Genomic DNA, 72,089 nt, shown 5'->3' with positions numbered 1-72,089 from the left:
GGGAGGGGTGAAGTATGCCATCGTGGTCGTGGACTACTACACCAAGTGGGTTGAGGCGGAGCCCATGAACACAATCACTTCCAAGAAGGCATTGGATTTCGTCATCAACAACATAGTGTGTCAGTACGGCCTCCCCTACAAAATTGTATCTGACAACGGGAAGCAGTTCGACAGTGCCCACTTCATGGATTTTTGCGAGAGACACAGCGTCTAGAGCTTCTCCGCGGTGGCCTAGCCCCAGGCAAACGGGCAGGCAGAAGCTATGAACAAAATCCTAAAAGGGACACTGAAGAAAAAGCTTCAGGCCTGCAAGAGCAAATGGCCCGAGGAGCTGCCCCGCTTACTGTGGGCTTACCGGACGACCGAGAGGACATCAACCGGCCACACTCCTTACTCCATGGTCTATGGATGCGAAGCCGTCATCCCCATTGAGATGACCATTCCGTCTCATCGAAGAGACACGTATGACCCCGCCCAGAACCACGCCTTACTCCAAGAATCGCTAGATCTCATCGAGGAGATCTGGGAGGAATCGCAGGTGCAGCTAAAGATGTACCAAGGCAAGATCGCACGGCACTTCAACTCCAAAGTCAAAAGCTGAAAGTTTGGAACCGACGACTTGGTCTTGCGAAGAGTCTTCCCTGCTACTCAAGATCTGGGAGTGGGGGTTCTGGGCCCAAATTGGGAGGGGCCATACGAGATCCAACACGAAGTGTGCCCCGGGACATACTGCTTAAAGCGGCTCGATGGCTTAGAAGTCCCGCGAGCCTGGAATGCGGAACATCTCCGTAAATACTATTAGTAGTCGGGAGAGCGTGTTCCAATTTAGTATTTTCATTGTAAACAGTGTACGCCTCAGGGTGACCCCCTTTGAATAATAAAAATGGCGTATACAAAACGTCATAAAGAAATGTTGTAAAACAATGATAATCTTTCTCAAGTAACCCTAGACCAGTCTCCGCTCACTTGCGAGGGGTATCCCGGGTATAAGCAAATACCCGGCGGGGCGCAAGCTCAGGCTAGTCCCGGCTCGGACCAACGAGGTCCGGGTGATACAAACCCCGTGGTCCCACCCCGGACGAGTGATGGCCGGGGGTATAAAATTGAAGAGGACCGAGCCAAAGGCTGGTCCCACCCCGGACGAGCGTTTTCCGGAGGTATAAATTAAAGAGGACCGAGCCTAAGGCCGGTCCCACCCCGGACGAACGTTTTCCGGGGCGTATAAATTAAAGGGACCAAGCCCAAGGCTGGTCCCACCCCGGACGAGTGTTGTTCGGGGGTATAAATTAAAGAGGACCGAGCCTAAGGCCGGTACCGTCTTGGACGAACGTTGTCCGATGGGTATAAATTAAAGGGACCAAGCCCAAGGCTAGTACCACCCCGGACGAGCGATGTCCGGAGGTATAAATTAAAGAGGACCGAGCCTAAGGCCAGTCCCGCCCCGGACGAACGTTGTCTGGGGGATATAAATTAAAGGGACCAAGCCCAAGGCTGGTCCCACCCCAGACGAGCAAGGTCCAGGGGTATAAATCAAAGGGACCAAGCCCAAGGCTGATCCCACCTCGGACGAGCGATGTCCGAGGGCATAAGTTAAAAGGACCGAGCTCAAGGATGAGCGAGGTCTGGGAGAGAAGCATCCGGTATGCCCCAGGGCAAAGCCGTGGCCTACAACTTGTAAAGAGAAAGCAAGGTTCCAAAATAAACTCAGCCACGTTGGCCCTGGTCATTGGAGCCAGGATAAGAAACTTGGCGGTTAGGTTTGAAAACTAGACAAGCTAGTCAGTTGGTCTAGTCCAGGCCGTTGGAACTGGGACCAAACCCTCCGAATCAATCAGGCACGACAATAAAGTGAAATTTCTACTCAGGGAATTACAAAAAATATATATATAAAAATCAGAGAAAGCAACATAGTGTTTTGGACGCGTACGCGTCCGAAAAAGGTAACAAAATTACAAAGAGAAAAGAGGTAGAGGAGACAAAGTGAGGATCCGGGCCTAGGCTTCATCCCCCAGGAGTTCCGTGTCCTCCTTCTCCTTGGCCTCGAATTCGGCCCGCTTCGATTCCGGATCTGGGAAGACCAGGAGGTTCATACTCTTGTCCTTGCACCAAGCCATGTAAATGGCCTCCTCGAAGGTGACCTCCAGCATGCCCTCCACCTCCTCCTTCTCGCGGCGGGATGCTTCATTCGCCACCTTCTACTCGAGGAGAGAATCGCCCAGTTCGCAGACCCGGGCCTTCAAGGTTTGGATCTCCTCCTTGTCTCGGATAGACTGAGCCGTGACAGCCTCCAGGAGTGTTGCCCTCTCGTCGTCCTCTTTTCCCTTCCGGGACAATGCCCCTTCCAGTCCGGCCTTGACGCAGTCGAACTCCTCATGATCCACCCGGGCCTGGGCCATCTCCCCGCCAAGGGCCCCTTTGGCGGCCTCCCTCTGATTCACGGCCGCCTCCAGCTCCAGCTTGGCTGTCTCCATCTTCATGGCCAGCTCGGCCACCAGATCGGCACTCTGATGGGACAACAGATCAACCTGGAGCAAAGAAAAGTTAGGAGAAATCCTAATTAACAAGTAAGAAGGGGAAAGAAAAAAGACGAGTAAAACTCACCGCGGTGGCCTGGTGGCGGAGCGCCTGGGAGATGAACAGTACGTCCGAGTTGACTATCGTGGCGTACCACTTAAGGTGGAGGTTGGACATTGTGTTCCCCACCTGGTCCAACAGGTCCGCCGCCAGGGGGCCGTGTCCTGCCTGAGCTTGGGGCGGAAGCCCGTCTCGGCGGCTGGCCGATCCACGATCGGCTGAGGGGCGCTGAACGCCGTCGGACGCTCCACAAATTCTACCTGATGGTGGATCGTCTGGGCCCTGTACGTTTCGTCCCTCCAGCCTCGACCATTTTCCCAGGTCCAGTTGATCAGCCGGGACTACTCATCCCGCACAACGAACTCCCCCTCCTCGAGAAGAGTTGGACGTATGGGGAGAACGGGCGGGGCGGGGACCTCCTTCGCAGCAAGCCGACTCTCGCTGTGCAACTCATCGGCCGAGCCAGCCCGCCTCATCCGGGGCCTCTTCCCGATGTTGGCCTCCTCAGCGCCAGCATCAAGGCCCCTTTTTCCAGAGCCTTGGCTGGCTGCTGCACCCGCCTCCAAGTCTATCACCGGGTGTTGGGCGGGGCCGGAGACTGCAGCCGGCTCCACGGCTTGAATGGGGACCACGGCAAGGGCTCCCCCATCGGGACAAATTTTTGTCCCGGACACTTCCTTGTTGAGGCTGGGCTCCGGGCCCGTCGCCTCGTTTGCCTTCCTAGCAGCTTTCCTGGCCGCCCTGTCCTTGAGGAGCTGCCTCATTTCGCTGGCGGGAGTAGACATACCGGAGTCTCCTGTAAAAGCACAGAAAAGGGAATTAGTATGGCAAACCAAACAAAAAAGGAAAAAATAAATATCAACATCAGAACTAATAATGACCAGGGACGAACCCTTGTCTATGCCCCGGGCGCGACTCAACTCCTCTAAAGCGAAGGAATGGACTCGGTCCCCCATGTCATCCGGGTTCAGGAAATTCCCGTACTGAAGGAACCCAGATAAAAATATAAGGACCTCTGAGCCTACCGGGACGGGAGTCGAAGGTCTCGTCTCCCCGTCAGCCCCAAACGTGAGGCCTCAGAATACTAGCCTATCCCTAGCTAAGTCCCCGACTTGGGGAGCATAAGTCAAGATCAAAGGGGAGTTACCTCGCCCAGATACGCTAGCCCTGGGAGTCCCCGTGTTCGGTAGGGCGTCCTCGAAGAGCTCCTCCCACTCCTCCGAAGAGGCCGCCTCCGTCTGGGCCTGGTCTTTCTTTCGCTTGGCTGCATCAGCTCGCGCCGCTTTCTCCACTTCGGCAATGTGGTCCAGGGCCAGTTGTTCCCGGATGGCGACGATATTCTCACACTAGATGCCCCGAAGGTTCGGGATGAAAATGGTTTGGGTGGCCGCGAGCATCCCAACCAGTCGGAGGTTGTCCGTGGTGACATAGCCTCCCACGTCCAGGTCGTCCGCGCTCAGCCCGGCATAGAACTTCCTCCGTTCCATAATGAACGGGGTAAGGGGAGTTTGAGCGAAAGGTCCTGGCACCTGGAAGAAGATAATAAGAAATGAAGAAAAAGAGAAAAATAAAACGAAAAGGGGACAAGGTCCGGGGAAGCACTTACCCACTCGCTGGAAATCCAGCAGCAGCGTGGGGTTCTTCTCCACGAGGAACCCGGACGTCATAAACCAGTAATGACGAACGTCCAGGGGATGCTTCCAGGAACTGGTGGGAGCAGGGTAGCTACCTCGCAGCTTCATTCTATAGAAGCCATCCAAGGTCTTGTCCTTGACGTTGACCTGCGGCTCCATCTTGTAGAAATATAAGACTTCCGCAAGGGTCGGCTCTGCGATTTCCTGCGCAATGCAGAACACTCGCCATCCCGCGAGTAGCCGGTACGCTTGTGGCAGGAGCTGGAACGGTGTAACGCCCTACTACCTTAGAGCCGTTACTAAGTGAGTTTAGAACATAAATTGTGCGTTTAATTGACTCAAAGTGGTTTCTAAAACCAAAAGTGTGATTAAACCAGAGTTTAAGGCTGTACTCTTTTAAAAATGATTAACTTCGTTAAAAGCGTTAAGTATAAAACATCTGGGATCCCAAATCAAGGTTTACAAATTGTTTACAACTCAAAAATAGATTTACACCAGGTTATCTTTCAAAAGAATGGATTAATACAGCCATTTACAAAATGCCCCCAACCCAAGCAGTCGGGCAGGCCGAACATGTACCCGCCGCTCCCACACTCTCCATACTCATGGCCGGTTGACTGACTCCTTGCTTTTACCTGCCACATGGAGCACCCATGAGCCGAAGCCCAGCAAGAAAACCCAAATAGCACATAACATATGCAAATAATATCGATGGCATAATTCACTGATAAATAAGAAAATCATCAATTTAAACACGCACGGCCATGCCGCCCCAGAGGCCTTACCAAAGCTTGGGGTCTCGGTCATTACCGTAGGATAACTCATGTATCCCTTGGGTCCCACCCTCGCTTTAGCATCCCATGTGCTGAGCGTTGCTTCCGGCCCCACTGTCGTACCCGGCCCTTGCCGCTCTCGGCCTTGCCGTTCATTCAATTACAATCACACATATCATACATTATGAAATAACCATTCAAACATACAATAGTTTATTTAAGATTACACATTTGCACACAATACAAGCTAGGGCCGTGCCCAACAATCACACAGTGGGCTCATGCCCTAACCTCGGGTGTTACGGTTTTCTTACCTTTAGATTCAGTAGCCTTGATCAACCGGACTCCTTGAGCACGATCCTACCCGAGCCCTAGCGCTTACCTAAGCAAAATCCACAAGTCAAAGTTATCACCAATCCTCAAGTCCAAAACCTAGCCTCGGGACTAATCCTGAGCCCCCGGGAAGTCCTAGATCCCCAAAACAAAGTGGCGGAATCGAGCCCCGAACCCTAGGTCAAAATCCCTTCACAAAAGCCCAAAAATCCCCTCTGTGAACAGTGCAGCGCTACAGCGCTCAAAAGGTAGTGTTGTAGCGCTACAAGCAGAACCACCCTCACCAGACAGGGGCTAGCGCTACAGCGCCCCCTGCCTAGCGCTGTAGCGCTAGCTGCAGCAGACCAAAACCGAAAATCGCATCTTGCGATTTTCTTCCCCCATTTCGACCCCAAACTTGCCCAACTCTTTCTCAAGCCCAAAAACAAACTTATACACACCACACACTCATCCCAAGCACCCCATGAACTCAATCCCAAGCTCAAGCAACCCACAATTCAAAATCTAACCCAATGAACCCAAAAACCAGAAAATCACTCAAACAACAAGGATAGGGTCTTAGAAATCATACCGTGGGTGGAATTTCGACCTTGAACTGAACCCTAGACCTCCTTGGCTTGCACCTTCACAACCTTGACCTGTTTTCCCCAAAAACCCCATCCATTTAGCTCAAAAACACAGCTCAAAACCAGCAAAACCCTAAAACCGAAAACCTCAAGAACTTACCTCAAATCTCTGATTTGATCTTGCTAATCCCTTGCCAATCCCCAAGCCTAGCTTAGGATCCTTGATGCTCAGCTAGCCCTAGCTTCCCACTAAGCTTAACCTCAAGAAAAATCAAGGGAAATGGTTGGGGAAGCCACAAACCGAATCTTCAAAGCTAAACCCTTCAGCTTTCCCTCTCTTTTCCTTTCTCTTCTTTCTTTCTTTCTTTCAGCCTATGCTTTTCTCTACAAAACCCACTAAGTATAAAGACCTTCTTTATTTTATCTCTAACAAGCCTAATGACCAAAATGCCCTCCCTTACTAATTCTAAACCTTTATGTCCATAAAGGGGCATTTTAGTCATATTACCCAAATTCCCACTAATTCCTCAAGTGTTCCTATTAATTCCCGCTCGCTACCCAATACCGGATTAATCATCAAATATATTCCCAGATTCTCAATTAAACTCCCCAGGCTTAACCCAAGCCTGGCACAGGTTCCCGCTTTGACTTTCCGCTAACCCGCTCATTCTAAGATCGTCTCGAGTCATAGATCACAGGTAACAACATAGTCATGCCCAACATGGCCAAATTACAAATATGCTCAATCAGGTCTACATGCATACTAATTCACGTAGTCATGCATCACAATTAATCACATAATCATATAACGTGCATTAAATCATGATCATGCATAAAACTCATTAAAGACACACACAGAATTCCTTTATGCTCTCTCCAGGCACACTATCCCAGGCCCTAAGCCTTAATACCGAATTTGGGGTCGTTATAAATGGCGCGATCCCCACATACGTCAGGAATCGCACAAAGTAGTCATGGAGCGGGAGCGTGGCTCCCATGCTGATGTGGCCGACGCTCCAGGCCCCGAACCCCTCTACGGACGTGTACGCCCGCTCCTCGATCCTGGCCATGCGGTTGTGGAAGAGTCCGGGAGTGGATTCGATGCCCAGACGCTTCTCTAGGAGGTACATCATCCGGTAATTCTAGAACAGGTTGGGCACCACGTCCATTTCCCACCTGTTACCCTTGGGTGTCCGGGACCCAGCGATGACGATAGGGGCCCTGTTGACTTCTTCCTTTGAGTGGAGTGTGACGCCCGTTGTCATATTTGATGATCTGGGAACAAAGAAAGAAAGCCAAGCAGTCAGTACCTAAACCCAAGAAATTCGGTTAAGGTACGGGGGGTCTCCTAAGGACTACTTGGAGCCCCTTCGGATCGGGTCTGGGATCACCAAGGAACCACGAGACCCTGATCGGGAATGGAAAAATAGCTACTAAGGCTCTGCCATCTGTCCAGGAAGCATCCGAATACGGAGCAACCAGAACCAGGCGGCCTTCCTAATAACTCCTAAATGTAATCAGATTCTAGCAGCCTAAACATGTGAATTAAAAGAACAGCCTAAGTTCATATATTCATCAAGAAGGTCAGAAGGACTTACTGCGAGTTGTTGGCCGTAGAAGATGGTGGTTGTCCGACGGTAAGAACAGTAGAACTTCGTTCTTGAAATGGTGAAGCTGGTTCAGCAATTCGTCGATAGGGCAGACCCAGGACGTGTTCTCAGGCGGATGGGCAGACGCTGGGGCCGTGGGGAATAGACGACGGCGTAGAGTTAGCAGACGATGGTGGATGTCGCCGGCGATATCGGACATGCAAAGCTTGGGCAAAGCTGATCAATTCTTAAGATGGCTCGAGAGTGTAAAAATGTCAAATGAGCATCTATGGGGTATTTATAAAGGCCCAAATCCTGGCCTCTGGTCCAACGGACAGGTGTCTCCCCATCGGACGGTCCAAAATCATGCAGGGGCATTTATAAGCCCTCTTAGGCTGGATCCTTGCCATCTCAGATTTAACAGCCCAAGAGGGGCGGATGCCAAAGGTCACCCCATCCTACAGTCCACCTCAACACAGAAGTATTAATGATGGACCCCCGTGCGGATGGGACGCTTCGAGATCTGTGCTGACACACTAGCCTAGGCCTAGTGACCCTTGAGATGGCTAGGTGACCTTTCAAGGTCGAGACCCATCCATGCAGCAGTCACCTGGTGCCACGTGTACCCCTGCCACGAAGCGGGACTTAGGTAAACGTACCCGGACACTGGTAAATGGTCTGGGCCCAGCATACGACCACCGTCACTGCCCTCTGTCACGGACCCACGATTCCAAGCAGGAACTGGGAAGGCAACTGTGGATCGTCCGGGAGCAAGGCAAGTCTCCACCTGGCGGCCCTAGGCGAAGGCTTGGGGGATAAATGTTATCCCCATTTCCTGACGTGGGCCCGGGACGGTGGTCTAGGCCCATGGTCTGGGCGTTCAAATGTGGGCCCGGGCCAAGCCCGCTTGGCACAGGAATATCCAAGGGGCACGGCCCTAGTGCGATTCTGGGTCCGGACGGTGTCCGGGATGGTGATCCAGGACAGTTGTCCGGGAGACGTACAGACAGCCCAGAATCGCGTTGAAGTATACGTAAAATGGTCCCGGAGTCTGGTAAACGGTCCGGGCCTGTGGTAAACGAAGAGGGACAAAGGTAAACGAACCCGGATCAGGTCGTCCCCGGTTGGTAAGGAAAAGCATCCGTGACCCTGAAGCCGCCCCACGACGCATGGGGGTTGTCCCCACTTTTCACCGGCGGAAAAGGCCACCTCGGGATTGAACGCCGCTGTTCTAGACCTGCACTGACATGTACTCTGACTGGTTTGGTCCCCTGAATCAGCCTCGTAACTCAAAGTGTCCAGACCAAAAGCACCGTTTTTTCGGGCAAAACCCAGTTCTTGGGCCGCCCTATTGGGCCTTAATTAGTCTTGAATCTATGTATGTTTTATCTTTTATATTGAGCTTCCACCAGAGAAGCCAAGAGTATCCATATCTCTGATGGGCCCGGGTCATACCCGGCCCAGACCCAGTGTTCCTATGAGCTTATAAATACAGGCGATAGAACACTGGAAAAAGGATCTTTTTTCGACTTATATACAATTACTCTGTCAAAACATAGAGAGAAACTCCATTGTAAAAGACTTTCCAAGCTCTAATACAACTGACTCGTGGACTAAGGCTCATTAACGCCCAAACCACGTAAAAATCCCGTGTTAATCTTCTACTTTCCATATCATTATTCTTATCTAATATCCATTAGTGTGGTTTCCGAAAATCTCGGTAAAAAAGTGCCAAACCAAAAAGTGAAGTTAAAAGTCCGTTAAATTCTTTAACTTCACTTTTTATCTATTTCCCAACAATTTTATGTATAAAAATCGAAGTTAAAGCCTATTTTTGTAGTAGTGCATTGTGGGAAAATGTGCATACTTACCCACTCGAGTGTAGGAACGAGTCTACTTGTTATAGGCGTCTGTTTGGGTTTCGAGTACTGTGACAGTTGTCTTGTCAAATTTTTGCCGCTGTTTGGTTTATTTAATCTTAGCCCTCAGATCTCGAATTGCTTTAATTGTGCGGCTCAGATCTTTCCCCAAAATTTATGTATATGTAAGAGAGCATGACCTAATTTTCACCACCTTTGCATTGAAATTTCCTTTTCTTCTCTCTTCCTAGAAACCCTCGAGTATTCAAAGCTTTCTTTGGCAATCATTTCCAATAGGCTTTCTGCAATTTTCAACGTTCTTTGTCTCTTCTTCCACACCTCGATCAAGAAACAAATCGTATGCATGTGCTTTTTTTCTCAGTTTTAAACTTTGTATACACGTTTATATACATGTTTATGAAGTTTTCCAGTTCTTTGGTTTGTATTTTGGTTTTGTATGTGATTCAGTTTGGGTTTTGGTATGCCGAGGTAGATAAGCCATCTTATAGGACAAAAAACGATAGAATGTAAGGCACAAAATAGGAAACTTTCTCAGTTTTTTCTAGGTTTTGAGGTTGAACGGATAGCTAATTAGGTCAAAAGTTTAAGGGTTTCAGGTCTAAAACTTGATAGCTTAAGCAACACAGTTCTGGGATGTTTTTGCATTAAAATTGCCTTTCAAAATCATTACTCTAATGCATAATTTCCAAGGAGACAACACTTCCTTAGATTAGGGCGCGTGAATTAGGGGCATGCTTTGATACACGTATTAGGGTTTTATGTACGTTTTTAGTTCGTAGAAGCTTTAGTTCGATTAGCGAAGCTTTTAATCCTTAGGCCACCCTTTCCCATGTTCGTAAAACTAGGTTACATCCCTAGTTCGCCTCTAACCAATTGATTTGTAACAATGCGAGCTAAAAACATTAAAAATTAGCAACAAGAATGACGAAGAAATCAAGGTTCCTCCTCCCAAGATAAACAGGTTGCCGAAACCCCCAGCCCCCACTTTGGACCAGTGGTGGAAAAGAAGGTCAAGGTAAATGCTAACAACTTTTTCAAGGCTGAGAGGATAGTCTCTCGTATAATTTTGATGCCCCAGGTGAACAAAATAATGAGGAGCCACGGGATCAAGACAGATTCCAAGTTTTATGCGGGACCTGTGCTAGAGGGTGATTGGAGCTGTAATGCCCTCCTAATCCAGGACTGTTACACTGTTTAATTAAAATAGTGCTTAACGTGTAATTGAAACTAACACAAGGTTTAGGTACTAAAATTTTTTGTCAAACAATAATTGTTATCCAGATTTCCGGATAGCGTTTAGATGGATATCCTCGGGGAAGCAGAATTATCAATGTCTTTCACGGTAGGTGACCAGAGCTCGCGGATGGACAGAAAGGCTTCGCCTCTCCCGTTTAGTGTCCGGATTACTCTTTCAAGCAAATGCGACACGGAAGCTCGTCAACTCTCCCGTACTCCCGAAGGGATATCCTTCGGGGAAGCTCCTTCCAGGAGAAGCTCTTCAGGTTGTCTTCGCGGAAACAGTTCCGTGCCTCGCACGGAACAAGACCAAGCGGTCGAGTCATGGAGGAGGCATAGTTGAAATGATATCCGCCTGACACAGAATCCCGCCTGACACGCCCGACAGGTCAAGGCCGCACACATCCCAGCACGCCTAAAAGTACTATTTCGCCTACTGTTCCGCTGACAACATGGAAAAGACGGCTGCCTTTGTGCATTCCCCATACTTTCATGTAAATATACCCACATAGAGCCTGGTATCCAGGCGACTACGGTAATTGTATCCCCTATTTATGGCTGGTGTAATTAAGACTCATGTGAGTAGGGAAAAACCCTAATCCAAAACCCTAGCTATAAAGACCCCCTCATTTTACGATAGGGAGGACGGCCAACAAATCACATAGCAAGAACTCTACTAAAATCTCTCTAGCTTCATCTTCTCCAAGAGAACCCGAGAGAAACACTGTGAGGTTGTGAGTTTCTTGTACACCAGCTGTTTGACTGTTATTCTCTACAAGTATAATAACATCGACTCGTGGACTAGGGCTCGTTAACGCCTAAACCACGTAAAAACACTGTTTGTTTATTTATATTTCTGCATTTCTATAGTTCTTATCTTTTTATTATTCCGTTCGTATTCGTTTCCGAAAAACTCGGTAAACAATAATCAATTCATTAAAAGAGTTTAAGTTTGATACACGGAATCCCAAAAGAGTTTATAAACCAAACTGGTTACAAAACAAATATAAGGGCCGACCTAGGTAGCAAAATTAGGGTTCAACCCTAGTTCCAGCAAGTGGTCTCAGCCATGATGGTTGAGCAGGCCGCATATGTACACCCCGTGCGTGAAGTTCTCCAACTCATGGCTGGTCTAACTTTTCCTTTCCTTTACCTGCACAATGTAGCACCCGTGAGCCAAGGCTTAGTAAGAAAACTTAACCATGCTTATAAGAAGTTAATCAACAGATTTTAGAATCATAAATAGCATACTTAGCAGTTATAACCATACTCACGCATGCATTTCATCTAAATAAGCTGCTATCGAGCCACACTGTGGCCCACTGCCCTATTCCATTTTAACCAGCCTTAGAGCTAGCCAAGTGTACTTCACGCTTTATATTCCAGGTGGTTGTAGGGTCGCACAACCGTATATCATGCTTCTGGGTTGGCCTAACCAGATTAGCTTGCATTCAGCAAGCTATTGTTTCCCTCCACTTATAAGCCGAGCTTTTCAATCAGATATAACATATAGACATACATCACTTAACAAAGATATGCATAACATAGTCAAACATGTTTAATAAAACATTCTAGGTAGGATTATATCCATGTTCGATAATTGTGGCTCAAGCCCTAACCATAGTCCAAGTGCAGTTTTCTTACCTCAAGTCCTTAGCCCTTAAGTTTGATAATCGAGTATGACAACCCTGAGTACGATCCTTCCTTCCTGAGCCTAGCAGTACACCCTAGTCACAAACATAACACAAAATAACCATCAAGAAATGAACCAAGAAAGGCTTCTAGACCAAGTCCTAGCCTTAGGGACCTTGAATTCTACTAAATTGAGCAGTACAACCATTCCCGTGCCCTTAGGTTTGGGTTCCCATAACCCAAATCCTCATTGTTTACTTTTTCCTAATTTGAGCCACAACGCCTAACTAGGCAAAGAGCCCACACCCAAAATATCTTGCACTTGCGTCGTGACGATAAGGCAGTTCGAGGCACCCTTGCCTTAGCTGAGTTCATGCGGGTCGCAACCCCCAAGAAATGCGTCACGGTCCGACCCAACGAACTCACAATTCTAGCGATTTCAAAAATCACAAATCCTCCCAAAATCGTCTCAAGACACGGTTTTATACCATTTCGACCACAGGAATGGTCTCAGCAGCTCATAAAAACAATAGACAACCTTTAAAACTCAACCAAAACCCAAAATTCAAACTCTCTCCCAAAAACACTTAAAAAGAAAGTAAAAGCTCTAAGAACTTTAAAGTTTCTTCTTGAAACAAAACACAAGTGAAAGGGAGAGAGACTTACAGGAAAGAAGAGAGAGAGAGAGAGAGAGAGAGAGAGCGAGAGTATGCTTTTCTTAGTTAATCACTTCAGCTTGGGCCTATTAACCAAATGGTGCAAAAGACCTAAAGGCCCCTACTCATAACTTTCTTCCCAAAGCCCCTCAAGGGAAAATGGGTCAATAGAAATTATAATCCCACAAAACTCAAAATTCTCAATTAACTCCGCCAAATACCCAATACCACTATTTTTCCCAGAATACGACTCATACTCCAATGAGTCCTAGTAACTCACTGAATTACCAAAATACCTTTGGCTCACCCTGAGCCAGGTATTAGTCCTCGTTGTGACTAGACCGCTACTATGCTCAAAAGGACTAACTCCTATCGAATATCTCAAATATATCCACATAATAATGTGGTCTCAGTCATATAACATAATATAATCACAATTATGCCCTCAGCAGGTGAAATTACAAATATGCCCTTCTAAATAAAAGTGGACCTTTGACGCACATTTAATACACTTAAACATGCATAATCAATCATATTATAATATAACTTATGCAATTCACATAATCACATAGATATTCAATTAAATCATATAATATTCTAATAATGCCATCCTGGCACCCTAATCAAGGCACTAAGCCATATTAGGAACTTTGGGACCTTACAACTATCCCCCCTCATAGAAATTTCGTCCTCGAAATTTACCTAAACAACTCGGGATACTGATTCTGCATGTCAAACTCTAATTCGCAAGTCGCCTCACCGACCTTGTTGTTCCTCCATAATATCCCTTAACCAAAGGTATAGTTTTGTTCCTCAAGACCTTGTCCTTTCTATCCATGATCTGAACTGGTCGCTCCTCATAAGACAAGCATGTCTGTAATTCCAAATCCTCATAACTCAACACATGAGTTGCATCTGACACATATTTCTGAAGCATGGAAATATGGAATACGTTATGAACCCCTAACAGTGACGGGGTTAAGCCAACCTATATGCTACATGTTCAATCATCTCCAGGATCTTAAAAGGTTCCATAAACCTAGGGCTCAACTTACCCTTCTTTCCAAACCGTTTCACTTTTCTCAAGGGTGAAACACGGAGGAAGACATAGTCCCAAACCTGGAATTCTATGTCCCTAATCTTGGGATTAGAGTAGCTCTTCTATCTAATCTATGAAGCGAGCATCTGAGCTCTAATCTTCTCAATAGCCTCATTGGTCCTCTGAACTGCTTCAGGACCTAGATATTCCCTCTCACCCATTTCATATGAATGGATGGGTGATCTACATTTCCTACCGTAAAACATCTCACATGAAGCCACTCCAATAGTCTACTGATAGTTTTTGTTGTACGAAAATTCAATCAACAACAAATACTTACTCCAGGACCCTTCAAAGTCCAGAATGCATGCTCATAGCATGTATTCTAATATCTGAATCATCCTCTCAAATTGTCCATCCGTCTAAGGATGATAGGTTGTGCTAAACTTCAGTTGTGTACCCTTAGCCTTCTGCAGACTTCCCCAAAATATGGAAGTAAAGATGGGGTCCCGATCTGACACAATAGACTTCAGAGCCCTATGGAGACGTACAATCTCCTTGATATACATCTCAGCATATTGATCCACTATAAAATTTGTCATCACAACCAAGAAATGGGATGATTTGGTATACCGATCCACAATCACTGAAATTGAATCATGCTGCCCCACAGTCCTAGGTAATCCTACTACGAAGTCCATAGTAATGCCCTCCCATTTCCATCCAGGAATACCTAAAGGCTGCAGTAGCCCGACTGGTCTCTGGTGCTCAGCTTTCACTGGCTGGAATGTTAGGCACTTAGCCACATACTCGATCACATCTTCCTTCATCCTAGGCCACCGGTAAAAAGATTTCAGATCCTGATACATCTTCATGGTGCCTAGAAGCAATGGATACGGTGTAGTGTGAGATTTATCCAGAATCTGTTGTTTGATAGAAGAATCCATCAAAATGCTAATCCCTTACATGTACCTCAGTAAACCCATCTCTGAAACAGTATAGTCCTTAGCCACTCTAGCTAGAACGTCCTCTCTATGCCTCATCAATTGAGGCTCATTCAACTGACCTTCCTTAATTCTCTCCAGAAGAGTAGACTACAAGGTGATGTTAACTAATTGGCCCACCACCAACTCTATCCCTGCTCTACTCATCTTCTCCGACTCAAGGCATCTGCCACTACATTGGCTTTCCTTGGGCGGTAAAGAATCTCACAGTCATAATCTTTCACCAACTCTAGCCAACGCCTCTATCTCATGTTCAGATTTTTCTTGGTAAAGAAATACTTGAGGCTCTTGTGGTCAGTGTATATCTCACACTTCTTCCCATAAAGGTAGTGCTGCCATACCTTCAACGCAAAGACTATCGCTGTTCATATTCCTTTAGTTGTCATGATGCATAGGCAATCACATTTCCAGCCCGCATAAGAACACAACCTAACCCATGCTTTGATGCATTTCAATAGACCACAAACTTCTCATGTTCTGAAGGAAGACTTAGAACCAGAGCAGTGATTAATTGTCGCTTCAACTCTTGGAAGTTGTTCTCACATCTATCTGACCATACAAACTTTCAAGTTCTTGCATGTCAACTCCGTTAGTGGTGTTGCAATCCTTGAGAACCCTTCCACAAAGCGCTGATAATACCCCACCAATCCAAGGAAACTCCTGATCTCATAACCACTCCTTAGCCCTGGCATCCTTGACTGCCATAATCTTTAACGGATCCACCTTAATTCTGTCTTTACTAACAATGTGACATGAGGTAACTAGAACTCACATTTCTTGAACTTCGCATATAATTTGTGCTCCCCCAGCCTCTGAAATACCAATCAGAGATGCTAGTTATGCTCTATCTCCAACTGAGAATAAACCAGGATGTTGTTGATGAAGACGATCACGAATCTGTCTAAGTAATCCTTGAAAACTCTATTCATCAGTTCCATGCAAGTTGTTGGGGCATTAGTCGATCCAAATGAAATGACTAAAAATTCATAATGCCCATACCTGGTACAAAAAGCCATCTTTGAAATATCCTCATCTTGGATTCTCAACTAGTGATAACAAGATCAAAGATCAATCTTGGAGAACACTGTCTTTTCATGTAGCTGATCAAACAAGTCATCGATTCTCAGCAATGGATACTTATTCTTGATAGTCAGCTTATTCAGTTCGCTACAATCAATGCACATCCTCAGCGACCCATCCTTCCTCTTTACAAACAAAACTGACGCACCCCATGGCGAGAAACTGGCCCTGATAAACCCTAAGTCTAGTAGCTTTTGTAACTGATCCTTATGTTCTTTCAATTATGCTAGAGCCATTCTGTACAGTGCTCTAGACACTAGTTCTGTCCCCGGTGCCAATTCAATAACTAGTGTGATTAAAGTAGTGCTCATCTTGTTAAGCAAGATGTTTTGACTCAAAAGTGTCATTTGGAAATAAAACGGTAATTAAATAATGAAAAGTTTATAAAAAGAATCAAAACACATTTATCAAAGTTATAAAAGTTACACGGGATCCCGTTCAGATTAAAACAAAATAAAGTTACAATAGTTGTTTTTAAAAGAAGTCGGCCTAAACAATAAAATTAGACTTTTTGACTCAATTTCATCAGATAACTCAACCCTGTAAGTCAAGCAGGTCGAACATGTACACACTCTCCCAAAGCTCTCCAACCATGGTTGATTTAGCCTTTCCTTGCCCTTCCCTGCAACATAGAGCACCATGAGCCACGGCCCAACAAGAAAAGTCCTACATAGCATAAACAATAATTACAACACATATCATAAAGATAATCAATTCAACCAACATAATGCAAGAAGAATGCATAAATATAAATCAATGTCATTCAAGCAGTAATAACTATCTACAATGACCAAACACACAGTAACAAGTGTGAAACAAGAGAACATATCCCAAGTTCTATTTCAATGCTACAGTAATAACTATTTCTCAAGCAATGGGGCTAATGCCCGCTCTATGTGCAGATGCCAACTTTTCTTACATGGATTCCAGAAATGAAATAAGTACCAACTTGAGTGCGACCTCCTTCAAGTGTCCTTAAATAGCCCTAAGTCACAATCAATTTAATGTAGGTTCAGCTCTTTCGAATAAAACAAAACTCATAATTACTAACCATGAACTTCTTAGGCTATAAATACACTTTAAAATTGTTCAATCATGTCCTAGGAACCTTAGCTTTAGATCCCCCAAGGTTACCCATTGGAAACCCTAAAAAACAAACCTGAAACTATACTGTACACCATGATTTTCCCACAGGCTGATTAACGAGCTGAGATACGGCCTAATCATGACTACCACGTGGACATCCCCAAGACCGGAGCTGCCATCATAAGATCCTACCTCCTTAGCTCGAGGTAACCCAAGGGTTCACCAAGATTGCTTAAGGACTGAGTCTGGACTCTGAAGACCACAGGTCGAGGGAATCATCTAGCTCGTGGTACGAGCTAGAGTTAGAGGTTGTGACCCTTTATAAAGTCAACCACGCAAGGTAAACATGGATATATCAGACATCACGTGTCTGATATACCCCTGACTTCTCGGACACGCAGCAGGAACGTGCATATTCAGACACCCACGACTGGGTTGGGCCGTGCGGCCCATTATCCCCTTACCTATTGATTTGACCACACTTATGTGTCAGGTTTAGGAATTAATCATGAATGTCCCAGAGTTGGCATGATAGGTAAGAAGGTCACGGGATGACCTTCTTACCAACTCTCAGGTGCCTTCTCCTATAAATATGGAGACCCTGGGAGTTGTAAGGGGTTGGATTCTATATTGTAAGAAATACCCTGTAAAAGAATACCCAGTATATAGCAATAATACTGACTGGTGGAGTAGAAGGATTTTAACCTTTGAACCACCTAAAAACGTATTTTGTGCACCATTTCATTTCCAAGATCATTCATCTATTTCGGTTCAACATAAGCACTAATCCCTTTCTCTTTCTTTTCTTAATTACCTGTTGGCGAAGAACCGCGTCAACAAATTGGTGCTTTCATTGAGAGCAAGTTAGATTGGTGCTGTCGCAAACATCCAACCATGGTGACTACTCGATCCAGACACAGTAACGAGACGGAACAACATGATGGGCAGGAGGCTCGTCATGTTGCCATCCCCGACGAACAAATTCTTGAAGTCCAACAGCAGCCAGGAAAACAGCCGGCGGGCCAAGATGACACTGGAAGTTCGGCGCCCCGGCCACCTAATCCAAACCCATGTTATTACACTGCGGTGGAGATGGAGAATGCTCAGCTGAGGAGCCAGCTAGCAATAGATAATCAGCATATCAAAGACGTGCTAGCCCGACTAGCCCCTCTCACAACCGACGCTAACATCCGAGAGAGGCAAGGCGAGGCTCCTAAGTCTCGCCGGGGTAATAGGTCCAGGCATAGCCGCTCGGACAGACTTCCGACAGCCAACTCCACTCCTTCATCGCACCGTCGAGAGGCAAACTTCGGAGAAATGCCTAGAGCCGGACAACAGTAGTACAGCCGTTCGGTCAGAACTTCAACTCCTAGCTCCCAACCGGCCTCGAGCGCGCCCAGAAGAGCCCGAGGAAATTCCAGAAGGAGAACCGGGGAGGGCTCGCAGCATCAGCCCATCCCCAACAGCCGTCCTGTGCCTAGTCTTGATCGCCAGGCGCGGGACCAGTAGGTTGGCAGGGCCGAGAGGCCCCCACCTAACCTCATCCCACCTGAGGAAACCAGGATCGCCTCTCCGGTCAGGCATCCTCCCCTCCAATAAGATATCCATCTCCTCCTCGGCCCGTTCGAGATATTCTGGCCTATGGAAGTAGCAGGAGAGACCCGCCTTTCGCAGGGCCCTCCTGACGAAGCAGGGCGCCGAGGGAAAGCCCAGATCCTCACCACCAAAGGCGGACTCTGAGCCTATCTAACAGGAGCTACTGGACCGGAAGTCGCTGGAGCGACCTCTCTGGCGGAGACTTGCATCAGTGTCTAAGTTCGGCACAAAGCCCTCGAGCCACCCAAGGGGGCGACCTGCGAGATCGCCTTAACTCTCATAGAGGGGAGCCAGCAGGAGGCGACAGCCATGCTCGCTCAGGGGGGGCCCTGTCCGAAGTACGTAACGGCGGGAATGCCCCAAATAATCTATCTCAAGATAGGAGGGGCAATAACCCACCAAATATGTACAATGGATCCGGAGCTGTTGAACAGCCCCGGAATAACCAAGGAAATCAGGACCAAACCCTTGAGCGCCTGGCCCAGATGGAGGAGCTGATGAGGAAGCTCCTGTCGGAGAAAGAGAAAGATGAGTACGATTCGGGGGACGAGATGGAGCTCTTCGCCCCCAGCATAGTAGCAACGGCGTACCCACCTGGTTTCCGTATGTCGCACCTGTCTAAGTTCAATGGAGACGGAGATCTGTCGGATCATCTGGGGATGTTCAACACCCTGATGATGGCCCACAACATTGGCCCCGAGCAGAGGTGTTTAATCTTTCCTTCCACCCTGACTGGACCAGCCAGGCAGTGGTTCAAGCAAGGCAAAAGACAGTCAATCAGCTCCTGGAAAACTTTCTCGGCTGACTTCAAAAGGGCATTTCAAGCCTCCCAGGCTGCCCGCGTTCAGGCCAACTCTCTGACTAACGTAAGGCAGCAGCCCGACGAAACTCTGAAGGCTTACCTGAGCAGGTTCGCAAACGTCGCTGCTCGAGCCAGAGACGCGGATGACAGCTCCAAGATCATGGCCATGAGGACTGGAATCCTCGTCGGAGGGGAACTCTGGAAAGATATACAAAGAAAGGGAGTTAGCTCGGTGAACGAATTCCTTAACAGGGCCCAGGAATGGATCAACTTGGAGGAGGCCGAAGCCTCAGCTGCAGGAACCAGCTAGGTCCCTGAGCAACCCGCTGGAGTGGGGACGGAGGTCATGGCAGCGACCCAAAATGTCACACAGAACAACCAGCTCAGTGGAGGCAAAAGAAAGGGGAATGGCGAGGGCAGCCAGCACGGCCCAAAGAAGAATAAGTCCGTAGACAAGTTTAAGCCCGTCTACGCGACTTATACAGAGCTCACCCAGTCTAGGGAGAATATCTTCCTAGCCAACTCTACTCGCCTCCCCTGGAAGAGGCCCGAGCCGTTGAAGCACCAAAAGGGGAAGAGAGACACCTCCAAGTTTTGTTGTTTTCACAACGATGTTGGCCACAATACTGATGATTGTAGGCATTTGAAAGATGAGATCGAGACTCTCATCCGAGCCGGCCCCTTGGCCCAGTACGCGCGAAACAGGGTTCCAGCAAGTCAACTTGCTCCAGAAGTCCCGGCCAGTTAGCCCGGGTCTCGGGTAGATCAGGACGTCCCTCCTCCCATGATAGGAAGGGAGATATCCACCATCTCTGGAGGTCCGCATATGGCTGGCACGAGCAAGGGTGCCCAGAAGAGGTACGCGAACGAACTCAAGGCGCATAATGGAGTAGAGTTCGTCCCGGAGCAGCGCCTGCCAAAGCAACAGCGATTGGAGAAGCAACCGATCATTTTTACAGAAGAAGATGCGGACCATGTCCAGTTCCCTCATAACAACCCTCTGGTCGTAGCAGTTCAGCTCGCTAACCGGAGGGTTAGGAGGGTGCTGATCGATAATGGGAGCTCGGTCGACCTTCTATTTCGGTCCACGCTGGAGAAGATGGGTTTGACTATCGTCGAGCTGAAGGCGACCTCCATGATGCTGTATGGTTTTTCGGGAGAAGGATCGGCGGCTATAGGGACTATCGAGCTAGTGATCACCCTAGGAGAAGGACCTCGGATAGTCTCCAAACTCCTCGAGTTTGTGGTCATCGACTGCTCCGCCGCATACAACGCAATTTTGGGACGACCTACACTCATAGCCTTTGAGGCCGTCACTTCCATTCGCCGCCTCACGATGAAATTCCCTACTTCCATGGGAATATGCACTGTCCGTGGCGATCAGCTCGCTGCCAGGGAATGCTACGGGATTTCCATGAAGGGAAAGTCGAAACCCGGGCAGCTGGCAATGGCCATCCAAAGTGGCGAAGAGGAATCTCAGGAACCCTTAGCTGATCCTGAGATTGAAAAACCTCAAAGCGCCGAAGGGGAAAATATCGTCTTAAGTGAGGATATTGACCCCTGAATAGGCGAGGACAGGTCCGAGCTCCAGGCTATTGAGGAGCTCAAAGAAGTGAGCGTCGACCCGCAGAACCCTTCACGGATGGTCAAGCTCGAGAAAAACCTCTACAGCAAGAGGAAGGCGGAGCTGACTAGATTTCTGTAGCTGGATGTGTTTGCGTGGTCGCACGAGGACATGGTGGGAATCAGCCTGAGTGTCATCATGCACACCCTTCATCTGGATAAAAGTGCTCCTTCAAAGGCCCAGAAGCAGAGACACCTAGGAACAACCCGGGCTGAAGCCTTAGAGGAAGAAGTAGCCCGGCTCAAGAAATGCGGCTTTATCCGTGAAGCCAAGTTTCCGATTTGGGTCGCCAACCCCGTGCTGGTCCCGAAACCTAACGGGAGGTGGCGGACCTACATCAACTTCTCCGACCTGAATAAAGCCTGCCCTAAGGATTGTTTTCCATTGCCAAGGATTGACCAATTGGTGGATGCCACGGAGGGGCACAAGCTCATGTCCTTTATGGATGCTTACTCAGGCTACAATCAAATCGCCATGAATCCAACGGACCAGGAGCACACCAGCTTCATGACCCCGACTAACGTTTATTGTTACAAGGTCATGCCCTTCGGGCTGAAGAACGCCGGTGCTACGTATCAAAGGTTAGTAAACAGAATGTTCGCAAACCAGATCGGGAAGAACATGGAAGTGTACGTTGATGACATGCTAGTCAAGTCAAAGACTGCCGATAACCATGTTTCTGACCTGGAAGAATGCTTCAAGATACTACGGGAGTATGGCATGAGGCTTAATCCACAGAAGTGCACTTTTGGAGTCGCATCGGGAAAATTCCTGGGTTTCATCATCAATACCCGAGGAATCGAGGCAAACCCCGACAAGATCAGATCATTGCTCGAGCTTCCCTCACCCAGGTCGCGCAAAGATGTTCAAGGCCTAACAGGAAGGGTGGCAGCCCTCAATCGGTTTATTTCAAAATCCACCGATAAGTGCTTGCCATTCTACAACCTGCTCCGAGGAAATAAGAAGTTCGAATGGACAGAAGAGTGCGAAAGCGCTTTCCTCGACCTGAAGACACATTTGGCCGAGCCACCCGTATTATCCAAACCAAAAGCAGGAGAGCCTCTTTTTCTCTACCTGGCTGTCACGGAGGATACAGCCAATGCGGTATTAGTCCGGGAAGAGGACCGGATTCAGAAGCCAGTCTACTACATCAGCAAGAGACTTCTCGGAGCTGAATCCCGGTACCCGTTGATGGAGAAATTGGCGTTCTGCCTTATCACGGCCTCGCGAAAGCTCAGGCCGTACTTCCAGTCCCACTCAATACACGTCATGACCGATCAACCTTTAAGGCAAGTTTTGCAAAAACCTGAAGCATCGGGACGTCTGTTAAAGTGGGCTGTCGAACTCAGTCAGTTCGAGATTTTGTACACCCCGCGAACTGTTATAAATGACCCTTTGGTTGTGGCAGTTCAGCTCGCCAATCGGAGAGTGAGGAGGGTGCTGATCGACAACGGGAGCTCGGTGAACCTCCTGTTCCGATCCACGTTAGAAAAGATGGGTTTAACCGTCGCTGAGTTGAAGGCGACCTCCATGATGTTGTATGGTTTTTCGGGAGAGGGATCAGCAGCAATAGGGACGATCGAGCTGGTGATCACCCTAGGAGAAGGATCTCAGATAGCTCTAAGCTCCTCGAGTTCGTGGTCATCGACTGCTCCGCTGCATACAACGCGATCTTGGGGCGACCTACGCTCATGGCGCTTGAGGCCGTCACTTCCATTCGCCACCTCGCAATGAAATTCCCTACTTCCACGGGAATATGCACTATTCATGGTGATCAGCTCGCTGCCAGGGAATGTTACAGCATTTCTGTGAAGGGAAAATCTAAACCTGGGCAGTTGGCAATGGCCATTCAAGGTGGTGGAGAGGAATCTCAGGAACCCTTAGCTAATCCTGAGATTGAAAAACCTCAAAGCGCCGAAGGGGAAAATGCCGTCTTAAGTGAGGATATTGACCCCCGAATAGGCGAGGACATATCTGAGCTCCAGGCAATTGAGGAGCTCGAGGAAGTGAACATTGATCCGTGCAACCCATCACGGATGGTCAAGCTCGGGAAAAACCTCTGTAGCAAGAGGAAGGCGGAGCTGACTAAATTTTTCGGGATAACCTGGACGTGTTTGCCTGGTCCCATGAGGACATGGTGGGAATCAGCCCGAGTGTCATCATGCATACACTTCATCTGGATAAAAGCGTTCCCGCCAAGTCCCAGAAGCAAAGACGCCTAGGAACAGCTCGGGCTGAAGCCTTGGAGGAAGAGGTGGCCCGGCTCAAGAAATGCGGCTTTATCCGTGAGGCCAAATTTCCAATATGGGTCGCCAACCCCGTGCTGGTCCCAAAGCCCAATGGAAAATGGCGGACCTGCATAGACTTCTCCGACCTGAATAAAGCCTACCCCAAGGATTGTTTTCCACTGCCAAGGATTGACCAGCTGGTAGATGCCACAGCGGGGCACGAGCTCATGTCCTTTATGGACGCGTACTCAGGCTACAATCAGATCGCCATGAATCCGGCAGACCAAAAACACACCAGCTTCATGACCCCGACTAACGTCTATTGTTACAAGATCATGCTGTTCGGGCTGAAGAACGCCGGAGCTACCTACCAAAGGTTAGTAAACAGAATGTTCGCAAGCCAGATCGGGAAAAACATGGAAGTTTACGTTGATGACATGCTAGTCAAGTCAAAGACTGTCGATAACCATGTTTCTGACCTGGAAGAATGTTTTAGGATACTACGGGAGTATGGCATGAGACTTAATCCGTAGAAGTGCACTTTTGGAGTCGCGTCCAAGAAGTTCCTGGGCTTCATAGTCAATACCCGAGGAATCGAGGCAAACCCTGACAAGATCAGATCACTGCTCAAGCTTCCCTCGCCCAGGTCGCGAAAAGATGTCCAAGGCCTGACAGGAGGAGTGGCAGCCCTCAATTGGTTTATTTCCAAGTCCATCGATAAGTGTTTTCCATTCTACAACCTACTCCGAGGAAACAAGAAGTTCGAATGGACAGAAGAGTGCAAAAGAGCATTCCTCGACCTGAAGGCACATCTGGCCGAGCCACCCGTATTATCCAAACCCAAAGCAGGAGAGCCTTTTTTTCTCTACCTGGCTGTCACCGGGGATGCAGCTAGTGCCATGTTGGTACGAGAAGAAGACCGAGTTTAGAGACCAGTCTACTACATCAGCAAGAGACTTCTCGGGGCTGAATCCCGGTACCCGTTGATGGAGAAATTGGCGTTCTGCCTTATCATGGCCTCGCGAAAGCTCAGGCCGTACTTCCAATCCCACTCGATACACGTCATGACCGATCAACCTTTAAGGCAGGTTTTGCAAAAACCTGAAGCATCGGGACGTTTGTTAAAATGGGCAATCGAACTCAGTCAGTTCGAGATTTTGTACACTCCGCGAACTGCTATAAAAAGTCAGGCCCTGGCCGATTTTATGGCAGAATGCACGGGATTCCAGGAGGATCCCGCAGAAGACTCACACCAAGTCACCTCGCCCCAGGCGTCGTGGAGGATCTTTGTAGATGGTTCGTCCAACGAGAACGGCTCCGGAGCTGGAATCATTTTGATATCCCCCGAGGGACATAGATTCCACTCGGCGCTGAGATTCGGATTTAAAGCCTCCAACAACGAGGCCGAATATGAAGCTTTGCTGGCCGGGCTGAGGATAGCCCAGGAGTTGAAGGCGAGCTCCGTCTAGTGCTTTAGTGACTCCCAGCTCGTGGTAAATCAGGTTCTGGGCGAATATCAGGCACGGGGACCCAAGATGGTCGCCTATCTGGCAAAGGTAAAAGCTGAGCTGTCCGCGTTTGAGCGAGGCTCGATCGAACAGATACCTCGGGAGAAGAACGCTAACGCAGACGCTCTTGCCAAGCTCGCCACCTCTGGGGAAACAGAGACCTTGGGGTTAGTGCCAATAGAGTTCTTGGAGAAAAAAATCATAGTAGATGTCAGGACGGAGGTCGAGATGATCGATTCCAGGGCGACCTGGATGACCCCCATCCTTGAGTATCTCGTCGAGGGAAGGCTGCCTGAAGGGCGTAATGATACACGGCGAGTACTCTATCAAGCTCCCAGGTATACGATAGTAGATGGGGTGTTATACCAGCGTGGGCACTCCCTCCCTCTCCTACGATGTGTTCTTCCAGGTGAAGCAAAGGCCATCCTGCAGGAGGTGCACGAGGGTTTTTGCGGAGACCACACTGGGGGGCAGAGCTTGGCCTTAAAGGTCCTGAGGCAGGGGTATTACTGGCCAACTCTGTCCAAAGACTCGATCTGATACGTGAAGAAGTGCGACAAGTGCCAGCGATTAGCCGCAGTTGCCCGAGCTCCTCCAGTTGAGCTAAAGATGATCTCGTCCCCATGGCCGTTTGCCGTTTGGGGGATAAACTTGGTTGGCGCCCTCCCCACTGGAAAGGGTGGAGTCTGTTACGCCGTGGTAGGCATCGACTACTTTACGAAGTGGGCTAAGGCAGAACCTTTGGCAACGATAACGTCCAAAAAATTTCTTGACTTCGTGGTTAGAAGCATTATCTGTCGATTCGGCCTACACAAGAAGATCGTTTCCTATAATGGTACTCAGTTCGACAGCGACCTCTTCACCGATTTTTGTGAAAGGTACGGAATTGTGAAAAGTTTATCCTCCGTGGCCTATCCTTAGGCGAATGGCCAGGTCGAAGCTGTCAACAAGACTCTAAAGGCGAGCCTCAAGAAGAGATTAGATGAAGTGAAGGGGGTCTGGCCAGAACAGCTCCCCCAGGTCCTATGGGCATACCGGACCTCGCATCGGACTCCTACGAGTCATACTCCTTTTTCCCTAACCTTTGGGAGTGAGGCAGTCCTCCCCGTGGAGGTTAAAGTGCTTTCGCATAGGGTCCAATCTTACGACCAGGACCGCAACCACGAGCTACTGTGCAATTCCCTTGATCTAGCTGATGAAAGGCGAGAAGATTCGAACCTCCAGCTCGCCCATTATCAGCAGAAAATCACACGCTACTTCAACACCAAAGTCAAAAAGTGCGCCTTTAGCGTTGGCGACTTGGTCCTAAGGAGAGTTTTCCTGGCCGGTAAAGATCCCAAAGATGGAGTCTTGGGACCAAACTGGGAAGGACCGTACTAGGCCATCGAAATCATTAAGGAGGGAACTTATAAGTTAGCTTGGCTTGATGGAGGGGCGGTCCCGCGGACTTGGAACGCCATCCACTTAAAGAAATATTATCAATGATTCACTTGTAAGGCCTGGAAGGCCATTTTTTATGTATTAATGAGAATCGGCTTTTTGTACATGTTTGCAAGTGTAATCTAAAGTAACCACGAAAGACCCTTTCCCAGTTACTTAGGGGGGCATATGGTAACTGGATATAACCAGGTCTCCTTAATGACTTAGAAGTTGATTCATATCGATTGACAGTTGTTTTTCTTAAAAAACGCGAGATATTGATAAGGATTAACGCTAACTAAGTCCTATCCTGGTCATAACCGGGTCATAAAACTTAGAAGTTGATTTAAATCTATTGATCGTTGTTCTTCCTAAAGAGCTCGAGATATGGATAAAAGTTAACGCGAAGTAAGTTTTCAAAATAAGTTCCTGGTCATAACCGGGTCATAAAACTTAGAAGTTGATTTAAATCTATTGATCGTTGTTCTTCCTAAAGAGCTCGAGATGTGGATAAAAGTTAACGCGAAGTAAGTTTTCAAAATAAGTTCCTGGTCATAACCGGGTCATAAAACTTAGAAGTAGATTTAAATCTATTGATCGTAGTTCTTCCTAAAGAGCTCGAGATATGGATAAAAGTTAACGCGAAGTAAGTTTTCAAAATAAGTTCCTGGTCATAACCGGGTCATAAAACTTAGAAGTTGATTTAAATCTATTGATCGTTGTTCTTCCTAAAGAGCTCGAGATATGGATAAAAGTTAACGCGAACTAAGTTTTCAAAATAAGTTCCTGGTCATAACCGGGTCATAAAACTTAGAAGTTGATTTAAATCTATTGATCGTTGTTCTTCCTAAAGAGCTCGAGATATGGATAAAAGTTAACGCGAACTAAGTTTTCAAAATAAGTTCCTGGTCATAACCGGTTCATAAAACTTAGAAGTTGATTTAAATCTATTGATCGTTGTTCTTCCTAAAGAGCTCGAGATATGGATAAAAGTTAACGCGAAGTAAGTTTTCAAAATAAGTTCTTGGCCATAACCGGGTCATAAAACTTAGAAGTTGATTTAAATCTATTGATCGTTGTTTTTCCTAAAGAGCTCGAGATATGGATAAAAGTTAACGCGAAGTAAGTTTTCAAAATAAGTTCCTGGTCATAACCGGGTCATAAAACTTAGAAGTTGATTTAAATCTATTGATCGTTGTTCTTCCTAAAGAGCTCGAGATATGGATAAAAGTTAACGCGAACTAAGTTTTCAAAATAAGTTCCTGGTCATAACCGGGTCATAAAACTTAGAAGTTGATTTAAATCTATTGATCGTTGTTCATCCTAAAGAGCTCGAGAAATGGATAAAAGTTAACGCGAACTATGTTTTCAAAATAAGTTCCTAATCATAACCGGGTCATAAAACTTAGAAGTTGATTTAAATCTATTGATCGTTGTTCTTTCTAAAGAGCTCGAGATATGGATAAAAGTTAACGCGAACTAAGTTTTCAAAATAAGTTCCTGGTCATAACCGGGTCATAAAACTTAGAAGTTGATTTAAATCTATTGATCGTTGTTCTTCCTAAAGAGCTCGAGATATGGATAAAAGTTAACGCGAACTAAGTTTTCAAATTAAGTTCCTGGTCATAACTGGGTCATAAAACTTGGAAGTTGATTTAAATCTATTGATCGTTGTTCTTCCTAGAGAACTCGAGATATGGATAAAGATTAACGCGAACTAAGTTTTTCAAAAAATTGTAACCAAAATGCGTAAGGGCAAGAAAGAGGATCAATTAAAAGCGTTGAATCAAATTGTCTCGAGGTGGAAGCACCTCATGCAAAGGTTACACAAAAAATATTAAAAAATAGTGAAGGGCGCAAGAGAAGAAACGCCCTAGGCTCCGCCAGGTGGCCCCTTGGAGGTCGCCGTCTCGCCTTGCTCAGCTACGCCAGAGCCCTCCCCGGCCTCGGAGGGCGCTTCTTTATCAAGGCGAGCTTGGAACTTCACCAGCAAGCGTTCCTAGAGGCTCACTGACAGGAAGGAGAAGTCAGCGTCTGGATTGTAGGCCCAACAATGGTAGAACAGGTCTTCCAGGGACTTTTCCGAAGTTGTCTGCTCGGCCTCTCGGGCGGCTTGAGCCTCAGCCTTCGCAGCATCTAGGTCTGTCCACGAGGTGGCGAGGGAGGTCTCGAGCTCTTGGACCTTCGAGCGGGTTTTTTCCAACTCGACCTATGAGGCCGCCAAGGCATCCTTAGCCACCTGCAGGGTAGTCTGGTGCTCGCTCCTCATGTCCTCGATCTGAGTTTTGGTCCTAGCGATGCTCCGGTGAAGGGCAACGACGCTCTGCGAAGGTGAAAAGACAATTGCCTTAGAAAAAAAGAGAGAGGAAAAACAGGGCAAAGTGTAGTAATAAAAACCACAAAAAGGTTAGTTAGCTTACCGTCATGGCCATGCCCAGTGAAGACTCCAGCACGCCCACCGGGCTCATTGTCTCGATGGCCCGGAGCTCCTTCTCGGTGAACTTGTATATGTGGCTGACGGCGTAGTTCGCCGACTCATACACCGTTCCCCGGAAGGCCTCGGGGATCTTTCCTAGGTCCTGAGGATTGATTGGGATGCGTACCTCGGAGGGTACAATCGCCGAAGTCCTGGGCTCCGTTCCTGCGTCCCGGGCGGCGGCTGGAGCTTGCGGAGGGGGTGGTGCTTCCCCCTGCAACAGGAGGAACCGCTCCCACGACCTGAGCAGCTGGGGCTTTCTCCTTCTCCTTTACAGGAGACTTGGCGGGGGTCCCGGCGGCGTGCTTGGAAGTCTGGAGCCTCTTCATTCTTGGCCCAGCGGCCCCTGCTGGGGGGTTCCCCCCGAAGAACGCACCTCACAGGCTCTCCTCGGGTTGAGGCATCTCTTCTGTAAAAACGAGAACATGGTTAGTACAAGAGTTGGCAATCATACAGAAACAAAAGCAAAGGGGTAATGAAAAAAAAAATTCAAGTATGTGTATACTAAAGGGAATCCCACCCACCGAGCTAGAAGAAGAATCTAAGTTGATTACTTCCCGAGCTGGCGCGAGTTCTGGGTCCGAGGTTGACTCAGGGCTAGATTCCTCTACATATTGCCTAAGCCCCGGAGCTACGGTGCCCCTCCGGAGTGATGGCCATGACTGAAGGTTTGTCCCATACTCCTCGAATAGGATCGACCTAAAGGCTAGGGTGTTATCTACTACTACGGTACCCCTAGGCCGGCTATCTTGGTAGTCCAGCACAAGCTGGTCGACACAGTGGAGCAGGGTTGTGTTCAGGTTCAGATCACTTCGATGACGATGGACGAGCTGCCTAGGGTTGAACCTAGCCAGCCGGGGGTCTGCTGTGGCCCTATCTAGACTCCTAAACATGTAAGGGTTACCTTGTCCAGAAGGACCCGCGGCTGCTCCAGATTGGATCCTCTCCTCACCCGTCCTCTGGGCGACCTCCAAAGCCCACTTCCTGTTCCTCACGAGGGGAACTTCGTTATCCTCGTCCTCCTCATCTTCATCTCCCGCGACCTCCTCCACGATGATGGGTCTGGTGTCACGGGCTGGGGGAAGCCCCCGGAGCCTCCTGAGGTTCAAAATCTGATTTGGGAAAATCAGCTTGCAGGCTACCATCGTCTCGTCTGTTACGAGCACGCGGTAATCTTTCTCACTGGGGGGCAAGCCCGCCAGTGTCTCGTATTGGGCCCCGAGGGTCACAGATTTCTCTGTCCTCGCGAAGATGGCTGCAGGATTAGTCTAAGTCAGAAAGGGATACGGGAGGAGCTAAAACGACACTTAACTTACGAGCTAAGGATGAAAAACACTTACGAGGACGATTGAAGTAATGGAGCTCGCAGTTCCTGAACCCCATCGACATGAAGAATTGATCCTTGAAGTCGTTGGGGTGGCTGGGCAGCTCGATGACCGCAGCCGTATTGGGGGGAAATCGGGTTAAGTAGTAAAACCCGTCGCCTCACCCCCGCTGATCCGGGCTGGCCTTGAGGCAGAAGAAGTACAAAATGTCTGCTGGAGTGGGGACCTCCCACTCGTGCTTCAAAAATAAATATCTCAACCCCGCCAACAACCGATAAGAGTTTGGGGGCGGGGGGGGGGGGGGGGGGAGCTGGAATGGGGCCAACTTCACATAATTTAGGAAGTCAGCAAAATACTGGTCCAGCGGGAGGAATGCCCCCGCCTTGAAATGCTCGCCGCTCCAGGCCGCGAATGCCTCGTCAAGCGGTGCGCAACTCCGCTCGCCTTCCGCGAGAGGTCGGGCAATCACTGACGTCCTCCCCAGCGCGATGTTGTGGGAGAGGAATATCTTATTGATCTTCGTCTGGTCAGTGATATTTGAGACGATCTTCTCCACCTCAAAGAACGCATCAGGAGCCACCTCGAGCTCCTGCTCCACTGCCGGCCCAAATTTGGGGATCGGGGAGTCCGGCATCACCGCCTTTCCTTTGTCTTGCTGAGAGGCCGAGCTGCTGACGATCTGCTTGGAAGCGTTCCTCTTCGGTGCCATCTGGTTGCCTAGCAAACAAAAGAAAATATTTCAGAAAAGGCGACCCAAGCATGAGGAAAAATCAAATGTTATTTGGACGAGCTGAGGTAAGCCCAGCCCGTGGAGAGTGGGACCACGCGGTTCAATGAACACGCGCCTATGCTCCAAACAGATCCCCGATTACTCAGAATTCGTGTGTCAGGAGGGTGAGGATAGAATTTGCCTCGGGGGGAAAGTTTCAGTAGGCAAAGATTGCAAAACCGCCTGTGAAGCGTGTCCCCTAAGCTACCCAGTTTTGCACCCAAAATTCCAAAACTCCTACCCAGAAATTTTCCCCAGAAAATGCATCCTATAAACCATACTCCTAAACAATTTCCTACAGCAAAGAATACCCTAACCTAAAAGGCTTTCACCCTTCATACCCACAAAAACCAGTAAACCCTTGCATGTGGCTACAGTAAATATTTACCTAAGCTACAGTGAAAAATATTTTCAAAACACGCATGGTCAGGAGACTTACAGTGTTTGGTTGGGAGGTGAATGAAGGTGTCGCCTAGGTTGGAGCTTCGTAGGAGTTGCTGTCTCCAAAGATTCGAAGGAATCCTCACGCCTGAGCTTCTTGAACACTGAGAATGGCGGTCGCAGAAATGAGGGTTTCTTTTTCTTCTGAGATGAAGAGAGAAGAAGGAAAGAAGTTCTGAGAAATTTCAAATGAAAGGGTGGCCCATGCGTAGGGTGGCCACCCCTTTTATATATAAAAAGGATCACGTGTAGAGGGTCGTTGGATGGCCCTGATGTGGGATCCAAGGCCCTCCACTCGAAATATGAAACGACGGCTGGGCATAGGCTAGGCCATTAAATGCGGTTCTCGTAAGACGTACCGTCACCAACCACGATGTTCCACGTATCAGGCGCCTGCGCAAGATGTGGAATGTGAAGAGTTCATGGGGAAGCCTAAAAGCCCCTACTGTGGCCTTATACGATGTAGTATACCATGAGCAGGGGCTTGGGGGGCAGATGTACGCCCTGATTTTTCCACGGGCTGATTAGCGAGCTGAGCTGCGACCTAATCATGATTACCTCGTGGATATCCCCAAAACCAGAGCTGCCGTCATAAGATCATACCTCCTTAGATCAAGGTAACCCAAGGGTTCGCCAAGATTGCCTAAGACTTGAGTCCGGACTCTGAAGGCCGAAGGTCGAGTTAGGTATCTAGCTAGTGGAACGAGCTGGATTTGGAGGCTATGACCCCTTGTAAAGTCAACACACGCAAGGTAAACGTGCACATATCAGACATCACGTGTCTGATATGCCCCTGACTTCTCGGACACGCAGCAGGAACGTGCGTATTCAGACACCCACGACTGGGTTGGGCGGTGCGGCCCATTATCTCCTTACCTATTGATTTGACCACACTTATGTGTCAGGTTTAGGAATTAATCATGAATGTCACAGAGTTGATACGATAGGTAAGAAGGTCACGGGATGACCTTCTTACCAACTCCCAGGTGCCTTCTCCTATAAATATGGAGACCCTGGGGGTTGATAAGGGTTGGATTATCTCTTGTAAGAAATACCCTGTAATCAAATATCCAGTATATAGCAATAATACTGACTAGTGGTGTAACAACCCCAAATTCGCTATTAAGGCTAAAGGGCCTGGTGTAGTGTGCCTGGAGGGCATAATGGGATTCTGTGTGTGACTTTTTTGAATTTAATGCATGATTATGACTTATTGCACGTTATATGACTATTTGATTATTTGAGATGCATGACTATGTGAATTAGTATGCATGTATACCTGATTGTCTTAGAATGAGCATGATTGTAATCTGGCCATGTTATGGCATAACTGTGATAATTGTACCATGTGAATCGTGCCATGTGAGTGTGGTGTTTTTATCAGGATGCACGCATCGAGACGGTCCTAGTGAGCCAATTAGTCTAAAAGTCACAACGGGATGTTGTACCCGGCTCGGGAGGAGCCTAGGGGTACTTCGGGAATATTATAAGTTGAGTTGGGAATGAGTGGTTAGTTATTGGTAATTGAGTAACCTGGGTAACCGTTTGTAACTGCTGTGGGTAACAAGTTTTAAGATAGAAAGTGATAGAATTGAAATGGAAGTGTAAAGACTTGAGTGCCCTTGAAGGTTTAGCTAAGAAGGATTATTAGGAAGGGGTAAATTGGTCTTTTGGCAAGGCAAATAGGCAAGTTTCAGCTGGGTATATGGGGTATACGGTTTGGGCATTGGATCATTTAGTGTTTTGGTAAAATTAGAAGAGAAGGAAAAGAAGAGGAGAGAAAGGCTAGGGCAAGCAAAAAGAAAAGAAGAAGAAGAGAAGGAGAAGTGGGAGCCTAGGAGGAAATCAAGGAAGCTTTGTGTGGATTCTCCATTTGAGGTAAGGGTTTTATACATATTTAAGTTTGGGTTTTGTTTTGATTTGAGGAATTTAAATGCCTAAGCTAAGCATTGTTGAGTTTTGGGTTAGTTGCTGAAATTTAGAGATCAAAGGTGTGGATCTTGGGTGTGTTGATGTTTTGATCTTGATTCTAGTGTCTATAGGTTGATAAATTGTTCATATGAAGTTTGGATTTGAGTTTTGGGGTTTAGGTATTGGTTTGGGGTGATTTGGAGAGGTTGAAGCTCGGGAAAACGCGAAGGAAAAACCCAGAATTCTGGGCTGCGAAGGCGTGCCGCGGCACAGTTTTTGTGTGCCGCGGCGTGGAGCCCCTGACTTGCTGGGTGCCGCGGCACAAGGCCAATTTTAGGATATCATTTTTGGCAATTTTAGGCCTTTGCTCCGGGGGTTCGGGGGATGTCTCCGGGGTGTTGTTTTAAGGTTTTAGAGGTCCCGAGAGTGCGGGATTGGTCCCGGGAAGTGGTTTTGGGTTTGGTTAGTATTAAAAGTGTTTTATGTGTGTTGTGACTAGGATTTCAGAGGGGCTCGTGCTAGAGGACCGTGCTCGTGACCGTGGTGCATCGGAGAGCACGGAATACAGGTAAGAAAACCGTGACACCCGAGAATAGGGCATGGCCCCCACTGTGTGATTGCAGGGCATGGCCCGAGATTGTATTATGTGAAAATGTTTAATCTTAAATGAATCATGATGTGTGTGAATGATTATTTCGAATGTGCTATATGTGTGATTATAATGTAATGAACGGCATGGGCCGAGAGCGGCATAGGCCGGGTACGGCCGTGGGGCCGGAAGTAACACTCAAGCACATGGGATGCTTATAGTCAGGGTGGGACCCAAGGGATACATGAGTTATCCTCGCGGTGAGAACCGAAACCCCAGGCTTTGGTAAGGCCTCTGGGGCGGCATGGCCGTACTTGTTTAATATGATGGTTTTTCCTATTTATCAGTGAATCATGCCAGCTATATTATTTGCATATGTTATGTGTTATTTGGGTTTTCTTGCTGGGCTTCGGCTCACGGGTGCTCCGTGTGGCAGGTAAAAGCAAGGAGTCAGTCAACTGGCCATGAGTATGGAGAGCGTGGGGGCGGCGCGTACAAGTTCGGCCTGCCCGACTGCTTTGGTTGGGGGCATTTTGTATATGGCTGTATTTAACCATTCTTTTGATAGCTGATCAAGTGTAAATCTATTTTTGAGTTGTAAATATTTTGTAAACCTTATTTTGGGATCCCAGATGTTTTATATTTGACGTTTTCAATGAAACTAATCATTTTCGAAGAGTACAGCCTTAAACTCTGGTTTAATTCACACTTTTGGTTTTAGAAACCACTTAGAGTCAATTAAATGCACAATTTCTGTTTTAAACTCACTTAGTAACGACTCTAAGGTAGTAGGGCGTTACAAGTGGAGTAGAAGGATTTTAACCTTCAAACCACTTAAAAAACGCGTCTTGAGTCACCCTTTCACTTTTCCAAGATCATATATCTGTTACGGTTCAACATTAGCACTAATCCCTTTCTCTTCTTTTCTTAATTACCTGTTGGCGAAGAACCGCATCAACAGATACATTGCCATATCCACAGGTATAATGCACACATAAGCATATACTAGGTCAAATCCACAATGTCACACATTTAGCTACCAAATTTTATCACCACTAAGTATATCCAGGTCTCAACATGCTTCATACAAGCCAATAAACAGATATAACATGTGAATTTAATTCAGTATATTAACCACATACACTCAATATGCGAACCATTATGCCAATATTCATCCACATGCATAATAATGTTATTCAGCACGCATTAATCTCAACATGCAACAGTCAAGGGCCCAGCCCAACAGTATCTCCTGCATATGTCAACTCATTACTCATGCTCCATATAAATAAGCAGGCAAACAGGGCATTCAAACATACATTCAGACATGTTAATCAATCATACCAACCAACCCTGAGTCGAGCTTGTCACTGACAGCGAGTGTACATGTTCGGTCGATCTCCAGAACCAATAAACCTTGGCTCGCTCTGATACCAAGTTGTAACGCCCTACTACCTTAGGGTCGTTACCAAGTGGGTTTTAAGACAAAACAGTGTGCAATGAACTCGCTAACCGAGGTTTTGAAACAAAAGTGTGACTAATTAAAAGTTAAGGCTGTAATCTTAGAAAAATGCGTTGTTTCAATAAAACTTCTAGTATTTAACATTTGGGATCCCAAAAATGAGGATTGAAAACTATTTACATCTTAAAATAAGTTTACAATTGATCAGTTATAAAAATCATAGATTATTACAGCCATTTTCAAATAAACCCCCAACCAAAGCAGTCGGGCAGGCCAAACATGTATGCGTCGCTTCACGCTCTCCGTACTCATGGTTGGTTGACTCAGTCATTGCCCTTACCTGCAAAACGGAGCACCCGTGAGCCGAAGCCCAGCAAGAAAACTCATGCAGAACATAACATATGCAAATATACAGTTAATCATATCAGATAGTCCACAGATAAACAAGTCAGCCATTAGACTAAGAAAACACGGCCATGCCGCCCCAGAAGCCTTACCGAAGCCTGGGGTATCGGTTCACACCGTAAGGATAACACATGTATCCATCGGGCCCTGCCCTGACTATAGCATCCCATGTGCTAAGTGTTACTTCCGGCCCCGCTGCCGCACCCGGCCTACGCTGCTCTCGGCCCTTGCCGTTCATTTTATTATAATCACACATATAGTATAACACAAAAACAATCGAACGAATAATAATTCATTTAAGTCTGCATCCTAACATGTCATGCAATATAGGGCCATGCCTGGCAATCATCTCATCATGCAACATGCAATATAGGGCCGTGCCCCGCAATCACACTATGGGCCCATGCCCTATCCTACGGGTGTTATAGTTTTCTTACCTTTCCCTTCAATAGCTTAGATCACCTGACTCCTTGAGCACGATCCCACTCGAGCCTCAGCGCACACCTAGGCACAAACATAGGTCAAATTCAACCCGAACCCCAAGTCCGAATACCTAGCCTCGGGACCAATCCCGAGCCCCCGGGAAGTCCCAAATCCCCAAAACAAAGTGGCGGAATCGAGCCCCGAACCCTAGGTCAAAATCCCTCATCAAAAACCCAAAAATTCACCTCTGTGAACAGTGCAGCGCTACAGCGCTCTAAAGAGGGCGCTGTAGCGCTACAAGCAGAACTCACCTCCCCATAACAGGGGCTAGCGCTGTAGCGCTAGTTGCAGCCCAGAAAACCCAAAATCGCATTTCTGCGATTTCTTTCAACCAATCCCAAACCAAACTCCCCCAAATCTTTATCAAACTCAAAATCAAGCTTATGAACACTCTCCATTCATCCCAAGCATCCCAAATCCTCAAATCCCAAGAACATTTATCCCAAATCTCAAAATCTACCATGAACAACCCTAAACTCAAAAATTCAGTCAACGACAAAGTTAAAGGCTTAGAATTCTTACCATTGATGCAAATTTCGACCTTGATTCAACCCTAGACCTCCTTAGCTTGTTCATCATCAAAGCTTGCTCAGAAATTCCCTAAAATTCCCATCAACTCAGCTCAAAACACAACTCAATCCATCAAAACCCTTAAAACTGAAATCTCTAAAACTTACCTCAAAAGTTGATGTGTTCTTGCCAAATCTTCAAGTCTAACCCAAGATCCTTGATGCACAGCCTACCATTGCTCTCCACTAAGCTTTGCTCCAAGAAAAATGGAGCGGAATGGTGCAAAAATGCACAAACCGACCCTTGTGAAAACCCCTCTGTTTTCTCTCTTTTCTTTCTTTCCTTATTCTTTCTTTTCTTTTCTTTCAGCACTCTCACTCTCTATAAAGCCTTATAAAAACCTATCTTTAAAAGCCAAATGACCAAAATGCCCTTCCTATTAACTCTAAATCCTTTTGTCCAAATAGGGCCATTTTAGTCATTTTACCCAATTCCCGCTAATCCTCAAGTGTCTCTAATATTTTCCCGCTACCTTCCAACACCTGATAAACCACCAAATAAGTATCCCCCATCATCAAAATAAATCTCAATCTATTCTCTGAATTCCTGTTCATACCCCCAGGCTCGCCCCGAGCCGGGTATAAATTCCCGTCATGACTTTCCGCTAGCCTGCTCACTGGGATTGCCTCGAGTCACAAACCATAGATACACCCACATACCACTGTGGTCTCAACAATCATCACATATCAAAACAGTTATGCCCAACATGGCCAAAATTACAATTATGCCCTTCTAACACGATCCGGGCCTACATGCATACCAATATACATAGTCATGCATCTCATATAAACAAATAGTCATATAACGTGCTTTAAATCATAACCATGCATTTAACTCATTAAAATCACACATAAATCCCAACCTGCCCTCCTGGCACACTAATCAAGGCCCTTAAGCCTTATTAGTGATAAATTGAAAGGATAAATTGAATTCGAAGTACAATCCTGAACTATTGTATAGTTCGGGCTTCGAGTGTGTACTTAACACGAGAGTGGGAAAGTTTGGATTCATTTTAAGGATCCCAGATTTTCAGGGATAAAGGTGATAGTTACCCAAAAAGGTGATAATTTTGGGATTTGTGCAGTTAAAAACCCTAATTCATAACCCTCATTTCTTGGCTTACACGATACGCTATTATTCGAAAAATCTTACCTTTGCATTTTTTGCACTGAATATGGGTTCGAAACCCATGGTTAAAAATTTTTGAGTCCTAATTTTATGTGGCATCAGTTAAACAGTATTGCTATGGCTACTAACTAGTGCATATATTCATACGGAAAGAAAGTACGTAAAAATGCAAGAATAAATAAAGATTGAGAAAACAAGGAAAGAAACTTACACACAGAAGCTTGCGGATATAACGGCATTGCCGACTGAAGGATCAGTTGCAAGAATGATCTCGCGGAGTCAAAAATGCCAAGATTGTTTTGTTTTCATGGCTTGGAATACATGCAAAGAGTCTTTGGTTTTTCTTTACTCTTTCTCTGGTGCGAATTTGTAAAGAGAGTGAAAGTGAAATGAAGAAGACAGAGAAGACATATTGTAAATGTTGAATAATTTCCTAAGAAATATTTAAAGTAGTGTTCATTCTCGAAGGATTTGTATAGCGAGGTCCGATGTGCCTATGCTAAGATGATAAGCTCAAGAGTCAAGATGCATAGACACATGCATCCAAGTATAGGTCTTCAAGGGCTGTCATATGGGGAACTCGCCATGTAAGGCCACCATATGTCTCGCTATGCGAGGCTACCTTGTGCTGATCCGTGTGAGGCTTCCACGCGCACCCAAGCACCCGAGCATGGGTACCCTGAGGCACCACCATTGCTATGCAAGGTTCAAGGCTAGCCTCTCGCGCGCAGCGTCTATGCGAAACATCGCGCCAAGCCTCCGTGTTATCACCAAAGGCCAGCCTCGCTATACGAGGGTGCAGCCTCGCTACATCTCACGTGTCCCATGCCCATAGGCTTATGTGTCCGCACAAAGGCCAGCCTCGCTATGTGAGGATGCAGCCTCGCTACATCTCGTGTGTCCCGCGCCCATAGGCGTATGCGTCCGCACCTAGGCCAGCCTCGCTATGTGAGGGTGCAGCCTCGTTCCATCTCACGTGTCCCCCCGCGCTCGTAGGCGCATGCTTCCACACCTAGGCCAGCCTCGCTATGCGAGGGTGCAACCTCGCATGGTCTCTTGTGTCCCACCTACATAGACCGTTGCATCCAAACGAGGGTCTCCAAGGGTCGTCTCACTATGTCAGACCCTCAAAGGATCCCTAGCATCTTGTTATGCAAGACCTTCGCTAGGCCTCCCGCGTACACCTTGTCTCCCCACAAACATCTCGTGCCTCGCTGAAGAGGCCCTAATTCCCTTCGAGTAGTAGGTGCCACCAGCGGGGCACCCCCGCGCCTTGGTGTCTCATGACATGTAAAGTTTGGAGCCTCCTCGATATGTGTGCGAGGAACGCTTGGAAACACCAAACGGGTATGTCAAATAATCATTAGGCACCAAACATGAATTGATGAGGAAAACTGGGTACAAAGTACGTGTACTGATATGGGATGTGCGATCATGAAGAGGACAAAGGCATGGCCTTATCATCCGCGTCTGATGAGTAGTGGCAATACGAACTTGTACGGAGAGTGGAGACATTACCTAAGCACCCCCGACCATATACCAGAGTTGACAGTACGATGTCCTACACCACTACTTTGGCATTGTCAGGATAGACACCACTATGTCCTGAGCCACTACCCTGACCTTATACCTGCATATGTCCTTGTCCCCTGGGACCTACTTGAATCAGGGGCCAATAGAGCCCACCTAAAAATAGGTTTTGACCCCTCAGGTTATGGGGTTGGAAAATTGACTGTATGAACAGACAATTAAAGGATATATGATCTTTGCTCCATGAGAGTTCTGCATTCTCTTCTCTTCCAAGTTCATTTCATCTTATTCTTAATTATCTTTCATAGTATAATTTGAGTTTTCGAACCTTAAATCGTGGACAAGTTCTTACCGTCAACACATATTTATAGACTCTAGAGGATGTCAAGGGTCAGGCTAATCTAGGTCGTTGGTTTGATTTGGAGTCTAATCTAACGGTTGGGGTGTAAATATGGAAATGGCGGCAAAAAGCTAAAATGCGAAAAGACGTGGGCATGTCGAAAAAGTACTCAAGTACTCTGATTTTGTAATCCGTGGCTGACGTGTGTCCACACTCGAGTGTGGTAGGTGGCTCGATTTTTGGAAGAGGCAGTTCAAAAGTTTCTTTCTCATAGGATTCGAACTGATACTTTTGAGGGGGCAAAATGTTACACCCAAATTTTGAGAATATAAATTTTGATCTCGAAATTCAGGCTCGTATAGTGCCAGCTCGGAATGAGCGGGTTCGTCATAATCAGCTTTAATAAAAATATCAAGAACAGTCTCGTTGCGCAGTAAGTGCGACAACATCGGAATTGGTGAGCTCGGAAACTACGTGGTCTCAGAGGTGTTCCGAGGTTATAAGTCAAGCTCGAAGCTACAATGACAGTGGTTCAACACTTGTATAAATTCCATGATTCCTTTCCTGCCATCAGACAAGACGGTTCGAGCTCGGGCATTGTGAGCTCGAAAGGGATGATCTGAACCATGTTACTTGTTAAAAGTCGAGGCGAACCTAGGTAGCGAACTCGTGATGGTTGATCAGTCTCGAAGGCGTGTGAATTGGATGTTCAAGGTTGCAAGATGAGTGTGAACTTCTTTATTGTTATAAAATCCCTATGTTTAAGGGATTGGTTGTAATTTGTTGTTAAATCCTAAATATCATGGGATTTATACGCGTACGTAGTAACTGTATGCATTTAATTGATTTGTATAATAAATCCTCGAAATATGAGGGGAGATATTTGGTATACCACTCTATAAATAGAGTGGAACAATTCACCTGTAAGGGAGGAGAAATTTGGATTGGGAAGACTCTATAAAAATGCTTCCAGAAAGCTTTGAGAGAATTCCATAAAGTGAATAACATTGACTCGTGGACTAGGCAGATTTTAACTGTTGAACCACGTAAAAATCATGTCTATTATTGTTTGTTTCCTCTGATATTTTGTTTAATTGCTCTACATTTCTAAGTTGACGAAAAACGGCGTCAACACCTATATATACGTAAATTTTGGGGAAAGATCTGTGCCACACGATTAAAGCACTTCGAGATCCGAGGGCTAAGATTAAATAAACCAAACGGCAGCAAAAAGTTGACACGACAATTGTCACAGTACTCGAAACTTAAACAAACGCATATAGCAAGCAGACATGTGTCTTATACTCAAGTAGGTAGGTGGGCACATTTTCCCACAGTGGAAGTAGAAATGCCCGTACTGTGTGTATCAGAAGTGACGTCACGCACGAGCAGGGACTTAGGAGGCAAATGTTGTACCCTGAAAATTCGAGCTCAATCGACTTGTTCGAGGAACAGTTGGCCAGAAATAAATGAAGGGTTAGTACTCTGAAGACATTTCATCAATTCCAGGTCAAACAACTCAAGGTTGCATCACCAGGTCTAGATAGCAAGAGATCCTATAGATTGCCCCAAAGGCCTATGACTCTACGTCCAGATCGCCTTAGTTAGGCTTTGTGCTTCAATTGAGTCATAACGCCCTTCGCGTATAACCTCGAGTCTGAGGATCACATTCAGCCCGCGGCAGTACTGTGACGAGCATAAGGAAGAATTCTCATAGACTCGGAGATTCATTATACACCATAAATGATTGTAGTCGTTATATAGTAAATGCCCGATATAACTGCATTTAGCATATTTAAGGAATTATGTATTTGGAAAGTTATCCATTCTTGTAAGTTACCAAATATTGTACAGTTATCCAAAATTGTCCATCAACCCATTATAAATACAGAGGGAATTGACTATAAAAGGGATCGAATTTTGTATGCAAAAACTCTGCATAAATTGTCTTAAACAATTTATCTGAGAGTTCATAAACAAAATAATATAGACTCATGGACTAGGTGGATTTTAAACACTAAACCATGTAAAATTTCTTGTGTTCTTATTTTACAGTTTACAAAAGTTTACTCTCCTCTTTTTCAAATTTCTTAATTCACTGTTAGCCAAAAATCGCGTCATCAATAATATATATTTAAAATATTTAAATTAATATATATATATATAAATTTGTTAAAATAAGGGTATTTTTCCTAAAAAATTATGAAAACAACATAAAATAAAATCATTGAAATTAACAAAAAAAGAAATTAAAGAATGTTAAAAAAAATATTGAGAAAAAATCTTAAAATTAATTTTTTTAATTAATATAATGTTTATATATATTCTTATGGTGCAAATGTAACGCGTGAATGATATAAAAAATAAATTATTATAAAGTAGGGACAAATAATCAATTCAGAAAAAAAAAACAAAAAGAAATAGAGCAGATTATACATACATTGAAAAACAAAACAAAACACGGTTATGTATATATATAATAAATATTAGATATTATTAATTCAAATATATAAGATGTGAAGAAAAAAAAAGCTAGAGAAAAACTTTGCCAATTAGTATCATATTAATAATTAAAATAATAAATAAATAAAATGTTGTTTATTTAATTATCAGATAAATAAGAAATTCAGCATATCACATTATCTCGCCACCAAACTCCAAACTCCACACAGACAGACCCCAATCTGCTAAGCAGATCTCCGAAGCGGCTATGGACCTCACACCGCAAGAACTGAGCCAATACAAAGGCACGGACCCCTCCAAGCCCATATACGTGGCTATCAAGGGTCGCATCTTCGACGTGACGACGGGCAAGTCTTTCTACGGCCCGGATGGTTCCTACTCGATGTTCGCCGGAAAGGACGCCAGCAGGGCTCTGGCCAAGATGAGCAAGAACGATGAAGACATCTCTCCTTCCATCGACGATCTCTCCGAGAAGGAGATCGGCGTTCTCAATGACTGGGAGAAGAAGTTCGAAGCTAAGTACCCTGTGATTGGCCGTGTTGCTTCTTGAATTTTCAATTCCCCACCTATGTTTGTAATGGTTTAATCTCATAGACACATATGATATGTAACTATATTATCATGGGAGTTTACTGTCTTCTGGGTATCTGTAATCTTGATAAAGATCGATGTATCGCAATCTGATTGTGGATCTGGCTTGTATGTCTATGACTTTCAGTGGATTATTATGCGTATTAATGTTGATAATAAATGCATATGGGTTCATGTGATCATGTAAAATTCGGTTCCTTTTCGTCTAATGATTGACATTGTTGTGTTCTTATTTCGGCTAATTTTTCATTTTACTCTTAATTTCCTCCATCTGTTGTGGTATCTTTGTTATTGACTCTTTACTTTTGCGAACATGAGAACATTTATATGGGCAATCTCTTGGATTTGAGGCAGGCTTACTAGTACAGCTTCAATATGTCTAAGAGTTTAGATTTGCGTTTAATACTTACAGATATCTTCTCTCTTCATTCATCTTTGTGGCTTCATTTTCTTTTTTGAAGTTGAAGGGGCGTGAGTTTAGGCTCATCGTTCTCTTGCTTGCTTGCTTGAGCCTAGGTCAATTAGTAACAGTTTTAATTCTCGTTTATTTATTGTAACGGGATATGTCTTCTCAACTCATGAGCAAAAATTATTTTATGTCGAATTTTCTGTTCAACTTGAGTGTGCAAAGTGCTGAATAGTTCCTGAATGGCTTTTGTGAAACTTATTTGAAGAAATTAGATGACAAATTTCCTCGAGGGTATCCTTTGAATATACTTTGGATATACAGTTTCTTTGGTATGCCATTACTAATTATCTCTCTCTTATATGCATTATCTTTTGAATGATCATAAAATCCTGATCCGGGTACAAAGTAATTTTGTATTAGAGTATTGCTATTTGTCACAGTAGGAGTGGCTAGCATTCTTTAATATTACTTATTAAATTAACACATGTGTGCCCCTATTATATTACACCAATAATAGTATGACACTTCATGTGGTGTTTGGCACCTCTAGTGTCTCTTAGCAATTCTTTTTGTATTACCATACATCTATTTAGTTGCTTTTTGTCACGAACTCACATTTTAGGCTACATAATGCCTATGTGATACCTTGATTATTTTGAGCCAAGGTGAGCCTTCCAACAATTTAAGTACTAATGAGCACATGTTTCGTACACCGTGTGCCTTGTTTACACTTTCGTCCTTTGAGCAACTCCCATCGAATTATGCTCGCAAGCAACTATGACTGTATCCACGCATCAAGGCTCACTAACCAAGATACCCACATTGTCCATGGTTTCCTCTTATGGCAAGGCAAATCCCAACCATGATGCTCACCCAAACATTCGCAAGCTATGTAGCATATGTAGCCAATGGCCAACACCAAGCTGACGTGACAATGCCTCTCAAGGAACCATACCTCCACGCATGTCAAGAGGTCATCGAGACTAACCTTTCGACTGATATTATGCATCGAACCTTCATCCATCTCAAGCACGGTGCAATCTTCCCATGCGTACATGCTAACAAGTCCCATAGATGGTTATCCATGTCATCTTTTGTTAAGACTCATGGTCATAGCGTACCATGACGTCTCTCAGAGGTCAAGGTCATGTTTGCAAGCGGCATACCAACAAGCCAAGGATAAAGTATCCGCGAAACTCTGGTAGCATATTTCAATGCACTACTAGGTAGTCCCGGTAATGTCCATGAAATCTCCTACTCATGGAGACATGTGAATCATCCAGTGATCCTTATATGCCCGCCCTACTAGCCTACACAGCTAGTAGTAGCGCACTTAGTGTTGATGTCCTGTCACAGGCTCACCTTTCAGGCAGCAGAACACCCGTGCTGCACCTTGACTCTTCTGTGACAGGGTCACCCTTTCAACCATTCAAGTAACAATAAACACATTTTTTCACGCATCGTGTGCTTTCCACGCACTGTTAGGATTAATGTCCTAAAATCATGTAAAGACATTTTATTGATATAAATAAAAGTAAATTTTATTATATTTTAATATTATAATTATTGTTTGAATAAATTATAGAAAAATATCAAGAAAATTCCATATTCATTCATGAAAATATGATCTTGTATTAGTACGAGAGAATTAAGATCGTATATAATGAATAAAATAGTCAGTAACATGTTGACCCTCAAATTGGTCAACGACATGGAGTCAGATAAACGATAGAAAATGAGTTGAAAACAAGAAGAAAAATCAAATGGAAAACAAACGACACAAACGATTTATAGTGGTTCGGCTCCAATTGGATGGTAATGACCTACGTCCACTTAGTGTTCTTATTGAGATTGAATCCCAACACTGTGATCAATGAACTAGGGTTCACAAGTTTCACAAGCCTTGGGAAGATTACAACTTCGGTGAACATCACACTATATTCTTCTCTTAGGATACAAAGATCAAAAGTTCAAAAGTCCCTTCCTTGAGTCATTTGATTCTTATTTATAGGCTCAAGAAGATTACATGGGCTCATGGGCCTTAATTACAATTAAGACTTGCATATCAAGGTAATAAAAGAAAATATAATTAATGCAAATATTACAAGACTGCATATCCAAAAAGAAGTAAATGAGAGTATACGACCAGACTGGTCGCACCTAAGCGTGATACTTGATAAAATAACTTTCTGGTCGATGGTCGAACAGGATTTATCCACTCAAAGTTGTCACGTGCCTGCTGCGTGTAGGTCAATCCTGACATGTCATCAGGAGCCATTTTTGGGTAAACATAACATATTAAAGTAAGGAGTCTTTAATGAATGGTTACTAGTACGGTTTACTAAGCATGCGAGATGCAAGTGATCTAAATTGGGATTATTGATGTGGATAGACATCTTAGTATATGTATTGTATATAATAGAGATTATATATGGCATGACCGATGAGAATTAATTATCTTTATAAACTTACTGTTTGACATAAAAAAATAATTCTTATCATAATAGATGATCATTTGTAGATCACTCTAAATCCTGAGTATTCATGAACTCCTATCTGTGTTTATTGGACCTTTTGATTCACTCGTTAAGGCCACTTAGTATAATGAGGCTAATGACTTTTGTTTAGGAGATTCAATATCATGAATGGCGGGGAACATGATTAACAATAATTGAATCCATACTTTCCTAATGAATCAAATATTGGTTCCCTTAAGGGTTAACTTTGGAATTGAATAGTTATTGAGCTCAAATCTACAATTTGATTATAGATTAACTATTCGCTAGTGAATTAATGGTACTTAAGGATCAAGAGGTCATTATAAGCGTAAAACGGTAATTTTGACCAGTTCTAATTAACAAATCAATAAATGGAGGACAAAACTTCATTTATTGATTATATTAATGGACTACAAGAGAAAACTCTGTAAATATAATTCTATAAATACTTAGAGTGCAGTTTCATATTTATAGTGGAGTAATCATGAAATTAATAAATAAGATTATTAGATTAAATAATTTATTTAATAATCTGGTTTATTGGAGCTTCGTATTATAGGTTCATGGTCCCCAGATCACCTCTATCCTACATGTCAAGGGTAAGGATGTCAAAATAAAGATTTGTAAAGAGAAATGACTAAATTGCAAATGAATTCATTTTTCAGGGCAAGGAAATAATTATGTGATAGTTATGTGTAATTGATTAATTATGAATAAAATAATTATTTAACTATATAGTTTTTATTTTGAAAAACTATATGTTAAAATAAATATTAATCATGTTTGGATTAATATAGAGGGCGATTAATAATTATCTTATTTATAATAAGATACTTATTTATTTATTTAAAAATGATATTTTAAGATAAAGTTAATTTTGAATTGAGTGATATTTATTTTGGAGATAAATATATTATCTTAAATATTAATTAAACAAACAAATGAAAAAATTAGGGAAAACTCTAATGTGGCTCACAACACACTGTGTGTGGCGCCACCCAGGGATAGAAATATCTCTGAGATTTGAATTTTGAATTTCAAACTTATTTGTTTATTTAATTATTCTTTTTTAAATATGATTTAAATGAAATAATTAAATATGTTATAACTGATCAGTTTTATTTGAAATAAATATAGATTAATTAAATTAGTTAATTTATCTTTATAAACCCGAAAGAAGTGACACTTTCAGTAGAAGTTTTTAGAAGATGTTTTAAGAAGTTTTGACTGTCAAACTCTCAGAAACAATAGAATTTTCTAACCCAAAAATTCTAGAAATTTCTATAGCCTCTCTCTTCTCAAACCTCTCTAGATCTCATGTGTTGAGTACATCTAGAGAGTTCTAAATCAACATTTTGAATCATACGTGCCCACACACGTCCTTATGTGTTTAAGGATTGGTCTGGAAGATCAAGGTGTGAGCTTTCAGAATAAGGATAGGAAGATTGTTGATTTATACAAAAAGATTATTGGATGTTTGATAGGCTACAAGAGGTAATATCTAATCTATTTGTGTTTGATTTAATATATCTATATATGTATGGTCTTGGCTAGTATTAATAACTTTTAAAATATCTATTCCACTGCGTATCCTGATTTATCATATTTAATACCAACACACACTTCCATCCCCAGAGTCATGGTCTCAAGCATCTATGGGTGAAAACATGAATCAGGGCTCCCTAACCATGATACTCACACTTTCCATAGGTTTCCACTATAATAAGGAAAATATCAACACACTGATGCGCACCCAAACATTTGCAAGCTAGGTAGAATGTGTGGTCAAGTGCCAACACCAAGCAGACATGCCAATGCCTCTCTTCATGCCCTATTGAATATTGTCTTAATAACTTCTACCATGGGCCAAGGACTCCTGTACGTACATGGTCCAATCCTTAAGGCACCATGCCTCCATGCATATTACATGCCCTTGAGACTAGTTGCTAGACTAGTAACATACATCAGACCTCTGTCCATCTCAAGCATGGTGCAACCTTCCTATGTGTGCATGCTAATAAGTCCCATTAATGGTTATTCCTGCCATCTCGTGTTGAGGCTCATTTCCATTACGTCTTACAATGTCTGTAGGAGGTCCGGGCCACGTTCCATGCGAATGACATACTACCAAGACAAGTGAAATGTACCCACAAACCTCTGGCAGCATACTTAAATGCACTATCAAGTTGGCCTGGTAATGTTCCTAAGTACTCCTACTCGTAGAGATATATGAGTTCCTTGGTGGTACTTATATGCCCATTTTGCTAACCCACATGGCTAGTAGTAGCTCATTTAGCTTAGTTGCACCCCTATTATTTGAATATCCAAAATTTGATCGTGCCATATCATCCATTGAATCTTAAATATGACGAATAACGATTCACATATTTTCTGAACAATATTGAAGATAATTATGAAAATGTCACTGTCATACAAACTAGGGATCAACATGCTCACCCGTATGCATGGACACTTGGCTAGTAACATGCCCTCAAGGTTGGCATGTTACACTCTCCCTCACTTCAATTGTTGATTGCCTCATTGATGGACCTCTAAAAAATCTTCCCAATGGCGACTCCTATGCTCACCCTATGCTTCATCTGAATCCTAAGTCTACACTAGTTCCTCTATCACTATAGAACCACTCATTTGGTGACGATCTCCATGTCTGTAATGCCCCAAAATCCCTAATGAGGTTTATGGTTGGATTAGGAGGTCGGGAGGGCCATAATTGATTTATTATGTCATTAAATGATTATATGCATGATTATGTGAATTGTATTATTATGTGATGATAAATGCATGCATGTGGGTCAACTTTTCATTACAAGGGAATATTTGTATATTTTCATGCATGTTGGTGATTATTGATGAGGCCACATTATAAAGTGGATTTGTTCGAGCTTTTCGGCATGGGATGATCTTTGAATACGAGTTAGCGGTGGTTATAACAGGGTTAATTTCGGGGCTCCGGGTAAGTCTCAGGGTAATTTGATGATTAGTACATTACCGGGAATTAAAAAGGTAATGGGATGTGGTTTATTAATATTTGAGAATATTGGGAATAATGGGAATTGGAGGACGTTAATTATGATTAACGGGATTATAGGAGAAAGGACGACTTTGCCCTTGGGGGCTGTTAAAAAGGGAGTTAGGCTTGGGGGCATTTTGTTCTTTTGACCAAGGGTTATATTTAACTATGGAAGGCTATAGAAAGCTTAAGCAAACCAGAGCCCTTTTCCTTCCTCTCTCACCATCATCATTCTCCTTCTCCTTCCTTTGAAATTTTGAAGCAAGTTTGAGGATTCCAACTTGGAGATAGAAGCTTGAGGTCCTAGGCTAGTGTTCAGTCATTGAAGAGGATTCAATTCGAGTTTAAGGTAAGATTTTAGTTCAATTTTCTGGTTCCTTGTTTTGTTTTTGTGTTAGTTTTGAGATTGGAGTTTTGATCATAGGAATGGGAATTTGATGAGGTTTTGAATGGTTTAAAGCTTAGGTTTTGTTGGATATATGATGGATAAGTTGTGGTAATAATTGGGATCTTTGCTTTGTGGAATTGGAAGTGTTTTAGTATGTTTTTTAAATGAGTTCGAAGAGGAAAAAAAAGGGTTTTTGGCTGGGTTTTAGGTGGGGTTGCGACTTTGTTCTAGAGCGTCGCGACCCAAGCTTGATGAAGATGAAGGGTGGTGTTGAAGGGTCGTAGGGCCGCGACATGGGGGAAGGCTGGTCGCGGTGCGTGCTGATGGCAGGGAGGTTGGCGCCTCTATTTGGGGAGGCAGACCGTGGCATGGGGAGAGGTTGGCCACATCCCTTAGTGGCATTTTGGCCATAATTGTGTTTTTAGTGTGGGAATCCAAACCTTAGGCCTCGGGATCGCTCCTACTACCCGATTTAGTAGGATTCGATGTCCCGAAGACTAGGTCTTGGTTTGGGAACCTGTTTTTGTTCATTTTCATTGATGGGAATTATGTTTGGTTATGACTAGGTGACCGCTAAGGAACTAAAAGACTAATCGTTCTCAAGGGTCGTTCTTTTATTATTCCACGCTCGTACCAGAGGTAAGAAAAGTGCACCCAATATGTGACATGCATGGTTATTGATGAGGCATGTTGAGTGTTCTAAATGTGGACATTGATTGCATATCTGTTGACGCCGTTTCTCATCAATAGTGAAATAAGAGCACGAAAACAATAATTGGTTATGGGCAACATCCTTCCTATAATATTGGTAGTAAGGTCTTAGGTGTTCGCCATTCCATGCTCGCGGTACCAGGCTCCCATCCAATCTCGCTAGTTTGTAAACACTGGGTCGGATGATTGATTCTATCTAGTATGGTCCTTCCCAATTTGGCCTGAGCACACCAGCTGCTGGATCTCATGTTGCCAAAAATACGCGTCTCAACACCAGATCTCCTACACCGAACTTTCGATCTCGAACCCTCTTGTTGAAGTATCTGGTAGCTCGTTGTTGGTAGGCAGCGTTCCTCAACTGAGCTTCGTTTCTTCTTTCTTCAATCAAGACTAAGGTTTCTTCGAGCTGAGTGTGGTTCGAGCTTTGGTCATAAATATGAGTTCGTATTGTTGGGATTTCGACCTCGATCGGCAGCATAGCTTTGCAACTGTATATTAGCGAGAACGTGGTATGTCCTGTTGAGGTTCGAGCTGTAGTCCTATATCCCCATAGGACTTGGGGCAATTCTTCGGGCCATCGTCCCTTTGTTTCCTCCAACTTTTTCTTTAGTGAACTCTTGAGAGTTTTGTTTATAGCTTTGACCTGGCCATTCGCCTGAGGATGAGCCACTGACAAAAAACTCTTTATTATTCCATTCTTCTCACAAAAGTTGGTAAACAAGTCGCTATCAAACTGGGTTCCGTTGTCGGAGACAATTTTCCTCGGCATCCCATATCGGTATACGATGTTTTTACCACGAAGCCAAGGACCTTTTTGGAAGTTATTGTTGCCAACGGTTCAGCCTCCGTCCACTTTGTGAAGTAATCCACAACAACTACAGCATATTTCACACCGCCCTTGCCAGTTGGGAGAGAGCCTATGAGGTCGATTCCCCATACTGCGAATGGCCATGGGGAAGTCAACATGGTCAGCTCGGATGGTGGAGCTCGAGGAATCGTGGCGAATCTCTGGCATTTATCGCATTTCTTTACGAACTCGAAAGAATCCAATTTAATAGTAGGCCAGAAATATCCTTGGCGTATGATTTTCTTGGACAGGCTATGCCCCCCGGTATGGTCTCCACAGAACCCTTTATGAATTTCTTCAATGATTTTCTTGGCTTCGGGTGGAGTTACGCATCAAAGTAATGGCATGGAATACCCCCTTCTATACAGCTTTCCATCCAAAATGGTGTAACGGGGAAGTTGATACATTAACTTTCGAGCCTGGTTCCGATCTTTTGGAAGGACTCCAGTCTCGAGATATTCAACTATCGGGGTCATCCAGGTAGGCTCGGACTCAATCATACACACGTCTTCCTCCTCCGGCTCATTAATGCTTGGTGCCGAGAGGTGTTCTATGGGTACAACGTTTAATTCATCATTCTCGGTGGAGGTAGTGAGCCGAGCTAAGGCATCTGCATTTGAGTTCTTCTCTCGGGGAACCTGTTCGATTGCATAAAACTTGAAATGTTCCAACGCAGATTTTGCCTTCTCTAAGTAAGCTGCCATTTTCGTGCCACGAGCCTGGTATTCTCCCAAGATTTGATTAACCACAAGCTGGGAGTCGCTGTAGCAATGTATTGCTTTTGCTTTGAGCTCTTTGGCTATATGAAGTCCCACTAGTAAAGCCTCGTATTCGGCCTCGTTATTCGATGCTTTGAAGCCGAATCTTAAGGCGGAATGAAATCTACTCCCTGTGGGGGTAATCAAAATGACCCCTGCCCCCGATCCATTTTCATTAGATGAACCATTGACGTAAAGTTTCCACAGCTCGTGGGCCGGGGTTATAACTTCGTCGTTGGTCATGCCAGTACACTCCACTATAAAGTCTGCCAATGCCTGTGCCCTAATGGTCGTCCTCGGGTGGTAAGTGATCTCGAATTGTCCGAGTTCAATTGCCCATTTAAGAAGTCGACCTGAAGCCTCCGGTTTAGATAGGACTTGCCTAAGTGGTTGATCAGTCAGCACATGGATGGGGTGTGCCTGAAAGTAGGGTCGAAGTTTATGAGATGAATGAATTAAGATGAGAGCCAGCTTTTCCATCAAGGGGTATCTCGACTCTACCCCCAATAACCTTTTGCTGATGTAATAGATGGGTCTCTGTACCTTTTCTTCTTATCGCACGAGCACTGCACTTATTGCATGTTCGGTGGTGGAAAGGTATAGGTACAGTACTTCTCCCGTAACGGGTTTTGATAAGATGGGGGGTTCTGCGACGTGCTTTTTAAGCTCCTGGAAGGCCAGCTCGCACTCCTCCGTCCATTCAAATTTCTTGCCTCCCCTCAAAAGGTTGAAAAACAGAAGGCAACAGTCTGTAGATTTTGATATGAATCTACTTAGGGCTGCCATCCTGCCGGTCAAATTTTGGACATCCTTGTGCCTTCGAGGTGAGGGCATGTCAATTAGAGCCTGGATCTTGTCAGGGTTGGCTTCTATTCCATGAGCGTTCACGATAAAGCCCATAATTTTCCTGAAGATACACCGAAGGTGCACTTCTGAGGATTTAGTTTCATGTTATACTTCCGGAGCACGCCAAAGCATTCTTCGAGGTCATCAACATGGTTATTGTTAAGTTGAGACTTGACAAGCATGTCGTCAACATGAACTTCCATGTTGTTCCCTATTTGTTCTGAAAACATCATATTTACGAGCCGCTGGTATGTGGCCCCAGCATTTTTGAGCTTGAATGGCATGACATTATAGCAGTATAGCCCCTTATCCGTTATGAAGCTCGTATGTTCCTGGTCGGGGGCATGCATGGGAATCTAGCTATATCCAGAATAGGCATCAATGAACGACATCAGTCCATGCCCCGTCGTTGCATTCACGAGCTGGTCAATCCTCGGTAATGGAAAACAGTCCTTCGGGCAAGCTTTGTTGAGGTCTGAATAGTCAATACAGGTTCGCCACGTCCCATTAGGTTTTGGGACCAACACCGGATTGGCTACCCAGTCAGGGTAAAAATCATCCCTAATGAATTAGTTTGCTTTTAACCTGTCGACCTCCTCCTTCAGTGCCTTCTTTCTGTCGTCATCCAGCTGTCTTCGCTTTTTTTGCATCGGAGGGAAGCTTTTGTCTATATTTAGTGCGTGGCTTGCTATATTCGGACTTATCCCTACCATGTCCGAATGTGACCATGCGAAGACGTCCTGGTTTTTCTTTAAAAAGCAAATTAGTTGCTATTTTGTCTCTTCCTGAAGGTGTTTTCCAACCTTTACCTTCTTCGAGGGATCAGACTCTTCGAGCTGAATCTCTTCGAGCTCTTCTAAGGGTTCGAGGTCAGCTTTCTCCTCAACCCTTGGATCGATTTCTTCATCAATCTCTAAGACCGCCCCGTCTTTATTCTGAACAATGACGAGTGCTTGTGTGCTCGTCTGTTTCTTTCCTCTTAAGGAAATGCTGTAGCATTCCCTTCCAGCTAACTAATCTCCCTTCAACGTTCCGACGCCACTAGGGGTCGGGAACTTAATGGCCAGATGCCTCACGGACGAGACTGTCCCCAGCCCAACCAGGGCGGGTCTTTCGAGCAGCACGTTGTAGGCCGAAGGCAGGTCTACTACCACGAACTCCATCATCTTGGTTGTTGAGACTGGGTAGTCTCCCAAGGTCACGGGGAGTTTGATGGACCCCATGCAGACGGTTCCTTCTCCTGAAAAGCCGTATAGCGTAGTCGCACATGCTTTCAGGTCGCGAAGGGAGAGTCCCATCTTTTCAAGGGTTGCTTTGTAGAGAATGTTAACTGAGCTCCCATTGTCTATGAGAACTCAGTGGACCCTTTTATTTGCCAGCTGGAGAGTGATGACTAGCGGATCATGGTGAGGAAACTGAACATGGGACGCGTCTTCCTCAATGAAGGTTATTAGTTGAGATTCAATCCTTTGACTTTTTGAAGCTCTAGGTTCGGGTTCATAGGGAGACCCGTCCCCAGTCTTCAGCTCGTTAACGTATCTCTTTTGGGCATTTCTGCCCATGCCCGCGGGATGAGGCCCTCCCGAGATGGTTATCACGTCTTCTCCATCTATCGGCGGGGGTCTATCCTCTTCCCTAGCTCGAGAATTATTGTTTTGTGTGGGCTGCGGCGCGGCTGCTCTCTGGCTCGCGGTTGCTTGATTAGTACTCTGGTTCTTGACATATTGTCTGAAGTAACCCCTCGAGATCAATCCTTCGATCTCGTCTTTCAGTTGTCGACATTCATTAGTAGTATGCCCGGTGTCTCTGTGAAATCGGAAATATTTGCTGGAGTCCCTCTTGGACTTCTGATTTCTCATTGGATCCGGACGCCTGAAGGGGACCTGGTTTTCATTGGCCATGTATATGTTCTCCTGAGACTCGTTGAGCTCGGTGTACACTCTGTACACGAAGAAATATCTCTCACCCTTCTTTTTCTTTCCTCCTTCGGCCTCGGGATTACTCCCTTCATTCTTTTTTCTCTTGGAAGTGTAACGCCCTACTTCCTTAGAGCCGTTACTAAGTGAGTTTTAAGACAAAACAGTGTGCAATGAACTCGCTAACCGAGGTTTTGAAACAAAAGTGTGACTAATTAAAAGTTAGGGCTGTAATCTTTGAAAATGTGTCGTTTCATTAAAAACTTCTAGAATTAAACACTTGGGATCCCAAAATAAGGTTTGAAAACTATTTACATCTTGAAATAAGTTTACAATTGATCAGTTATAAAATCATAGATTATTACAGCCATTTTCGAATAAACCCCCAACCAAAGCAGTCGGGCAGGCCAAACATGTACGCGTCGCATCACGCTCTCCGTACTCATGGTTGGTTAACTCAGACATTGCCCTTACCTGCAACACAGAGCATCCGTGAGCCGAAGCCCAGCAAGAAAACTCATGCTGTACATAACATATGAAATCTATACAGTTTATCATATCAGATAATCCACAGATAAACAAGTCAACCATTAGACTAAGCAAACACGGCCATGCCGCCCCAGAACCCTTACCGCAGCCTGGGGTCTCGGTCCTCACCGTAAGGATCTCACATATATCCTCTGGGTCCCACCCTGACCATAAGCATCCCATGTGCTAAGTGTTACTTCCGGCCCCGCTGTCGTTCTCGGCCTTGCCGCCCTCGGCCATAGCCGTTCATTTCACTATAATCACATATATAGCATAAATCAAACACATTCAAACAAACATCGATTCATTTAAATCTACACCCTAACATGTATTGCAATATAGGGTCGTGCCCTGCAATCATCTCATCATGCAACATGCAATATAGGGTCGTGCCCCGCAATCACACTATGGGCCCATGCCCTATCCTACGGGTGTTATAGTTTTCTTACCTGCATCCCGAGCTTCACAATGCACCAAAGTCACGAGCACGGTCCTCTAGCACGAGCACGGTCCTCTAGCACGAGCCTCTCCAATAGCCTAGTCAAATCACACATAAAACATCCTTTAATACTAATCAATTCAAAACCACTTCCCGGGACCAATCCCACACTCTCGGGACTCCCAAATTCCTAAAATAATCCATCGGAAACATCCCCCGAACCCCTGGAACAAATGCCCAAAAATGAAAATTTTCCCATCCTGAAAAAGGCGTAGCGCCACGGCACTACCTGCAAGGGCCGCGGTGCCCAGCGAAGTCAAAAAGCTCCCCTGACCGAAAACAGCCTCGCGCCGCGGCGCCCAAGAACAGGGCCGCGACGCTCCTTCACGAACCCAGAAAAACTGGGTTTTTCCTCTGCATTTCATCATCCAAAACACTCCCAAAACATCCCCAACTCACACCTAAGCCCCAAAACCAATTTCAAACTTCAAATAGACCATACATCAACCCATAAACATCATAATCCAACTCAATAACACAATCACTCTCAAAGTCCACCCCTTAGATTCCTAAATTCAGCAACTCATACAAAACCTAGAAACTCAACTCAATCTTTAGATTTCTCAAATCAAAACAGAAACAAGCCCTAAATTTGCATAAAACTTCTTACCTCAAGTGGAGGATTCACTCTTTGCTTCCTAGATCCATCTCCAAGTCTCCAAATTTCAGCTCCTTCTCCTCTTCTTCTTCTTCTTCTTCTTCTAGCTTTTCTTTTCTTCTCTTCTAATTTTATCAAAACCCAACATATATGCCAAGCCCAAACCGTGTACCCCTATAACACAGCTCAAATTTGTCTAAACCCCTTGCCAAATGACCATTTTACCCCTTCATCAAAACCCTTTGCTAACTAAACCTCAAGGGCACACTAGTCATTTCTCCTATATTGCAATTCTACCATTTCTTTCACCTAAACTTGTTACTCTCAGCAGTAACTAACGGTTACCCAGGTTACTCAATCACCAATAACCATAACCCGCTAAACCTCAACTTAAACGTAAAATTCCCAAGGTACCCCTAGGCTCCTCCCGAGCCGGGTATAGAAATCCCGTTGTGACTCTTAAGTAAACTAGCTCTCTAGGACCGTCTCGGCACGTGCATCACAATAATAACACCACACTCACGTGGTACAATTTACAGAATACAATTATCACATATATGCCCTCAGCGGGCTAAAATTACCGGTTTACCCCTATCATGCAAACGGGGTCTACATGCATATTTATTTCACCTAACATGCATACTAACCACATAGTCATGCATCTCGAATGTTCAATTAGTCATAAAACATGCTTTAAATCATAACCATGCATTTAACTCATAAAATCACACATAAATCCCATCATGCCCTCCTGGCACGCTAATCAAGGCCCTTAAGCCTTATTAGCGAATTTGGGTCGTTACAGGAAGGGTTTTCCGTAGCAGGCTTTGAAGCTGGTGGGTCTGCCGAGGTTGAGGCAGAGTTCACGTTTATCGTTGTAGTTACGGGCTGGGAAGCCACATTAAGCGTCGACCTCGCTTCCTCTACATTGAAAAACCTCTGTGCTCGTTTGTTAAACTCGGTTAGGGACCTCACCGATTTCCTTTGCATGCCGTCCCAGAGAGCACTTCCTGGCATAACTCCAGCTTGGACAGCCATTAGGTGACCGCTGTCATCCACATTCTGAGCTCGAGCAACTTCCAAGTTAAACCTTGTAAGGTAACTTTTCAATGTCTCTCTTGACTGCTGCCGAACGTTAGTCAGGGTTGACACCTCAGGTCTAACCCCCATCATGGCTCTGAACTGCTTCTTGAAGTCTTTAGACAGTTGGTCCCAAGAAGTTATTGAGTGTCTCTTATATTTTTCGAACCAGCTTTTGGCTGGTCCTGTTAATGATGCTAGAAATAACATGCATCTGAGCTCGTAACCCACGTTACTTGCTCTCATTATGGTGTTGAACGTACTCAAATGGCTGTACGGGTCGGACTTTCCCTCAAACGTTGGGACGTGAGGGATCCAAAATCCTTGGGGAAATGGAGTGTTGGAAATATGGGGAGCAAACGGTTCAAGCTCCTCATCAGAATCTTCATATCGATCCTGACCTTGCTCGTTTTTCAAAAGCCTAAAGGCCTTTTCTAACTGATCAATTATTTCCTGGACTGGGTCCGCGAGGGGACTTGTCTGGAATTGGCGGTCGTCGATCACAATTCCAGGTTCGTGCCTCCGCAGGGGGTCTTTACACCTATTCAAGCGATCCCTCAGGTTCGGGTTTATTGGGTTAACATTACCCCGACTTTTATTCAAGTGTTCTCGTAGGTCGGAGCGATTCCTGCGGCTCCCAGCATTCTTTCGACCTCGATCATGTATGCTGACCGATCTGGTATCTCCAGAGTCATCACTAGTAAAACTTGTCGCATGGTTATTTCGAGATGGGTCTTTTCCATGCCGCCTTGTTTCTGCAGTGCGAGATCGGGACGTTTGGCTTTTTTCAGAGGGGGCGCCTCTCCACTCCCGGAAAGCCTCCCTGTTCCCTTGTCTCCTCCCCGCACGTCTTTCGTCTTCACCTCGAACTGATTGAGCATTCCTGTGAGGGGGGAAGGATATCTTATAGGTGATGGAGGGAACCGTATGGGTGACAGTGGCTGCCACCCATTTCGCGGCCTAGATTGTCCGGAGTTTGCCCGAGATGAGTTGGTTGCATTCGGTGCGCTCCCAGGGACTTGAGTCCAAGCCTCTGCAGGGGCTCGATTGTTCTCAGTTCCCACAGGTACTTCCGCAGGTGGATTAACTGGGGCCCTAGCCCGGGTACTTCTCTGGGGCCTAGAGGGGGCCGACTGATCTGCTGGTGCAGGAGGTTGCTCCGGCCTTCTTGTGGCAGCATTCTTCCATGGACGCCCACGGGGTCTGCGGGGAGGAACATGCACGTCCCTCGGAGGAGGGGCTTGGTTTTCGCACGGAGGCGGGGGCTGAGCCGCCTGCGCCTCGGCGGCTATCCTTGCCAACTCCTCATTCCGCTTGTTGGCTTCTGCCAACTGCTGTTTCAACTGCCGGTTCTCAAGTTCCACAATGGGAACATATCGCTCAGGATTATAATACATATCCTCATCTCTTGGTGGTGCCGGTGGTCCCCGAGAATCGGAGGATCCGCTTCTCTCCTCAACATCTGGGTTTTCCATTGGCTGTTTCCCAGGACGTCTCGGATAATTTTCTTCAGGAACGTTCTGATCATTAGCGGCCATAACTTGTTTAGGGACTGAATGCTTAAGGCTCTCAATGAAAGCACCAAACTGTTGATACCGTTTTTCGTCAACAATGAAATAAGAGCACGAAAACAATAATTGGTTATGGCCAAGAAAAATATGTTAACATAAATGGGATTTTTTACGTGGTTCAGCAGATAACTCCGCCTAGTCCACGAGTCTTTGTTATTAAAACTTAAGATGATCTCTGGAAATTCTTCAAGAATGAATTCTCCAGAGTTTTCTCTCAAGATCACAAAAAGTCGGTCCTTTACAATGGTGCATGAACTCTCCATTTATAGAGGAGGTTTTCAGAATACTCTCCCACACATTTCGGGAAGTTATTCTGTATATGCAAATAAATTTAATGGCATTAAAAGCCTATAATCCTATATACAAGGAAACGTCCCCTGAAGATCAGGGGGCGTATAACTGCATAATAAATATCCCTTGATTATAGGGGATTTACAGCAATGAATGCAGACTATGTCTCTCTTAGATGATTCACTAAGATATTCGAAGTTATCAGCTTATATTGTCAATACCACGTTCACCCAAGTCTCTTAATGACTTTCGAGCTATAGCATTTTCCCGAGATTATGTGGTTTCGAGCTCATACTTATGTCAGGCTCAGAACCCCTGATCCGAGGTCATCCGAGAACAGACGCACTTCGATATTTGCCTTTCGAGCTCGTGAGGATGTCGAGGCTATCATCTTCGAAGTCACCCTTGCTTCCTAGGCTTGGTGCCTAGGTTGTGGACACGTGTTCCAGACATTACGAGCCCATCCCTAATGAATCCAGCTTTCGAGATCACAATTCTTAAGGCTCGAAATCTGGGTGTAACAATATCAAATGCTTAGAAATCTTGCTTACTTGTGAGTGGCACTAAGTTATTAGTCAGAATCGGCAATGGTGTAAGTATTGACTGTGAAGCTGTGACTCATTAGTTTGGCAGTAGTACTGTTCACTGGTCGTATGAAAGGTATTAGCGTGTTTAACGCAAACTGAAAAGATTAGATCTAATCGACATAAGCATTATCGTCATAAGCATGAAATGCTTGACCGACCTTAAGTTCAATGAAAACAAAAGCGCTTGTCTAGATTAATGGCTAGTTACTTAGAGTCGGGGCTAGAAGGCCTAGGTGATTGCATTGTCACACGGCTATGGGTGTGGAGCCCAAGTTCGTGACTTACTCATCAGTCACTTATCTGATTCAAGTTTGTGACTACATAGTCACTCATCTGGTTTAAGTTCATTACTTACTCATCAATGACTCATCTGATTAGGGCTACACGCCCCTGCATGATTATTAGAATCTTGATATTATCTGATTAGGGTTATAAGCCCAGTATGATTATCATAATCATCAATTGATATTCTATACATGTAGTAATGAGTTTTCTTGCTGAGCCTTGGCTCACGGGTGCTATGTGGTGCAGGTAAAGGGAAAGAAAATCTCACCCAGTCTTGACTGGAGAGCTTAGGTGACGATGTGTACATATGTGGCCGCTTGACCACCACGGCCAAGGTGTTTCTCAGAGGAACTAGGGGTTAACCCTATTTTTGCCGCTTAGGTCGGCAGATTGAAATTTTTACACTGTAATGACCATTTTGGATTGTAAATAGCTTGTAAATGATTTTATGGGACCATGTACAGTTTTATGTTTTAAATAAAATATATCCATTCCTTTTGATCGAGATTTTTCACCTTAGCCTATTAATAACACCTAGATGCACGTTTATAACCAAATGACTCGTTTAGCGAGTTAAGCACTGTTTAATGTTCACAGTAACATCCTTGGAGTAACCAGGGCGTTACAACTTGGTATCAGACCGTGCCAAGGTTTAGGGTTCCTGTAGACTTGCTGGGCATGTACACTTGCCACTAAAGACAATCTTGACTCATGTTTTGGTAACTATTTATGTGGTTATATGTTTAACTGCTTAAATAGAATATAAATGCTTTTCCTGTCTTCATATGATATGTTAATAAGGCTGGGCCTTGACTACTGCATCATATGCAAGAGCGTGCTTATTAGTACTGATATTGCTAGAGCATACTTATTAGTATTGTGCATTGTGAATTGTGAATTGTTAATTGATACGTGTTAAATGCTAAATGCTATGATCATGTATCCATTTGTATATCTGTATAAATGTGGAATATGGGTGATTATCTGTTGATCTTTGACCGTGAGGCAGCAAGAGGTTTAGTTATCACTGCCTAACTGGCCGTATTGATTGTTTCAGCATAGTATAAGTTATAAGAATAACAGACAGGGTCAAGAGAATGGCCAGAATTAGATTCCACAGCCAGCTCCTGATAACTGGCAGCAGTTGTTTAATGACTTACAGGCCAGAGTATTGAGGCAGGAAGAAGAAATCCGCCTCCTAAGACAACAACAGGTTCCTGCAGGGAACATACTACCAGAGGCACCACCTGTATCAGTGCCAACAGTTGAGCAGCTGCCAAAGGTTGGAAGCAAATGGGAACCTCTTTATGAAAGGTTTAGGAAATAGCAACCTCTAGTTTTTTAGGGCAGTACAGATCCTGCTAAGGCTGAGCAGTGGATGCGCATGATTATCACCATCCTTGACTTCATGAGGGTGTCTGGTAATGAGAGGGTGGCCAGTGCCACATACATTTTTCAGGAGGATGCCCGAATTTGGTGGGAGGTTATATCCCAGACCAAAAATGTCAATGCCCTGAGTTGGGAAGAGTTTCAAACTCTGTTCAATGAGAAGTATTACAATTATGTCATTAGGGCTGCTAAGGCTGAAGAGTTTATCAGATTACTTCAGGGGAGTTTATCAGTGACTGAATATGCCTTGAAGTTTGATAGATTGGCAAAGTTTTCCATGGAGTTTTTTCCCACTAATGGGACCAAAAGGGAGAGGTTTCTCCAGGGGCTACAGCCTAGATTAGCCTGGGATGTTCCTATCACCACTGTGGTTGGAGTTAACACTTATGCACAGGTGGTGGAGAAGGCGTTCAATACTGAGAGTGCAGAAAACAAGATATGGCAGGACAATGCTGCCAGAAGAGAGTTGAGGAGGATAGGTCCTCCATTTGTGGGTTCAGGTAGGGGGGAGGCCCCAGTGATCAGAAGAGGAAGGTTCTTGATACCTTCCCAGCTCCAGGTCCTAACAGGCGACCACGTGGTATTTCAATGGGTTGTCAGGGTGGCAGTGAGGCTTGGAAGACTTATCCTGAGTGCCCTAGGGGCAAGAGGCGCCATTTGGGAGAGTGTAGGGAAAAGACCTGCTTCTTATGTGGGGCAGTGGGACATTTCAAGAAAGACTGCCCCAAAGCAAGAAAGGAAGAACCCAGAAAGGCGGACAGCTCGGCCCCAGCTCGAGTGTTCGCATTGACTCAAGCAAAAGCTGAGGCTTCACCCTTAGTAGTTACAGGTCAGCTTCTTAGTGCTAGAACCCCTTATACTGTTTTGATTGATTCTGGTGCTACACATTCTTTTGTTGCTAGTAGAATTATTGATAGACTGTGTAGACCATGTGATTATTATGTTGTGGGGTTCAGAATCTTATTATCCACTGGAGACTTAGTAGTATCCAAGAGATGGGTCAGATATTTTCCAGTGATAGTGGAGGGCAGAGAGTTGTCAGTGGATTTGATAGAGTTAGTTATGACTGACTTTGACATGATTCTGGGTATGGACTGGTTGGTGAAGTATGGGGCAACCATAGATTGCAGAAGGAAGATGGTCACCTTTGAGCCTTAAGGTGAGGATTCTTTTGTGTTTGTTGGTACTGTGCATGGACCTCGTATACCTATGATTTCTATTTTGAGGGCTAGAGATCTATTGCAAGGAGGTTGCATAGGATTCTTAGCTAGTGTGGTTGACACCACTCAGGTCATGCCAGTGAGACCAGAAGAGACCAGGCTAGTTTGTGAGTTTCTGGATGTGTTTCCAGAAGATTTACCAAGGTTGCCACCACACAGAGAGATTGAATTTGTGATAGAATTGGCACCAGGGACGGAGCTAGTGTCTAAAGCACCTTATAGAATGGCCCCAGCTAAGTTAAAAGAATTGAAAGTACAGTTGCAAGAGTTGTTGGATTTGGGTTTTATCAGACCTAGTTTCTCACCTTGGGGTGCATCAGTTCTATTTGTAAAGAAGAAAGATGGTTCTCTGAGGATGTGCATTGATTACAAAGAACTGAATAAGTTAACAATTAAGAACAAGTATCCTCTACCAAGGACAGATGATTTGTTTGATCAGTTGCAAGGAAAAAGGGTATTCTCAAAGATATACCTTCATTATGGTTATCATCAGTTGATGGTCAAGGAGGGAGACATACCGAAGATTGCTTTTCACACTAGATATGGGCATTATCAGTTCTTATTCAAGTCCTTTGGATTGACTAATGCCCCAGCTGCTTTCATGGATTTTATGAACAGAGTGTTCAAGGATTATCTGGACCGGTTTATGATCGTCTTCATCGATGATATCCTAGTTTATTCTCTGTCAAAGTCAAAACATGAGCGACATCTGAGGTTGGTTCTATAGAGATTGAGGGAACACAGACTATTTTCAAAGTTCAAGAAGTGTGAGTTCTGGTTATCTCAGGTATCTTTCCTTGGGCACATTGTCAGTAAGGAGGGGATTAAGGTAGATCCAGCCAAGATTGAGACAATCAGAGATTGGCCAAGGCCAAAGAATGTTTCTGAGGTTAGAAGTTTCCTTGGGTTGGCAAGTTATTACAGACGTTTTGTGGAAGGGTTCTCTAAGATTGCTACTTCATTGAGTGAACTGACACGTAAGAATCAGAGGTTTGTGTGGTCAGACAGGTGTGAGAACAACTTCCAAGAACTTAAGCAGAGGTTGATTACAGCTCCAACTCTGAGCCTTCCAACAGATCATGAGAAGTTTGTGATATACTGTGATGCCTCACATTAAGGTTTAGGTTGTGTTTTGATGCATGCAGGAAAGGTGATCGCTTATGCCTCATGTCAGCTGAAGGAGTACGAACAGAGATATCCCACTCATGATTTAGAGTTGGCGGCTGTAGTCTTTACTTTGAAGGTATGGAGGCATTACCTTTATGGGGAGAAGTGTGAGATCTACACTGACCACAAGAGCCTAAAGTACTTCTTCACATAGAAAGACTTGAATATGAGAAAAAGGCGTTGGCTGGAGTTAGTAAAGGATTATGACTGTGAGATCTTGTATCATCCAGGAAAGGCCAACGTGGTAGCTGATGCTTTAAGCCGGAAGGGTCCGGGATAGATTTATAGTGCGAGGCTGATAGCCAGAGAGTTAGTAGAAGATATGACCAGAGCTGGTATAGAGTTGCTGGTGGGCTAGTTGGCCAATATTACGCTACAGTCTACATTGTTGGAAAGAATCAAGGAGGGTCAGTTGGGTGATCCACAGCTAATTAAGATTAGAGAGGATGTTTTGGCTGGAGCATCCAGAGATTATACAGTGTCTGCTTATCATCCTCATACAGATGGACAATCTGAGAGGACGATCCAGATATTAGAGGACATGATGCGAGCATGTGTGCTCGACTTTGGTGGATCTTGGAGTAAGTATCTACCTTTGATAGAGTTTTCCTACAACAATAGCTATCAGTCTACCATTGGGGTGGCACCTTATGAGATGTTGTATGGTAGGAAATGCAGATCTCCCATTCATTGGGATGAGACAGGAGAAAGGAGATACTTGGGTCCTGAAGTAGTTCAGAGGACCAGTGAGGCCATAGAGAAGATTAGAGCTCGGATGCTCGCTTCTCAGAGTAGACAGAAAAGTTATGCATATCACAAACCCAGGAACGTGGAGTTCCAGGTAGGAGACTATGTTTTCCTTAGAGTCTCACCATGGAAAGGGGTGAGAAGATTTGGGAAGAAGGGCAAGCTGAGCCATAGATTTGTAGGTCCATTTGAGATCCTGAAGAGGATTGGTCAAGTGGCTTACAGGTTGGCCTTACCATCAACATTGTCGGCTGTGCAAAACATATTTCATGTTTAAGCTCTTCGGAGATATGTATATGATGTGACTCATGTTTTGAGTTACGAAGATCTGTAGCTTGAGGCAAATCTCTCTTATGAGGAACAACCAGTCTAGATGCTAGATAGAAAATACAAGGTCCTTAGGAACAAAACGATACCTTTGGTTAAGGTATTATGGAGGAACAACAAGGTCGAGGAAGCGACCTGGGAGCTGGAGTCAAATATTAGAATCAGTATCCCAAGCTGTTTAGGTAAATTTTGAGGATGAAATTTCTATAAGGAGGGGATAGTTGTAATGCCCCAAAATCCCTAATGAGGTTTATGGTTGGATTAGGAGGCCGGGAGGGCCATAATTGATTTATTATGTCATTAAATGATTATATGCATGATTATGTGAATTATATTATTATATGATGATAAATGCATGCATGTGGGTCCACTTTTCATTATAAGGGCATATTTGTATATTTTCATGCATGTTGGTGATTATTGATGAGGCCACATTATAATGTGGATTTTTTTCGAGATTTTCGGCATGAGACGATCTTTGAATACGAGTTAGCGGTTTGGTCATAACAGGGTTAATTTCGGGGCTCGGGGTGAATCTCAAGGTAATTTGATGATTAGTACATTACCGGGAATTAAAAGGGTAGTGGGATATGGTTTATTAGTATTTGAGAATATTGGGAATAATGGGAATTGGAGGACGTTAATTATGATTAACGGGAATAGAGGAGAAAGGACAACTTTGCCCTTGGGGGTTATTAAGAAGGGAGTTAGGCTTGGGGGCATTTTGGTCTTTTGACCAAGGGTTATATTTAACTAGGGAAGGCTATAGAAATCTTAAGCAAAACAAAGCCCTTTTCCTTCCCCTCTCACGATCATCATTCTCCTTCTCCTTCCTTAAGCAAAGCAAGTTTGAGGATTCAAACTTGGAGATAGAAGCTTGAGGTCCTAGGCTAGTGTTCAGTCATTAAAGAGGATTCAATTCGAGTTTAAGGTATGGTTTTAGTTGAATTTTTTGGTTCCTTGCTCTGTTTTTATGTTAGTCTTGAGATTGGAGTTTTGATCATAGGAATGGGAATTTGATGAGGTTTTGAAAGGTTTGAAGCTTAGGTTTTGTTGAATATATGATAGATAAGTTGTCGTAATAATTGGGAACTTTGCTTTGTGGAATTGGAAGTGTTTTAGTAGGTTTTTGAAATGAGTTCGAAGAGGAAAAATAGGGGTTTTTGGCTGGGTTTCAGGTGGGGTCGCGACTTTTTTCTAGAGCATCGTGGCCCAAACTTGATGAAGATGAAGGGTGGTGTTGAAGGGTCATAGGGCCGTGACATGGGGGAAGGCTGGCCACAGCGCGTGCTGATGGAAGAGGGTTGGCACCTTTGTTTGGGGAGGCGGTCTGTGGCATGGGGAGAGGCTGGCCGCGACCCTTAGTGGCATTTTGGCCAGAATGTTGTCATATGAGGACTTAGGTTAACTTAAGGGCAACTAAGTCATTTTTGGCATTTGGATATACTCAGTTGAGGGCTGGGGAAAATACTAGAACACTTAGACAAAGCAGAGGAACCAAATTCTCTCTCTCTCTCCCATTCGATGCTCTCCCTCTCCCTCTGTATTGTGGTTGGTTTTGAAGGATTTTAGGCTAGGATTCAAGGCTAGGATTTGGGAGACTGAGCTAGGTTTAAAGGTAAGTTCTAATTCAGTTTCTGGATTGAATTCTGTTGAGATATGTTATGGGTGTGAGCTGAATTGTGTTTATTTTGTGGATCATTGGAGTGAAGACTTGGCAAGGTTTAGCTGAGGATTAGAGGATTTGGGCTTGGAGTTGAATTTGAAAGAAGCTCAGGGACGAATTTCTACTCAAGGTAAGGGTTCCATGCATCTTTGAAGTTATTAGCTGGTGTGGTTTAAGTTTTCTGGTTTGTGGTTTAAGTTTTGTAAAGTCTCAAACCACTTTGTGATTCTGAGTTTGGAGGAGTGTTTGGGTGTGTTTCTAGTGTTCATAAGTTGTTATATTGTTTATATGAAGTTCTAGGTCGAATTAGGGACTTGGGTGTGCTTGGGTATTGATTTGGAAGAGTTTTGGCTCGGGAAAAATGTTGGGAAACACCCTGTTTTCTGGGTTCGCGTATGAGTGCCGCAGCCCTGTTCTTTCGTGTCACAACGCTAGGTTGAATTAGGAGATGGGCACCATTCTGGGCGCCGTGGACCCTATAGGGCTGTGCCGCGGCGCTAGGCCAGTTTCAAGAAATGGGAGAATTGAGGTTTTAGGGTTTTGGCTCAGGGGGCTCGGGGAACGCTTTCGCTACCTTGTGTGGGGAAATGGGAGGTCCCGAGAGCATGGGATTGGTTCCAGGAGATGATTATGAATTGGTTAGTAATGAGAGTGCTATGTATGTGTTGTGACTAGGTTTTCGGCGAGGCTTAGGTTAGAGGACTGTGCTCGGGATTTCGGTGCTCAAGAAGCTTGGGACACAGGTAAGAAAGCTGATGTACCCATAGAGCAGAGAGAGGCCCCATAGTTGTGTTGCAGGGCACGACCCTATGTGACTGTGTGCAGGGCATAGCCCCATTGATTATGTTAATATGTGTTTAAGTATTTGTTTAATTAGGTTATGTGTGCAAATATGTGAATGAACGACAAGAGCCGGGAACGGTGAAGGCCGAAAACGGCAACCGAAGTACGAGTTGCTAGGGTGAGACCCTAAAGGATACCTAGGGTATCCTCATGGTGTAGACCTCGAACGCAGAGCCTGGTAAAGCACCTGGGACGGCATGGTCGTATGTGTTTAGCCTGTTGGCAGTTTGACTATGTGTTAAGTGAAAGATATGCATATGTTATCTATTTGTGTGAGTTTTATTGTTGGGCTTCGGCTCATGGGTGCTCTATGGTGCAGGTAAGGGCAAGGGGAAAATTGACCAATCATGAGCACGGAGAGCGTGAAGCGGCACGTACATGTTTGGCCTGCCTGGCTGCCACGGCCATGGGTATTTTTGGGAGATGTATTGTACTAAATTATATTTTATCGTATAGTCGACTTAAATCATATTTTTGAGTAGTAAATATTTATAAACAGTATTTTGGGATCCCGAATGTTAAACACTTTATAAATTTCAATGAATGACTACATTTTCAAATTATGGGATTTTATTACAGTTTAGGTACACTTTTGACCTAAATTCTTGATTAGCATGTTAAATGCACATTTTAAACTCACTTAGTAACGACTCTAAGGTAGTAGGGCGTTACACTTTTGTTGTTCATTTTCATTGATGGGAATTATGTTTGGTTATGACTAGGTGACCGCTAAGGAACTAAAATACTGATCGTTCTCAAGGGTCGTTCTTTTATTATTCCACGCTCGAACCAGAGGTAAGAAAAGTGCACCCAATATGTGACATGCATGGTTATTGATGAGGCATGTTGAGTGTTCTAAATTTGGACATTGATTTCATATCAAATGTTTAGCAATCTTGCTTACTTGTGAGTGGCACTGACTTATTAGTCAGAATCGGCAATGGTGTCAGTATTGAGCATTGGTCGTATGATATTGGCTTATGAGTCAAGAATGGTATTAGCGTGTTTAACGCAAACTGAAAAGATTAGATCTAATCGACATAAGCATTATCGTCATAAGCATAAAATGCTTGACCGACCTTAAGTTTGATGAAAACAAAAGCGCTTGTCTAGTCTAATGGCTAGTTACTTAGAGTCAGGGTCAGAAGGCCTAGGTGACTGTATTGTCACACGGCTATGGGTGTGGAGCCCAAGTTCGTGACTTACTCATCAGTCACTCATCTAATTAGGGCTACACGCCCTAGCATGATTATTAGAATCTTGATATTATCTAATTAGGGTTATAAGCACAATATGATTATCATAATCATAAATTGATATTCTATACATGTAGTAATGAGTTTTCTTGCTGAACCTTGGCTTACGGGTGCTATGTGGTTCAAGTAAAGGTAAAGAAAAGCTCACCCAGCTTTGAGTGGGAGCTAAGGTGGCGATGTGTACATATGTGGCAACTTGACCACCACGGCCAAGGTGTTTCTCAGAGGAACTAGGGGTTAACCCTATTTGTGCCACTTAAGTCGACGGGTTGAAATTTTTACCCTGTAATGACCATTTTGGATTGTAAATAACTTGTAAATGTTTTTATGGGCCCATGTACAGTTTTATGTTTTAAATAAAATATATCCATTCCTTTTGATCGAGATTTTTCACCTTAGCCTATTAATAACACCTAGATGCACGTTTACAACCAAATGACTTGTTTAGTGAGTTAAGCACTGCTTAAAGTTCATAGTAATGATCTTGGAGTAACCAGGGCATTACAATGTCCCCTCTTGTACTCAATCAAAGACCATGTGTCATTGTCGCTACTAAAAATCACCCCATGAAGTACTGCCTTTAAAATATAAACTCCTTTGAGTACCGTAGGACGTCCCTTAAGTGAACCAAACATCCCTTCCAACACTAACCCTAGAGCTAAACCTATATCCTAGGCTTAACTACAATCAATATCAGCCATTCCCACTCCCCAAAACTGACCTCACACATCCACCCTGTAATGCTTTACTTCCTTAGAGTCGTTACTAAGTGAGTTTTAAAACGTGCCATTAACTCGCTAATCGAGGTTTTAAGTTAAAAGTGTGGCTAAACTATAGTAAAAATTGGTTTAAAGGCTTTTGATATAAAAATGTAGTCATTCATTTTTTACATAAAGAGTTAAACGTTTGGGATCCCAAAATACTGTTTAGAAAATACTTTATATCTTAAAATACATTTAAGGTCAACTTAGGCAACAAATCTATACCGTTACATCACATCTTTCCAAAATGACCTTGGCTATGGCAGCCAGGTAGGCCGAACATGTAACAACCCAAAATTATTAATAGGGCTTAAGGGCCTTGATTAGTGTGCCGGGAGGGCATAACTGGAATATGTATGATTTAAATGATTAAATGCATGATTATGTGATAAGCATGCTTATATGATTATTTGGATATATGAGTTGCATGATTATGTGTATTAGTATGCATGTAGGCCTTGATTAAACTATAAGGTCATATTCGTAATTTTGGCACGTTGAGGGCATAAATGTATTATTTGTGATAAATTGTTGAGACCACATTATTATGTGGATATATTTGCAGCTTGTGACTCGAGGTGATCCTAGTGAGCGGTTTAGCGGAAAAGTCACGGTGGGGATTTATACCCGGCTTGGGGGAGCCTGGGGTATTTCTGGGAATTTGGGAAATATATTGGAGGCTATTTGATATTGAGGAAAATAATTGGTGATTAGTTAGGTGTCGGGATGTAAGCGGTAATTATTAGGGACACTCGAGGAGTTAGCGAGAATTGGGAACAAATGACCACAATGCCCTTAGAATGACTTAAAGGCTTGGTTATGTTTGGGAGGGCAATATGGTCTTTTGGTGTTTAAAAAGGGATAAGTATTAATCTGCCTTTTTACACTTAGTGGGATTTGTAGAATATAATGGAAACTGAAGGAAAAAGGAAGAAAGAAAGAAAAACAGAATACATAAGCTAACCCCCTTTCTCTCTCACTCGGTTTCTTCTCCTTGCACCAATTCTTGAGGATTTTTGGATCTGTATTTTAGAGGAGGCTTAGGCTAAGGCTTGGAACTTGGGTCCTTGGTGAAGCTAGGAAGTTCTGCTGGAATTAAGTTCAATTAAGGTAAGGTTTCTAGTTTATTTTCTGGGATTGCTGAACTCTGTTGTGTTGAGCCTTGAATATGAACTTTGGATGGGAATTCAAGGTATTGAGCTTTGGGAACTGAGGAGCTAAGGACTGGAAGGATACTAAGGGAAACTTAGGTTTGGAATCTCCATTAAAGGTGAGGATTTTAGGGTTTGGTCATTTTGAATTGCTAGGTAGTTTCTGGTTTTCAAATGAGTTCTTGAGTTCAATTCTTGATTTCTTTGTTTGGGAAAATTGAGTGCCGGAATCAATATTTGCGTATAGGGTGCGGATCGGCCACTGGTAGCTAAGGTTAAATTCATAATCACTAAGCTTGGCCTAAGCGAGCCAGAATCAGTGGGATAATCAGAGGGTGCGGCCTAAGGGCGTTGACCCTGGACTTTGGTGTGATATGTTTATTGTTGTCTAAACTGTTGAGTGTGATGAGTTTGTTATCTGAATAACTGATTGTTGGCTTGTAGGTTGATATCACTGTTTATGTGAGTTGTATGACTTGTGTATATCTGATTGATGATTCGTAAATTGTCTATACTATGCATTATATTTTTCTTGCTGGGCCTCGGCTCACGGGTGCTTCGTGGTGCAGGTAAAGGCAAGATCAAGGTGGACCAGTCCTGAGTTGGAGAGCTTTGAGGCTGAATGTACATAGTCAGCTGATCGGCCGCCACGACCGAGGAGTGGTACAGGATAGGAGAAGCCTAAATGTCTGTTTTGCCCTTAGAGTGGCCAGTACTTGTTTACAACCTGGAATTTTTGTAACCTGTCTTTTAAACTCTATTTCTTTTGGGTTCCCATGTACGAAATATTTATCTAACTGAAATGTATCTTTTATGACCAAAATCTTTTAACCCTATTTCAATTATGGTTTCAGTAACACGTTTCTAACTAAATGACTTGATTAGCAAGTCTTGCACCTTTATAAACACACAGTGTAATGGTCTTGGCTACCTAGAGCGTTACAGAACATGTACCCGTCGCTCCACTCTCTCCATACTCATGGTTGGTCGTCCTTTCCTTTGCCCTTACTTGCACCATAGAGCATCCATGAGCATAAGCCCAACAAGAAAACTAAACACAAAATAGATAACATATGCATATCTATCACCTTCATATAACAAAGCAGCCAATAGATTAAACAAATAACGGCCATGCCATCCCAGACGCTTTACCAGGCCTTGGGTTTGTGGTCTTGACCGAGAGAATGGCTTCTGCATCATTGGTGGGTCTCATCCTAACGACTTGCACTGCACGTGCTCAACGCCGTTCCCTGCCCCTTGTCGTGCTCGGCTTTCTACCGTTCTCGGCCTTCGCCGTTCATTCACAAATATGCATTACACAGCATAAAAATCAACATATATTTAAACATATACTAAACATATACAATAGGGCTACACCCTGCAATTCAATTGATAGGGTCATGCTCTACAACACAAGCAATAGGGCCTCATCCTGCTCTACAGGTACATTAGTTTTCTTACTTGTGTCCCAAGCTATCTGAGCACTGCGATCATGAGCACAGTCCTCTAACCCGAGCCTTGATGAAAACCTAGTCACAACACATGAATAATAATCAACAATCATGTTCTAATCCATTAACTAACCTCAGAATATAAATCTAGCCTCCGGGACCTTGGATTCTACCAAACTGGGTAGTAGAAACCTTCCCGAGCCTTAGCATTTGAGTTCCCGTGCTATAAACCCTTAAAAAGCCAAAATTCAGAATTTGCGCCGCGACCCAGCCCCACTTAAGGGCCACGACGCGCCCCAATTTAGAGGCAAAATGCCTCTCTGTTGAGAGACACAGGCCGCAGTGCCTGGGCAATTTTTTCTCAAGTCCCCTGGCCTATAAAGTCAAGTGGGCCGTGGTGCTGATGAACAGGGTCGCGGCTCAAGCCCGAAACCCAAAAATTCATCTGTGTTTTCTCGAGCCAATTTGTAACACCCTAAGTTGCTAATAAGGTTTAAGACCTTGTTTAGCGTGCCTAGAGGGCAAT

At 44.6% G+C, this 72,089-nt stretch overlaps 1 protein-coding gene across 1 annotated transcript; it reads left to right on the top strand.

Annotated features, from left to right (window-relative positions):
* Nucleotides 1-42,319: 42,319 nt before the first annotated feature.
* LOC133803148 (probable steroid-binding protein 3) lies at nt 42,320-42,974 on the top strand. Its single transcript, XM_062241111.1, has one exon. It carries the CDS (start codon nt 42,399-42,401, stop codon nt 42,699-42,701), a length of 303 nt encoding a protein of 100 aa, XP_062097095.1. The 5' UTR covers nt 42,320-42,398; the 3' UTR covers nt 42,702-42,974.
* Nucleotides 42,975-72,089: the final 29,115 nt, after the last annotated feature.

The sequence above is a fragment of the Humulus lupulus genome, chromosome X (assembly GCF_963169125.1).
Source record: "Humulus lupulus chromosome X, drHumLupu1.1, whole genome shotgun sequence".
Taxonomy (NCBI): Eukaryota; Viridiplantae; Streptophyta; class Magnoliopsida; order Rosales; family Cannabaceae; genus Humulus; species Humulus lupulus.
Note: the sequence above shows the minus strand (reverse complement) of the source record. Positions and strands in the feature narration are given on the sequence as shown.

What these genes read in the sequence shown, in the direction of transcription:
- LOC133803148 (XM_062241111.1), top strand. Translation starts at nt 42,399, where the DNA reads ATGGACCTCACACCGCAAGAACTGAGCCAATACAAAGGCACGGACCCC.